Raw genomic sequence first — 69,253 nt, 5'->3', positions numbered from 1 at the left:
GACCTGATTTCTACACCTGGCCTATCAACGAGAACAATTTACTTCTTTCCTCAAGTTTTCATGCTGCTGCTGCTGCTAAGTCACTTCAGTCGTGTCCGACTCTGTGTGACCCCATAGACGGCAGCCCACCAGGCACCCCCATCCCTGGGATTCTCTAGACAAGAACACTGGAGTGGGTTGCCATTTCCTTCTCCAACGCAGGAAAGTGAAAAGTGAGAGTGACGCAGGAAAGTGAAAAGTGAGAGTGAAGTCGTTCAGTCGAGTCCAACTCTTCGCGACCCCATGGCCTGCAGCCTACCAGGCTCCTCCCTCCATGGGATTTTCCAGGCAAGAGTAACGGAGTTGGGTGCCATTGCCTTCTCCAAGTTTTCATGCTGATTCTCTATTAATGAGTTCCTATTTATGTTGTTCGCATTAAAAAGGGAGCCTTCCAGCCCATCACTGTGTGACAACAGCAATGTCAGAATGAGAGTGCACCAGGACAAGCTGGTACAGAAATGGCACAGAAGAGCCAAAGGCTGTGATTTAGGGGCCATGGGACAATCAGCTCTTCTTCCACGAACAATACAAGAAATGCACGTGTCCTGGGGCACTGTGGACTATGCTCATTCTGGAAGCTACCCAAAATCATCTAACCAGTGCCAACAAAATCTAAGATCTATTAACTTCAGCAGTGCATCCTATAAAGCAAACAAAATACTTAAAGCACCAAGCCTAAGCGTGGATGGGAAGGGAGTCTGGGGGTTGAATGGATACGTGTATATGGATGTCTGAGTTCCTTTGCTGTTCACCTAAAACTACCACAACATTGTTAATTGGCTATACACCAATATAAAAGTTTAAAATATACATAAAAAACCCACCAAACCTAAAAAGGTTAACCTGTATCCAGAATATCTTATTCAATAAAATACGGGAATTCCCTGGCAGTCCAGTAGTCAGGATCCCTTGCTTTCATTGCCAAGGGCGTGGTTTGGATCCCCAGCCAGGAAACTAAGACCCAGCTTGGTCTTACAAACATGACAAGCTAGGAGAACAAAGATATTTGAAATCACCATACAACCAAGATACAGTTGACAGCATATCATTTGCCAACCCCCCCATCAAGATAACATTTCTAAAAATCCTCAAAATGGACTTAATCAAATTTTAAGTATATGACTGAACTCAAGAATGAACTGAACATGGAGAGTTAAATGAGGGTCTTTACTGGAACAAGGCTGGGGAGGGTCAAAAAGGGCACCTTAAGTGCTCTTACGGCCTTTGTCTAAGCTTCTGTATTAACCCCAAGCGGGTTAATACAGAACAATACCTCTTTAGGAGCTGGATTAGAACCAAGTGCTTCAACTGTCTGATTTCTTTCTCCCACAGTGGGTAGTGACTATGAACTCAAATGTTTACTGCATCTATTTCTTTTCCTGTTTTCCCCTCCAGCTCCTGGAAATGGGAGACCTACTGAACAGGAGTTCTAGAACATATCATCAATAAAAATACACAAAGAAATAGTATGAACTCTATCACCCGGGCCCCAACACTACTCAACTCCTATTCCCAGTAGGGTACCCAGAGGCCCTTTCCTGGTCTTTCTCTTTCCCAAATTAAATCCAACTAGGACTTTTCCCCTCAAACTTCACGACTGTGGAACATGGGTATTCCATCATCATCAAAAACAGAATGCAAATTCAAAGTTGATTGGTAATTTTGCAACTAAAAAGTTATCTTCCCATATTTCTCATACCTGAGAACACCATCAGAACAAACGGACAAGATCCCCAAAACACTAACAGAAACTAGGCTGACCACCTCTCATGCTTTGCTACGTTTTTGAGTAAGGTTGTTCATGGTTATGAGTTTAAACTGCACTTGTAAAACAGTCCTTTTTACTGCTAGGAAAATTATCACCAGCTCGAAAGATACACTTTGCATTTACCGACAACTCACAATGTTGCCTGGCATCTGGGTGCTACACTTCCAGACAGATCACAGTGTTAACTTTACTGAAATATTTCCACTTTAACCTAACCAAAAGTGTGAAATAACAGAAGAAATGGCTAGAATAGACTTGTATTGGAATTTATCCGAGGTAGGGAGACTATCCGAGGTTCCTGAAACCAGTTTCAGAGTTCAGGGGGCAGAATATGTGCAGAGACACACATTTTTCGTTAAAAAAAAAAAAATACAACAACAATGTAAAGCACGACCCAAAGCAAGGTTTCCTCATGACACTACATGAAAACTCTAAGGGCTCAGTTTAGAGCCACAAATCAACAAAATCAACTAATGGTACTATACTTCTCACAGAGGTTTTTGATGATGACAACGTGATTACAGAGCCTAATGAAACCCTCGGAGTTCTAGTGGAAGTGAAAATCCCATGGACGGAGGAGCCTGGTAGGCTGCAGTCCATGGGGTCGCCGTGTGTCGCACACAATTGAGCGACTTCCCTTTCACTTTTCACTTTCATGCATTGGAGAAGGAAATGGCAACCCACTCCAGTGTTCTTGCCTGGAGAATCCCAGGAACAGGGGGAGCCTGGTGGGCTGCCGTCTATGTGGTCCGCACAGAGTTGGACACAACTGAAGCGACTTAGCAGCAGCAGCAACAAGAAAAACTGACCTAATTCTTCCAAGTTAAAATGTGTAGGCTAATGGTTTGTCCCCGGAGGGCAAAATTTCCAGTCTCATAATCCTGCCATGAGTCACAATGACAAAAGAGCTCTCCTGGTATTTCTCACAAATCCCATTTGGAACAAAGTAACTTTGTAAATTGTGTATCTACATCCTCAGGTCCATTTTAAAACCTGTTTGGTTTTTGCACCTTGGTGCTTGCTCAGTTGTCCGAATCTCTACGACCCTAGGCCCTTCTGTCCATGTAATTTTCCAGGCAAGAATACTGGAGTGGGTTGCCATTTCCTCCTCCAGGGGATCTTCCCCAACTAGGGATCGAACCCATGTCTCCTTTACCACTGTGCCACCTGGGCAGCCTTTGCATCTGCCTGAAAGAATGAAAGATTACATGAGCAATAGCTTACATGTCTTCAATACTAACTTCCCACGTTATTTTTTTTAATTAATCAAAAAAAGAAAAAAAATTGGCCGCACCCTGCGGCATATACGATTTTAGTTCCCTGACCAGGGATGGAACCTGCGCCTCCTGCATTAGAAACACAGTCTTCTTAATCACTGGACCACCAGGGAAGTTCCCAAAACGTTATTTCTATAGTCGCACGCTCCCCCAAAGTCCCCCTCTCCACTAGCCTACACCTGCAGTTATTTATAATTCAACATCAAGTTAACCCGCAGAGGCAATGTAGAAACGTTGGTTTGCTACAACCAGATCGAACTACTTGCATCGTCACTTCCAGTACCACCCGGTCAACGGGAGACAGTGATCGCCAAGGCCGGCCCCAGGTTTCAAGGTTTCCACCTCCCAGTCCCACCACCCCCAACCCCCAGAGAGGAAGCACGACCTCGCCACCGAGCCCACCTCTGCAACTCCTCCTCCCGGATCCTCTCCTCGTCCCACACGAACACGCCGGCGAGCGCCGCCATCAAGGCAGAGGCATGGCCCGGGCGTCCGCGCAGCCGGCGCCAGAGGCGACCGAGGAGGACGCGGCGCGAGCTCTCCGAGTACAGGCGGCCGTAGAGCTGCGCGATCTGCTGCGCGCGCCGCACGCGCAGGCCCGTCACGAAGCGACACTGATTGGCCAGCAGGGCGAGCAGGCCCCCGCCCCGCGCGCCCGCGCGTCCGGCCGCCGCCGCCGCGCCCACCAGCCAGGCGGCCAGGCCGGTCGGCGGCCTACGGGGGAACATGACGCCCGCTCGCCCCGCCGGGGCCCCGTGCACACGCCGCGCGCCCGGAGGAGAGCGACACCTCGCTCACGGCGCCAAAGGAGCAAGGCCGGGAGGGTACGGGCGCCCTCTCGCCGAGTCCTCCTAGTTGGCCGGCCCCGAAATCGTCTCACGGTCTAACAGGTCCTTCATCTCCCTCTGCAGCAACCGCTGAGGAGAAGTCTCCTTTGAGAAAGAGAGTCGGTCCAGGCGCCGGCCGCGGCGGTGGGCCCGCGACCACTGCAGCAGGCTCTCCGCGGTTCCGGCCGCAACGCCGGAGGGCCGACAGCGGAACGGCCCTTTCGGCCCCCTGCCTCCTCGGCCTCCCCAGGCCGGCGCCAGGGGCCGGGGTACAGAGCGCGCGGAAAGCGGCGAAGCTGGCGAAGAGATCCCAAGCGTTCCGTGTCCACCACATGCGGGGCCAACTTGCACCCTACCCCCAGTCCCCGCCTCCCGGCCCTGATTGGGCGCGGTCCGGACTCCGGGTTCTGATTGGTGGCGCCAGGTGCTCGTCACTGCCCCCTCGCGCGGCGAGCCTGGACCCCTCGCTAGCAAGGTAGGTGGCGCGGTGGCGAGAACTAGTCAAGGGCGGCTCGTAGCTTGACCGGCGGACCCCGCCGCCGCCGCCATCTTCCGGCCGCCCGATCCAGCCCCGCTAGGGTCCGTGGCCAGGTGCCTGTTAGAACCCGGCTCAGTGCCCTGTCGATTGTTTTGAGAGGCTTGAGATCGTCGCCTCTAATTTGAGTCTAGGGTGAGGGTGGGACCTTGGCTTTGCGTCCACGAGGCGCTGGGGATATCCAGATTAGGGACTGGGGGCGGGACAGTGTAGGCGCCTTCGGTGGATGGAGACCCTGCCGGGCCTTCCTCGGCCTCCCCGCTGGCTTTCCCGGAAGCGCTGTACGAGCCAAGACCACTGAGCGCCGCTCCTCTCTCTGCGACACCTCGACCGAGAGCGGGCCAGTGGGGCATCCTTAGAGCTTAGGACGCTGTCAAGAGAGCTGCATGGGCAGGTGACCCACCTCAGTGTGGAAATGCGGTAGCCCTTTCGTAAAAGAGCAGCAGAGTGGAGTTACTTGGGGCAGATGGCCCTGGTCGCGTAGTAGCTGTCCTTCTGTCTTTGACCCGAAGGTGACAGCGTGAGAAGGTAAACAAGTTTCCTAAAACCTACTTGGCACTACCAGAACAGCCTGGCTAAATGATCTTAAAGAGTATTAAATGGCTATTCTGTGCACAACCTCGGTAAAACGAAAGGGCTGGATGTCCAGCAGGAAAACCTTACACGAAATTCTTTTATTTTTTAAACTTATATTAAGTTTATATGTTACAGTACGGTTAAAGGAAGTCTTCGTGTGACAGACTGCTCATTCCAAGGCAGTGAGTGCATTTAGAAATTTCGCACTTCATGTACCTACATGAGCAGTTTTATGTGGTCTTAATAAAAGATATTTCTCCAAAGAGAAAAAAAAAATTGCTTTACTGGGAGCTGAAATTTAGATCTATCCAGACTGTCTGATTTTACTCTGGGGATTGTTATTGATGTTTATTTTCCGTTGAAATAAGGAGAAATGGGTATATAACAGAAAATGATATTCGATGCTTTGTGGAGCCAAGCTTTTCTCAATGGTGGTAGGATGGCTGGAAGCGGATGTGAGGGTGCATGGTCAGACCCCTCAGGATGGTGATTCACCTTCGCTCTGTGCTTGCCCTGCCAGACCTGTACCTGCCTCACGTACACCCTACTCACGATTGACCTTCCTACACCCTTACAGGTACTTGCCCCAGGCCCCAGCTAGTGATAGCTTATCAAAGGGGTGGTGAAGGGCATGTCCCTCTGCTCTTTTCCCTGGTAACTCGTGAGCCCACCTGAAATCAGTTCCCCTACCACTGGCCATCTCCCCCTCCCTTCGACAGCCAAGACTGCCACCGTGTCCTGCCTGCCCTGCACTTCACAGAGTGGGGTGTCGCTTCAGAACCTTGCTTCAGACATGTAAGCTCCCCCATCAAACCACTGGTGTCTCTGTTGCTAACTCCACACTCTTCCATTTGGACGCTGGGCAAGCATAGAAGCCTTGTAGGCCTGCGAGGTGCAATCCAACAAATGGGAAAGGTTGAATTTTCCTACTCTCCCGCTTCCTTTGATTTAAAGGAGCCTAGGACTTCTGCTTTTTTCCTTTTGGGGTTTGTTTGGTTTCCTGTTTTTGTTTTCTGTTTACCAAAATGAGTTCTCAGGAACACCAGCTGAGCCACTCCAATCCAGCCATTTTTTTCCCCTGTCTTTGTTGCCTCTTTCTCCTCAGTACATAAACACTGTCAAGTTCACTTTGGAGAAGGAGACCTGAACTCTTCCTTTTTCCAGACACCACCCCTTCTTCCTTTGACAGCTGTGGTTTGTTTTTGAAAGTGATGCCAAGCTGGACCCTGTGGGGCTCCAGGGTGAGTAGGCTTTTTTGGCCTCCAGTCTCCAGGACCTTCCCTGAGTTTCAAAGGGCAAAAGACTTGCTAATCAAGGGAGGAGCAGTCACGAAACCACCTGGGGCAAAATTAAAGGGGCCAGAGAGGTTCTCTGAGATTAGCAGACTGCACCACCTAACACCTTGTGTTGTGTTCAGTTGCTAAGTCGTGTCTGACTCTATAACCCCACGTAGACTGCTCCATGCCAGGCTTCCCTGTCCTGCACTATCTCCCGGAGTTTGCTCAGATTCATGCCTATTTGAGTCAGGGATGCTATCTAACCATCTCATCCTCTGTCACCCTCTTCTACTTTTGCCTTCAGTCTTTCCTATCACAGACCCTAATTTTGTCAGCAACCTTGCCCTTTTTGAAACTTCCCAAAAGAATGGGAGACTGTTACTGCCTTGATCCCTATCACACACCCTACCTGACTGTATAACCTCTCCCTGTTCACCAGGGAGGGGAGCGCAGTTCTTGAAGTACTAGCCTACTGTGTTCCCCCTTTGCCTGGCAAAGTAATAAAGCCACTTTTTCTTTCTCCTCCCCATAACTCTTTCTCCGTATTTCTGTTTGGTCTTGGTGCACAGAGAGCCAAGATTTTGGCATCAAAAGGACAACATGAACATGCTTGCTGTCTCTGTTGCTGTACCTACCTATCCATTCAGCTTTAGAAGTTTCAAAATCCTTTTCTTCTATACCATTTTCTCTACCACTTTGTTGTTCAGACCCTAAGAGTACTCTCTAGCCTAACCTCTCTTCCAGTCCATCAACAAACTTTGTTTTGCTTGTGTATTCCCAGAACAATGTTGAAAAAAATGTATCCCCTTTCTATATTTTTGACTTGATCCAAAATTCTTAATCATGAGCATGTCTTATATAAGTTAGGTTCTGCCTATTAGACTCACCAAAACATAAAGCTGAGTAGGCATAATAATCCATAGTAAGTGGTGCATCCAGAATTGGGGTGAGAGGCCAGGAGCACAGTAAGGCACACAGACAGATGACCTAGACATCCATGTCACCGCATTTATGCACTGAAAACAGGAAGGGACAGGGTAAGCCTTCCAAAGAGTGACATAGCCGTTGAGGACACACATACGCTGGTTAGAACCAACCAGATCCAACACAGCAGACAAGTCGACTTCCACCTGAGCCTCGGGATACGCTCACTGTAATACATCAGCTAAATGACACACCGGTGAGTGCCAGTGACAGTTCCAAGGCCCAGCACAAAAGACCCAACAGTGGGTGGTGACCCAGTTCTGGGGCCCCTCTCCAGAAATAGTTGGAATGATCCTCCCACCTCATTAGCCTATGAAATTACCCAGCCCATGAAAACTAACCACCCCATGTTTCAGGGCCTCTCACCTGAGATGGCCCACCCTCTTGTCTATGGAGTATCTCCCTGAATAAACCTGCTTTCACTTTACTATGACTTGATCTTGAATTCTTGCCTGCATGAAGCCAAAAACCTACCCTTGGCAGACATCCCAGGGACTCGCCTGATATCTGGGACGAGCATCCTCCCCACCCATTCTCTTTGCTGATACACATTGATGCCTCTCCCTCAGCCCTGCCTCTGGCTGCATAGAAGGTGGAGTCTCTTTATGACCATCTAACCAAGAAGGAAAAAAAGCAAAGCTTGAACTTCTCTGGTAGTACAGGGGTTAAGACTCTATGCTTATTCTCTATGCAGGGAATGCAGGTTTGATCCCTGGTCCAGGAAGTTCCACATGCCACTTGATGTGGCAAAAAAAGCTTGATTTGCTTATAGGTCAAAGTGGTGTGTGGGTGCAAGCTGAAAAAGAACCGTAGCTGCACTACAGCCCCACCCTCGGGTAATCTTGAAAGATGGTGCCAAGGGAAATTGTCCCAGTGAATAATTTCTCTCACACTTGTTGTAAACAGAAATGTAGGCAAGGTTGGACTATATATGGACTTAAGGCGCTAGCAATAACCTCAGCTATGCAGGTGACACCACCCTTATGTCAGAAAGTGAAGAGGAACTAAAAAGCCTCTTGATGAAAGTGAAAGAGGAGAGTGAAAAAGCTGACTTAAACTGAACTTTCAAAAAATGAAGACCATGGCAAATAGATGGGGAAACAATGGAAACAGTGACAGACTTTATTTTCCTGGGCTCCAAAATCACTGCAGATGGTGACTGCAGCCATGAAATTAAAAGATGCTTCCTCCTTGGAAGAAAAGTTATGATCAACCTAGACAGCATATTAAAAAACAGAGACATTGCTTTGTCAATGGAGATCCGTCTAGTCAAAGCTATGGTTTTTCCAGTAGTCGTGTATGGATGTGAAAGCTGGACCGTAAAGAAAGTTGAGAACAGAAGAATTGATGCTTTTGAACTGTGGTGTTGGAGAAGACCCTTGTGAGTCCCTTGGACTGCAAGGAGATCAAACCAGTCAACCCTAAGGGAAATCAGTACTGAATGATCATTGGAAGGACTGATGTTGAAGCTGAAGGTCTAGTACTTTGGCCATCTAATGCGAAGAACTGACTCGCTGGAAAAGATCCTGATGCTGGAAAAGATTGAAGGCAGGAGGAGAACAGGACAACAGAGGATGAGGTGGTTGGATGGCATCACCAACTCAATGGACATGAGTTTGAGTAGACTCCGGGAGTTAGTGAAGGACAGGGAAGCCTGGTGTGCTGTGTAGTCCATGGGGTCGCAAAGAGTCGGACAGGACTGAATGACTGAACTGAACTGATGGTACTAGCATGGCTTGGCTGGTTGCACAGGAGCCGGGAAGGAGAAAGAAGATCAAGGACAAGGATACAGGCATGTGATGGATTATGTGTTTGGGCAAGAATTGAGCAGATGCCCACCAGAGAGCACCAACTGTGCAAGAGGCAGTAAACAACCAAATAGAAAGAATGACTCCCCAGTCGATACCAGCCAGATGCTGTGACCACCTTGTACTGGCAATGAATGGAGTAGCCACAGTGGCAGGGATGGGAGCAACATGTGGACCCAAGAACATGAGCTCCCATTCACAAAGGCTGATAAAATTCCTGCCATTGCTGAATGTTCAGTCTACCCCCAATGAAATCAATGCCGAGCCCCTAGAATCAGTATTCCTCATAGACCACAGTCAGCTGCTTGATGCCAAGTTGACTACAATAGATAACTTCCATCCTGAGAACGGGCAGCGATTCATTTTGATTGGAGTTGCTGTGTTCCGTGTGGTTGGCCTTTTTTGCCTGCCAGTTCTCAGCCAGCACTGCTATCTTGAGTGTTTACTGAGTGTCTGACACATTGTCACAGGGTGTATCATGGAATCAACACCAAAGGACCCACTGCACAGCAAAGAAGATATGTGACAGTGACGCATGACCATGGAATCCACTGACCCTACCACATTCTGTACCACCCAAAAGACAGCAGCCTGAACAGAGAGAAGGCATAGTCTGTGAGAGCACAGCTGGGCACCAGCACAGAATGCTGCAAACTAAGGATGGAGCAGCATCTTCCAGGACACAGTCTGCACTCTATCAGTCAGTCAGTATGGGCTGTGTCCCAGTAGGAAGGATAGAGAGGTTCAGGAACCAAGGGGTGGAAGTAGGAGTGGCTCCACTTACCATTAATCCCATTAGGGTATTTATGTCACCAGAACTGTGAACTTTGAGGATTTTGAGGTCCTGTTTTTCAAAGAGGAAATATTTCCACCAGGAGCTACAGCAAAAGTCCCATGGAACTCATTCACAGTTGGCACCAGGCGCTTTGAGCCGAAGGACCAGCAGGCAAGAAGCACTAGTCACCATCCTGACAGCAATGCTAAATAGGCAAGTGCGGCAGCCGTGACCCAGAAAGGGCATGGTGACCAGGAGCTCAGCAGAGGCGCTTCCTGTCAGTGAGAAGAATAGAAACTGGGTGGTAGAGGAGGGAGATGGTGAGTGTTACTCGGGGCCTCAGGACCAGCTGCAGGGGTGGGGGCTGTGGTTCGTCCCATTAACCATCTGTTGTCCCCAGAAATAGCAGAGCTGCCCCCAGAACTTACACAAAGTGGGTCTGAGAGGCGTGAGGAGTAGCAGACACTAGGATGTGCAACCCGGGTTGCCCTTCATGAAGGAAGGTCTTCTGCTGCTTGCTGCTGAGAACAGGGCTGGCTTCTAACCCCCTGTTATCAGCCCTCTCCAGGAATTCCCCTCAAGTGGAAGGAGAACTTCACCCAAAGTCACACCTCCACCCTGGGGATAGCATGCATCCAATGACTGACTGAAGCTGGAATATAAAGGCCTGGGCTCCTCACCCCAGCTCAGGGCAACTCAAAAAGCCATCCCAGGGACTTCTCTGGTGGTCCAGTGGTTAAGAATCCGCACTTCTATTGCAGGAGTCACAGGTTTGATCCCTGGGTCAAGGAACTAAGATCCTAAAAGCTGTAGGGTATGGCCCACAAAAGAAAAAAAAGGTGATCCCAGCCTCAGAACCCTGTGGTCAGCTAAGGCCTTTGTTAGAGCCCACCTTCTCCACCTGACAAAAGTGCTTCCTCCCCTTCCTCCGTAGATGTGAAACTCCCAATCCACACGCTAGTCTCTGTCTCGAAGCCTGCTGCCCAGGGAACCCTGCCTGAAACAGGCTCTGTCATGGAGCTCAACAGGGTACACCTGTCCAGAGAGCGGGCTTCCTAGGTGTCTAAGTGGTAAAAGAATCTGCCTGCCAATGCAGGAGATGCGGGCTCAATCCCTAGGTTGGGAAGATACCCTGGAGAAGGTGATGGCAACCCACTCCAGTATTCTCGCTGGGAAATCCCACGGGCAGAGGAGCCTGGTGGGCTACAGTCCGTGGGGTCACAAAGAGTCAGATGACAGCACACACACGCACGCACACGTCCTGAGGGCTGGGATGGGGTTAGGTCGTGGGCCCTCTCTCTGCCTGGTTGGGGCACTGAAACGCCCATCCAGCCGTCCTTCCGGAGTGTCCCTCAGCACACACCCTTTCCCCTGTTCTGCGCTTCCTTAGGGCCTGCAGATTTCAAGTCCTAAACTGGGCTTTATTTCTCCTAATTTCAGGATGTGGCAGAGAGACAGAAAGCACCTATTTATTGGCTTAGTGATGGGTGTGTGTAGAATTTAGTTTTTAGGCATTACACCTGAGGATAGGCATTCCTGAAGGTTAAATTCACTCTAAGTGAATTAGGGTTGTTGTTCAGTCAGTAAGTCGTGTCTGACTCTTTGCAACCCCGTGGACTGTAGCATGCCAGGCTTCCCTGTCCTTCACCATCTCCTAGAGCTTGCTCAAACTCATGTCCATTGAGTCAGTGATGCCGTCCAACCATCTCGTCCACTGTCATCCCATTCTCCTGCCCTCAATCTTTCCCAGCATCAGGGTCTTTTCTAATGAGTCGGCTCTTCACATCACGTAGTCAAAGGATTGGAGCTTCAGCTTCAGCGTCAATCCTTTCAACGAATATTCAGAGTTTATTTCCTTTAGGATTGACTGATTTGATCTCCTTGCTGTCCAAGGGACTCTCAAGAGTCTTCTCCAGCACCACATTTGGAAAGCATCACTTCTTCGGCACTCAGCCTTCTTTATGGTCCATTTGAAAAGATCCTGTTGCTGGGAAAGATTGAGGGCAGGAGGAGAAGGGGACGACAGAGGATGAGATGGTTGGATGGCATCACTGACTCAATGGACATGGGTTTGGGCGGACTCTGGGAGTTGGTGATGGACAGGGAGGCCTGGTGTCCTATGGTTCATGGTGTCACAACGAGTCGGACACGACTGAGCGACTGAACTGATACTGATACTGGAAAAACAATAGCTTTGACTAGAAGGACCTTTGTCCCAAAGTGATGTCTCTACTTTTTACTACGCTGTCCAGGTTTGTCATAGCTTTTCTTCCAAGGAGGAAGCGTCTTTTAATTTCACGGCTGCAGTCACCATCTGCAGTGATTTTGGAGCCCAAGAAAATAAAATCTGTCACTTTTCCCCCATCTGTTTGCTGTGCAGTGATGGGACCAGATGCCATAATCTTCATTTTTTGAATGTTGAGTTTTAAGCCAGCTTTCTCACTCTCCTCTTTCACCTTCATCAAGAGGCTCTTAGTTCCTCTTCACTTTCTGCCATTAGAGTGTTGTTGTCTGCACATCTGAGGTTGTTGAAATAGAGTTAGCTTTTTTTTCCAGCTGTGCCAGGTCTCAATTGCAGCATGCAGGATCATCAATCTTCATGGCAGCATGCGGGATCTCTTAATTGTATCATATAGGATCTAGTTCCCCAACTAGGCATGGAGCCTGGGCCCCCTGCATTGGGAACTTGGAGTCTTAGCCACTTGACCACCAGGGGAGTTCCGAGGGTTAGCTTTGATGCCTATGCTTTAGTCCCTTTCCTCCAAGAACTTGGAAAGTAATTTGCTTGAATCTGATGCAAGCCCTGGGCTCCAACTGTCAGGCCAAAAGATAACAGTAATTACCTTCTTTCCCTTCAAAATGATACGTAACCCAAAGCTCTATTCATCTATTATTCAGAATGGAAAGTGTTTACAGTATTCACCCACTTATTCATCAGTATGTGAAATCAGAGCAGGCAGTTTCCCCCTAATTCATAACCGAAAAGCAGTGCATGAAAGCATCTGTTTGTGTTATCAAGATGGGGCTGCACATGGAACTGTAAGACCAAAGACACCTCAGATCAGCTCTTCCCAGAAGCACATCAAAACCCCTGATGAGCATCACATTCAGGCAACCTCCAGGAAGCCTCCCTTTGGAGCAAGCCCTCCTTGCGTCGCGGAGGCAAGAATTACTCCCTTTTTCCCAGCTGGACAGTGGAGAGCCTGGAGCCCAGGGAGTGAAGTGACACATGACTCCTACTGCTTCCTTCCTTCCCAGCCACCAGTGCTTTTCTGGCTCAGCTCAGGTTACCCTCATCTTCAGCCTGGCCTAGTTCACAGTGGGAAGAAACCCAACTCCACGGGCCGCTGCCCCTGGGAATGGACTGCTCATTGCAGTGTAGGGCTGGGGTAGGACCTTCGGTACAGAGGTGCACAACCATGTGCAAGCAAGTCAGGACCCAAGTAACCCAGCTGGAAGGCAAACAGGAGAGCAGTCATTTAGTACCATGAGACAGAGAGGTGACTAGAAACTGCATCTTAACTTCCCTGGTGGTCCACTGGCTAAGATTTCCCCCTCCCAGTGCAGGGGGCCCAACGTTTGATCCCTGGTCAGGGAACTAGAGCCCACAATTAAAGATCCTGCATGCTGCAACTAGGACCTGGGGCAACCAAATAAATAAATATGAAAAAAAGAAAGAAACTGTATCTAAGAGTGTTGGCCTGAAGCCTCTTCAATGCCTCCTGCTTGGAACCCAGTAGACCATCCTAAATGCCCTCTTCCATAAGGCCATTTCCACCTGAGGAAACCTTCCCTGTTGCCTTCCATGTGCAAGGAGCTCCACTAGGGGTCACACTCCTGTCCTGTCTCTACCCCTCTGTTTACTTTCAAGGAGAGTAAAAGATGACCACTCTGCGGACTTCCCTAGCAGTCCAGGGGCTAAGACGCCAGCTTCCAGTGCAGGGGGGCGAGTTTGATCCCTGGTCAGGGAACTAAGATCCCACATGCTGCACAGCACAGCCAAAAAATAATGACAAACAAGTTTTCAAGGTCCATACATAAAGCCGCCCATTCTGGTGGAGGTGTGGGGTAAAGAGGGGCACTGCTCATGCATCAGGCAGCTCCACCCCTCCTTCCGCTTGGAAGTGAGCTGCCTGCATGGTCCAGAGCCCCGATGCTCTTGCTCATGTAGGCTCCACCCCTCTAGAGCTCAGGGGTCAGGGGAAGCTTTCTCTGGGTCTTCTGCTGCCATGACTGAGTTGGTTAGTTGGCCTCATTACAGGATCTGTATTAACAGCCCACTTAGCGAACAAACCTGAAACCATATCCTTTCTACCAGTAATGAAGGAGATATTTTGGCCTCTGTTAGCCACTCCTTTATTTCTTAGACCTGCAGAGACACCTTAGTACAGCTTTCCTGACCCCATCATCTTGCCTTTCTCTGATTTCCAACTGCACTTTTTTGTTGTATCTCTAGAATGACCTTCCATCACCTGTTTCCTTTCCCTTCCCAGCAGAGAAGTTCTCAGAGGAGACACTGGAGATCAGCTGGGGAAACAAAGACGAATAAAGTGAAAAACTTGAGGCAGACGTGGAAGCAAACAATGACGAGACCACGTCATGAGGGTGCTCAAGAGGATTTTGGACAAGGCTCCATCAGGGGTGCTAAGGAACGGAGCCTGACCCTGCAGGGGAGGGGAAAGTTCAGCATGTAGATTCACCAGCTCAGCATCCTCCCCATTCCTGGGAACCACTGGGCCTCAGCTGCTCAGCCTCCATCCCACCTTCTCTTAGTGAAATACTTTGGTTTCGTTTTCATGGAAACACCCCTCCCTACCCCGCCTTCCTTTCATCCATATGATCCTACTCCCAGCATCAGGGCTTAACGAGTGACCCTCAACCAAGCCAGTCAGGGCATCCAATGCTCCTGGCCAGGAGTGTGAACCCTGGGTCCTGAAGAGTGAACCCTGAGACATTTGTAAATGGCAGAGAAGAAAAGCTTGCTGCGTTTTCAGCTGAACTTGGTGCTCGAAGGAAAGCCTGAAGCTAGCTGGTCTCTGTATCACCACTAGGGAAAAGCCTGGCTAGGAAATGGAGCCAGCTTCCAGGAGTGGAGCAGAGAGAGAGAGAAGTGGTCCAGAGAGCACCTGTGGAGCCACAAATTCACTGCATTACTTGACTTTCCTGGTTCTCAGCCAGTAAATCCTTTCTTGCATGACCAATTTGAATTTTGAGTCATTTTTCAACTTAGGTAATGTCAGAAAAGAGGTTTCAACATGAAGAAGGAAAAACAAGTGTTGGCGAGAATGTGGAGACATTAGAAACCTCGTATGTTGCTGATAGGAACATGAAATGGTGTGGCTACTTTAGAAAACATCCCAGCAGTTCCTCAAAGTCTTAAGCATAAGAGTCACCATGACCCAGCAGTTCCTCTCTTAGGCATATATGCAAGAGGACTGAAAACATGTTCACAGCAAGGCTTGTACAGAAATGTTCATGGAAGCATTATTGACAATAGCCAAAAAGCAGAAACGTGTCACTTGCCTTGACTGATGGATAAACAAAGTGTGGTATGTAACTATGGTGGAATATTCGCCACACAAATCAATGAAGGTTTGACATATGTTACAACATGGATGAGCCTTGAAAACATTATGCAAAGTGATACAGTGAGTGAGTGAAGTTGCTCAGTCGTGTCCAACTCTTTGCAACCCCATGGACTGTAGCCTGCCAGGTCCCTCCATCCATGGGATTTTCCAGGCAAGCATACTAGAGTGAGTTTCCATTCCTTCTCCAGGAGATCTTCCCGACCAGATACTAAAGGACACATGGTCCATTTACACTAAATGTCCAAAACAGGCAAATCCATTGAGACAGAAAATAGATTAGTGGTTGTAAAGGGCTGGGGCAGGGACAGGAATAGGATGTGACTGCTGATGGCCACAGGTTTCTTTGGGGGATGATAAAAATGTTCTGGAATTAGTGGTGATGATTGCATAACCTTGTGAATAAATTAAAAAGTATTGACTTATACTTCACAAGGGTGCAATTCATGGTACGTGAATTATGTTGCCATTTAGTCACTTCAGTTGTGTCTGACTCTTTGCAACTCCACAGACTGTAGCCCGCCAGGCTCCTCTGTCCATGGGATTCTCCAGGCAAGAATACTGGTGTGGGTTGCCATCCCCTTCTCCAGGAGATCTTTCCGACCCAGGACCCAGTGATCAAACCCATGTCTCTTGCATCTCCTGCATTGGCAGGTGGATTCTTTACCACTGAGCCACCTGGGAAGTCAGGTGTGCAAATTTTATCTAAATAAAAATTAAACATGACAAGAATGTTGCCATTTGGTACATCTAGCTGAAAGGTATATGGGAATTCCTTGTCCCATCCTTGCAACTTTTCAGCAAGTACACATTTTTTTTTTCAAAACAAAGTTTTTTTTTTAATGCTTAAAGTACATTCAAAGTCATTCTGTCTTGATTCCCCCAGAGTGGATATGGAAGGTGGCACCTCTTTCTAAGGATGCTGGAGATTAGGATGACAAGAACATTAAAGTTCAGTTCTGCTCCTCATTTACAGATGAGGAAACTGAGTCCCTGAGGGCAGTGCTGACTCTGTGTGACCCCATGGACTGTAGCCCACCAGGCTCTGTCCATGGACCTCTCCAGGCAAGAATACTGGCGTGGGTTGCCATTCCCTCCTCCAGGGGAGCTTCCCGACCTAGGGATCAAACCCCAGGTCTTCTGCACTGCAAACAGATTCTTAAACTGTCTGAGCCAGCAGGGAAACCCTTTTAAGGTCCCACATCTTTTTTTTTTTTTTAATTGGCTACAAGATGTGGCATGTGGGTGTTAGTTTCCTGACCAGGGATGGAACCTGCGCACCTGCGGTAGAAGGCAAAGACTTAACCACTGGACTGCTGAGGAAGTCCCAAAGGGCACATGTCTCCTTGGTAACTATCTCTTCACACGTTTCAGGTTGTTATTGCATCCTTTTCTTTAGAGCTGTTTATTTTTCTCCCAGTCTTTCATCCATGTAGAATGCTTACCTTGACTGTCTTCAATTTCTCATCACCTTCCTGAAGTACGTAGGTCCCAGGTTAGGGGATGGAGACCCACCATACAGACATGTGTATTAGCTATGGAACATGTGTAAAAGAAGGCATCATTCCTTCAGAATGGCATTTCAGGAGTTCTGAGTTACTCATGCAAAAGTGCACGCACCTGGTGGCGCGCGGTGTCAGCCCCCTGCCTGCGCCCTGGAGCCTGCTCCCTCCCCACCCCATTGGACTGACTTCAGGATGGGACTGGGGTGAGGTAGGCAGTTCCCCCAAACAGCCAGGATCCACACAGGCTGTGTGTGTCTTCAGGGGTGCCAGGCACCACTCAAGCAGAGCACTGAGCTCACAGTAGACAGGAACAAAGTTGGGAAAGTCAGAAGCCAGGTGGACCCAGGGATGGAGCTGGAAGAAAAGGGCTGAGCATCAGAGAGAAGGAAAAACAACAATTCCTGAGAACAGGGCCAGGGTGATCCAGGCCGTTTGCCTGTTTGAGTGTGGGCCAGCCTGATTTCAAGGCTCAGCCCTGAGATGGGACACACAGAACTTCTGCAAGAAAGCAGAGCTGACCAGTGGCCACGTGTCACTGCGTCCCAGTCAGGAGGGCTGGGGGCCAGCGAGCGGGGGGATTCCAGGCATTTCATCTCCATTGTGTAGGCCGGTGCCAGCAAGGGTCTCTTCACTGGTGTTGGCCTCATACATCCCAACCAACACGTGTGCCATTGCTGAACCCAAGATCCCAAATGTCACCATCCTCATCCGGACCATAGGATAGAGCTCCAAACCCTCAGCCACAGTGGAGGGGAAGGGCCATGATCTCGGTTGGGCAAAAGAGATCCATCCCGGTCTTTAAACAAGAGGTTAGTGTGCGGCTGGGGCTGCGTCTTCACTGCCTGAGCCCACTCACAGAGCAGAGGCCTGGAGAGAAATCACGCCTTCACGTCATTGTCTGAGTCCCCTCGTTACCAGCCCTGGTGGCTCAGACGGTAAAGAATCCGCCTGCAGTGCAGGGGACCCAGGTTCAATCCCTGGGTCGGGAAGATCCCCTGGAGAAGGAAGTGGCAACCCACTCCAGTATTCTTGTCTGGAGGATCCCTGGAAGACTACAGTCTATGGGGTTGCAGAGAGTCGGACACAACTGAGTGACTGACACACACAGTCACCAGCCACCTAGTCACCCAGCCAAGTCACCTTTCAGTTATGGAACCAACACATTCCATTTAATTACGATGGTTCTGTGTTAAGAGTTCCGTATCTCGCAACCATGTTCTGACAATAAGGTTGACATTCCAGACCCACACGGGCTGGGTTCATGGGTGTCTCAGAACACCAGCTCGCTGTTCCCTAAAAGCCCTGTCCCTCTCCACCGACCTCCTCGTTCTCAGGAACGCCTGCCCATTCTTCAAGGACCGTGCGCAGTGTCTCTGTCTCTATGAAGCTCTCCTGTTTCAAGGCTGAGGCTACAGTCTCAAGGGGCATCCTGTGCCCCTTGTCAGGTTTCTGCCTTCCGGAGGGCCTTGGTGGGGACAGAAGCTTGTGACCCATTTAGGGGCTGAGACACCTGTGGGCAAGACGTCGGCTGACAAGATTTTCTAGTTAAGCAAACTGCTCTCCCACAAGACGCAACAGCCTCGTCCTCTTGTCCCCAGGGCTCTTTCCCTGGCGCCCTTCCCCTCACACACACCGCCTTCTAGCTGTGAAGGGTCAGCAGGGACTGGGGCTCCTGCCTTCCGGGGTCCCAGGCTCCACATGCCCTCAGAGTCTTCCACTTGCCAGGCTGACCCTCCTTCAATCACCAGTCATTCGGATAAACCCTCTTTTCTTTTCACAAAATCCTTCCAGGGCTTTCCACTGCTGCTAGTCCCTGCAGTGGGCCCCCCCGCCTTCCTGACCTCTTCTCTCACCACACACACCCTGGCCGCAAGCTCTCTCTCCTCCTGCTTTCCATCAGCAGGAACTCCCCCCACCCCACTGCCGACACCCTCTCAGGCGAAGCCCTGCCTTGTCCAGGACGCCTGACGTAGGAACCCCTCTGGGCATGGCACGTTCCCAGCTGTCTGTCAGTCACTTCTCTCTTTCCACGAATGAGTCCATCTCCTAGACTAAGAATGTAAAATCTTTGGTGAACGGCCTCTGAAGCTCATCACATTTCACTCATGGAGATTAAAACAGTGCTTTTTATGCAAAGCACCTTTCATTAAGTGTCTGAAATGAAATGAAAAGAACACATTCCCAGCTCCTAAGAAAGACATGTGTACTCTTCCCAGTAATAATAATAACAATAATGCCAAGTTGGCTGCTCCTTCCAGGGAGCCCTGAGCTCTGTCACCATGATGCACGCTGGGGCCCAGGTGCCAGCTGACACTGAATGGATAAGGGAACAAGGGGAACCGTCAGGGATCATTCCCCATGGCTTCTAAAGAAGTGCATCTTCTTCTGCAAGTCCTGGCCCTGAAGTCTGTGCATCCCCACACACGGGCTGGACTTCTGAAGCCACGCTCTTCTGTAGCTCACGGGATATAGAGGGAAGAGCTCAGGGTCTGAAGTCAAGACCTGGGGGGAGGCATCCTTGGTTCCCAGCCTTGGAACCTCGGGGTGGAAGTTGTTAGGATTAGAGGACTGTTTAGGTGCAGATGCCTCGGAAGGAGCAAGCAGGTTCAAGTTCCTTCTAACCTTTTAATAATTATGGCACACTTCCTCAATTTCTGTTGTGTGTGTGTGTGTGGCCATGCCACAGAGGATCTTAGTTTCCTGACTAGGGATTGAACTTGTGCGACCTGCAGTGGAAGTGTGGAGTCCCAATCACTGGACCGTCAGGTAATCCCTTCTTCAATTTCTCCTGCTTCTCCAACAGGCAGGGAACAAACCAAATTGGAGAAACTGGGACAGAAAAATGACAGAGAGCCATTGGCAATTACATTCTTATTTGTGGTTTCTGGTTTTTTTGTTTTGTTTTGCTTTTTAATTTTTTTTTTCTAGGAAAAAAAAAAGAACACAACCAGGGGAGTTTATATGACAACTATCAGTGTCAGGAGGGCAGGGGAAAAGAGAAAGAAAGGCTAGAGGCTTGGGGAGCTAATAAAAACTGGATTCTGAACCACATGGAACGGCTCACAGGGTCCTGGGTGTGGGTCCTCGTGAGATGACCGGTCACTTTGGCATGCGTGTTCGGTGCCCGGGCTCCTGGTCTGCCAGCTCAGACCCCCAGGGTCAAGAGAGCTATCCATGCCCTGGAAATCTTCCAAGACAAACTCACACGTTACAGCAAGACGAGACTGATTTGAGCTCCATGACTGTGCTCAGGTATCACACATTCTTGCCTGAGAGAAGAGTCCGGAAGAGTGAGAGTCACCATGAGACGCTTTGGCATCACACTGAGCCCCAGGCGGCCGCTCACTCAGGTGCAGGCACGGCATTCACCACCCCCACGGACATCTGTCCAGACACCCTTGGGCAGTCTGGCCACGGAAGGACAGGGGACATGACAGTTCCTTCGAGTCACAGGTTGACGATGGTGTCCGTTCTCCAGTCTTACTCTGTCCATGGCCTGCGAAGGACACGGAGATCTGTCTGCTTCTCTGCTCAACCCTGGACAGATTCCCAAGAAGCATGGCCATTTGGATCTGCACCGAAGCTCTCAGATTTCTCCCACTTGATGCCCCAGGTCTCAGGGCAGAAAACTCAGCTGATCCAGGGCCACATGTGGCAAACAGGACAGCCAGTGATGGCCGGGCAAGAAAGAGCTGGTAGCGCGCTGTGAGACCAGAGTACATTCAAGAAGGGGAGAAGGGTGTGCAGCAAGCCGCCGCCCCGAGTCACAGTCCAGGGGGCCCGTCGAGCCTGGAGGACACAGGCGGTCTGCCCATGTTGACCAGGCAGCTCCGACGCCTCACGTGGCAGGGGTCCCCTGGGCGTGGTTCCTATGTGGAGGGCGGCGGGCTTCCTGCCCTGCTGCCCCTGCTTCTACACGGAGGCCAGGTTATGTCTCAGTGCTGCAGTCCTGAGGAGCACCACGCTGGCCAGCCAGCCAGGCCACAGTCCTCAGCCCGCCGCCGGGCAATGATGCAGCTCTGGGTCCCATAGGGAGGCCCCAGGAGCCATGGTCACTGGGGGGGGGGGGGGGGGGGGGATGGAGGAGGGCTGCATTCTGCCGGGAGAGATTCGGGGAGCAACGGCCAGGGGCTGGAAGGGACGGGGCCCCAAACGCTGCAGGGCCAAAAGGGATGGGATCAATGGACAACGTTCTTGTCACTAGTTTAAAAAGAGAGTACTGGTGGTGTTGCTTGGCTGTTTTTCCCTTTTAAAAACCACTCACATTTTAAGAGGTGATGGGGATGGGGAGATGCGGCCCTCTTCACAATGGTCCTTTCTGGGCCTCAGGAGACCCACTTTCCCCACTGGGCCTCGGGCTACCATCCAGGGATGGGGCAGGGCGGGTACTTGCTCTACTTCCTGGAGGCCACCCCTTCTTCCCTTAAAAACAGGACCCACGTGACAGGCAGTCCAAAGACTAAAGTGCAGAGAAATCCACAGGGCAGGCGGCCCTGTGCTGGGTTTTCCCAGAAGGGGCGGGAGAGGGGCTCGGTCCAGAGTTACCGCTGGGGGGACACATGGGGACAGCTGTGAGGCAAGCCTGCGGGGCATGGTCCCCTTTCCCTTGGGTTCCAGGGATGCTTCTTCCATCAGGGACTGTCCACTGTCAACAGCACCCCAGGGGAAATCTCAGCCTCAGAGAGCAGGCCCACAAAGGGGGAAACGTGTATGACCGTCCCTGGTTGGTAATGACTAGTGACCGTGGAGGGAGAGGCAGGTTCAAGAGGGAAAAGAGTGTGTTATCTAAAATCAGTGAACCCCAGGTTTCGAGAGCAGGGATCCAGGAACAGCCCTAAAGGTAGAGTGTCTCCTGGGGAAGGTTGGTGGCGGAGGTCAGGATCCTACCAGTGAGACCTGCTAGGGAAAGGAGCACCTCTGGGTGGGGCGGCGCTGCAGAGTGGGGAGGGCGGCCCAGGACCGAAGCCCACGGGGCACTAGGGTGTGTAGGCCGGGGGCGGCTGGAACTGGTTGATGACTTCGTACTCTGCTGGGTAGGGCTCGTTCTCCTCCATCTCCGAGAGCAGCTCCAGCGCTTGCTCCTCCTCCTCCGTGGGGTAGTGGCGCAGGAGGTTGGCCGCTGTGGCCAGGATGGAGGCCCCGCCAGCGCCAGCCACCAGGTAGAAGCTAACAGCAAAGGTGACGTACACCTGGGACCCGTGGTACTTCTTATGTTGCTGCTGCTGGGCCAGGATGAGTTCGGAAGCCCAGTAAGAGAAGCCGATGACTGTGGCACACTGCAGGACTGGGGGGGACAGAGGGAAAAGGGGTTAGTAGGCACCCCGCAGCCTGGATACTTGAAGAACCAGCTGCAGCCTTTCCACCCAAACCCCATTCTCAGAGAACCTGCCTGGCCCCACACCCTGTGACGGGGAGTTTTTGTGGCCAGGGCTGGGGACAGAGGCCTCACCCTGCCCAGGCCGGTCAGATTCTCTCTGTCTTAAGAATTTGGAATTGGGCTACTAGGCCTGCTGGAGGTCACTGGATGCCTGAGAGGAATAGGTATCTGGAGTCAGTACTAACCCAAGTCAAATAAACACAGCAGCTCCGTCACGAGGGAAGAGAAGCCTGGTCTACAGGAATGGGGAGGAGAGGGAGTCTGAAACCATGCACTCGAGGGAGACACAGTGTTTCCTCTCTGGCTCCTTCTGGGCCCCATGAGCCCAACTGAGCTTCAGATCCCACTCTTGGAGAGCGACGCCAGTTCTTAGAAATTCTAACAACATTTGCTCCCTCCAGCTTGGCCGAGTGTGTCTGCCCCACCGCCCCAGTGCTCTGTGAAAGGCCAGAGCTGGAACAAGCAGTGGGAACTGTGTCTGCGCGTGGAAAGCCCTTGGCCCCCACCTGCAACTCCAGACAGGATGCCCCAGCCCCATGGCAGCTGCTCCCGCACTGGGAGCGGCCCGGGCTTACCTGTGAGGATGTGGGCGAAGGCATAGCGACGGGTGATCTTCAGGGCGGGATGCTTGGGCCCGAAGACATCCAGAAGGAACGCAGAGAGGCTGCACAGGATGCCCAGGAAGCAGAAGGCGGCAATGACCCGCAGGAGCAGGACTGTCTGGGGATTCATGCAGAAGTCTGCAGGGGAAGAACCAAATCCTCAGGGCTCTTAGGAACACCCTGGGGCAGGATGTCCCCACCTCGGAGTTCTCCCCACACCGCAGTCCACGGGAGCTAGGAGAGGACTAAAGGGTCTTGGCTCCTGCTCCCAGGGGGTCTGCAGAGAAGGGGGAGGAGCCTCTATTAGCAGACAGGACCTCTGGGTCACTGCTCCCATGAGCCTCGAGTCCTTCCTCCCTTCCCATCAGGACTAGTCCAAGTGCAGCACTCCACTTCAGTGTACAGTGGACCCTTGAACAATATGAGGGTCCACTTACAGGTGGATTGTTTTTCAAGAGTACTATATGATCAGAGTTGGTTAAATCTGAGATGTGGAATCACGGATCCAGAGACCAACTATAAATTACACAAATCAAACATGATTTTCAACTGCTGGGAGAGTCAGCATCCCATTGTTGTTCAAAGAGTTAAGTGTATTTGCCACGCTCTTCTAATCATCTTTAAAGACCCTGAGAATTAATGTGACACATTAACCCATTCTGCTAAAGCGTGCTTCCAGCTGGCAGGAAAAGCCCCTTGACTTCTAAGCTGAGACAGCCAAAGGGACAAGGGCCAGAGTTCCATTTGAGTCCATTCTCTACCAGTCACTCATTTGTCCCCTTTTTCATTCAAAAAGACACTGAAGGGACTTCCCTGTCAGTCTAGCAGTTAAGGCTCTGTGCTTTCACTGCAAGGGGCATGGGTTTGATCCCTAGTTAGGGAACTAAGATCCCACATGCCATACAGTGCAGCCAAAATAAGTAAATAAATAAAAAAGAAGCTGAAGCAGTTTAGAGAACCATATAATTACAAGAGAGAACTAAATTCATGAGGAGAGCTGGTAGACTGGACCTCCTTATTTATTTTTGCTCCTCCCCAAATCCTACTAAAACAAAACAAAATAAAACAAAAAAATTTTTAAGACCTAGACCTGCACAAAGAGAGGAAGGGCCAAACAGTATTCTGAAAACTGGGACGTAAAGGGCCTCAGAGCTAGAACGGACTTGACACAAGAGATAAGCTGAAGTATAAGCCAGAAATGGGAAAAGCTAAGAAGCAATCAGATTTATACCACAAAAGCATGGAAGGTTCAGAAGCTGACAGCACCAAATACCTTCTGAAACGAGGGCAAAGCCTTTGGGGGCTGCCCGCTCTAGCAAAAACGAGGGAAGGGACCAAGAAAGAGGAAGATGCTAAAACAGGAGGCCCAACATTCAAAGAGCAAGGAGTCCCCAGGGTCCTGGTGAGACCCCCAGGTTGACAACTGCACACCGGACACAGCGAGCAACCTGCAGGTCCTTCTGGGGCTTTAATATCGTTCTTGCTTTCTTTTTAAAAAAATTTTTATTCCATCCAGACTGCACTGTCAGTTCCCTTTGATATCTACGCAACCTGCCATAGTTCTAGAAACACAAACAGGATAAAGGCTGATTCAAAAAGAAACCATTTTAAGCTTTGATAAAAAGTAGAAAATGGGCCTTAACTTCCCCTATTCAGCCACCAGCAAGTTCTTCTTTTATTTAGATCACCAAAATGGATTTGGAAAATTGTAAAAAGGGCTGACGAGATTTACACTGTCCACTCCTTCCCTGAGTTTGGATCTCAGGCCGAGAGGCCGCGGGATGGTGGTTATCCCTCCCAGGTGCACAGAGAAACAGCAGGGTGCTGGCTGAGCACATGTGCCCAAGCTGCAGAGGTTCCGAGCTCTTGGTTTGGAGCAGGGCCTGGGGTCTGAATTGCCACAAGCAGCGCAGGCGGCTTGAGCCTTACACTCCAGGAGACACTGGACCCAGAGGAAGGTGAACTGACGAGGAAGAGTCCAAAAGCTGGGGAGGGCACCTGAATTCAATCAAGCTGACTCAAATCACCAGACGTTGACTAGCCTCATGGGGTCACCTGGACTGAGGCCTGGCCTCCCACACAGAAAAACCAGACCAGATACACAGAGGCCCTGGGCCTTTGTGACAGCACACACTTCTGCCTTGGGTGCAAAATTCGCCAGGCAGATGTTGGCTGAGCCCACATGACTCATATGCCTTGATCTGGCTTCAGGTCACCTGCCAAGCTGCCCTCAGAGCTATCTGTCACTCTCCTGTCAGCTGACCATCTGTTTGGAGCCCCCTCATCCAATCACCCTGGGTGATCGCCTGCTGCCAGGAGGCCTGCCTGTGCCTAAACTCTGCCAGCAACGAGGTCCAGCCTTCATTTAATCTGGCCCTGCGGGCCTGAAGGAGTCTAGAAGCCCACAGGGCCTCTCTAAAACAAAAGTTCCTAGAGATGGGCTGTTTCCTGGCTGCACTGTGAATGCTACTAAAAACTGTCTGTGACAGTTCTTCTGGGGGTCCACGTGGCACACGGCAGGGACCTGCCAAGACGCAAGTTTTCTTCTAGTGCCTCCAAGAATAATTTGTGAGCGGCAGGGTAGAAAGGTTTGCATCACAGTCTGCTCTGCAGCAGGCTGGGTTCAGATTCCTCCCACATTACTCAACATGGCCAGGCCCTCTGAGCGATGCTTTAATTGTGCTACTCAGTTTTAATTTAACAACTAGTTTTAAATAAAAAATGGAACACCCAGGGCTTCAGAGATCCCTTCTTAGGTGGCATGGTGACTACAGGATGTTCATTGTATTAGCATCCTTTACAACGTACATCCACTGGACACACATCCAGGGGTCTTATGTTTCAGAATATCCTTATTTCAGCCACAAGGAAGACTTCCACAGATGTTCAGCTGCCCCTCCCAAGAGATAAACATCTTTTTTTAAATTTAAATTTTATTTTGGCCACACCACATGGCATGCGGGATCTTAGTTCCCCAACCAGGGATTGAATCTGAGCCTCCTCCAGTGGAAGTGCAGCATCTTAACCCCTGGACCCCCAGGGAAGCTCTGAGACAACCTTGTTGGCAGTTTCTTGTGTTTCCCTCCAGGTATGCCTGCCTGTGCACACAGGTGGGGCAAATGTTATCTCAGTTAAGCCTCACTCCACTCCAGGGGATTCATCATATGGTTCAGATGAGGAATCAGAGGCTCCAGGAGGTTAAGTGACTTCTTGCAGGTCACACACAGCACAGAGCTGGGCTCCGAACCAGTGTCAGGCTCCCTGGCACCGTGATGCTCACCATCACTGAGCACCAGAGTCAGCTGTTTCATATTTCCCCGATGGAGCTAATTGATCAGATCCTGAAGAGCTGGATCTGAGGGAGAAGTCAAGAGGGACTGCGGATGCTGGCAGAGACGTCAGCACCAGTGTCCGCTGAGCTCATTACGGAAACAGCTGGAAGCATGGATTCTCTTCTAGGCCAAAAGGTTTGGATTGTTGAACGATGAATGAAGGTCCTCCTGGGAATCATTGAGCCGAACCTGCTGGGTGTGATCTAAGCTTCAGCAACCGTCAGAGCCTGGCTCTTATCTTTTTTAATTAAAAAAATACATATACAGTGTGATTTTATTTGTTTATTTTTGGTTGCTCTGGGTCTTCCTTGCCGGGTGCGGGCTTTTCTCTGCTTGCAGTGAGCAGGGGCGACTCTAGTTGTGGTACATGGGCTTTTTTCATTGCAGTGGCTTCTAGGGTTGCAGAGCACGGGCCTAAGGCCTTGGGCTTCAGCAGTTGCAGCTCCTGGGCTATGGAGCACAGGCTCAGTAGTTGTGGCGCATGGCAGATGGGATCTTCCCGGATCAGGGATCGAACTCGTGTCTCCTGCACTGGCAGGTGGATTCTTTACCACTGGGCCATCAGGGAAGGCCAGAGTCTTGACTCTTAAAAGCAGAAGGCAGGGGACTTCCTTGGCGGCCCAGTGGCTAAGACTTCAAGCTCCCAACACAGGGGGCCTGGGTTCAATTCCTGGTCATGGAACTAGATCCCACATGCCGTGATTTAAAGATTCGCCTGCTGCAACTAAGACCTGGTGCTGCCAAATAAAGAAATATTAGGAAAAAAAAAAAAAAACCAGAAGGCATGTGAACTGGCCCCCAGTCTCAGTTCCACCACAGGTTATGCATCACCTCGGGCAAGCTGTCCTTGACATCAGCCCACTCACCTGTCAGTGGAAGCAACGACACCTGCCCCATCTGCACAAGGGCCCTTGGGGGCAGCCAGACTCCAAAGTGCCAGGAAGGAGTAGCCTCACTCCCTCTGTGCTGGGTGGCCCCAACAGTGTCTTCCTTGGCATGCCTTTCCTCCCAACACCAAGAACTGCCCTGTCCACGCACATCAGCCAGTGGGGGCTAGAGGATCAGCACCCCGGGGGTGAGGACGTGGTCCAGAGAAGGGGCTTTGCACCCACAGTTCAAACAGGCTTTGTTTCCACCTGACTGCCTTATGCCTTTCTCCACTCCAAAGCTCTGAGCAAACCTTCTGGGTCAGGGCAGGGGGAGCCAAATGGGAACTTCCCTTGGAGTGATGCTGACAGATATCCCAGAACCCTGCCCCACGTGCCCGGTGGGCCCTCATCAGAGGGTCTGAGAGCACACAGCAGACAGGCAGCGCTACCCCGGCCCTGCTTAGAACCCTGCTCAGGCTCTCCTGGGGTCGGGATCTCAATGTCCCTTTCTCTCCTCCCCTGCCAGACATCGGTGTGGCAGGGAGGGCAATGAATATCTGCTCTGTTGAGAGGGCTGCCTAAGAGAAGCCCATCCTCAAATGCTATGTGTGTGTTATTTTATTTGTGAAGAGAAATGGCACGCGGAGCAGAACCCTGAACTTAAATTCCACCAGCGCCGCATCCGCCACGCTCTGGGCAGACCGCACGCACCCTGTGCTCTGGCCTGCTTACTCTGGTAACCATTGCTTGCCTATCCCCTCCGGTCGCCGGGAAGACGGCAGCTGCTGTGTAACAGGATCCCACAGACCTGACTGTGCCCAAGGTCATTGGTGAGTCACTGGGCTGGATTTGTTTGGAAGGCCCCCGCTCTTCCTGTCTACCTGCCCATGGCTCTCATCCCCTCCTGGCCCAGAGAGGCAGCAGGCAGGAAGCTTCTAGTGGCTTCTCGCCAGTTCCCTTCTGTTCCTTCTCCTATTGCCCCCTCACTGGAGTCCTTGAGTCAGTTCTTCCAGCATTCATTCACCCACTTTATACAGCTGCACCCCTCTCTTGACTTTTTAGCTTCCAGACAAGGCTTCTGACACAAGACTCCAAGAGGGCCCTCCAGTGCCCGGCTGGGTGGTCCCACAGATCCCAAGGGTCCTGGCCCAGCTGCCTCCAAGGACATGCCCCTACAGGATCCAGAAATGCCAGGTGCATTGGTCACTACCCCTCAGACATGCCAGCCCTTCCCAGAAGGCCCTTGACCTTCCCATGACTTGCTGTCAATTGTGATTTCCCCCGACTTCACATCCTAAACTCCCTCATTCTCCAGAGATGCTTCCTGAGCCTGTGTTCCCCGCTGCCCCCTTGCTGGGCACACTTGAGGGGCAGAGAGGGCTTGAGGCTCAGAAGGAACGGTTATCTGGGCTCCCCTGCTGGGGGCCACCAGAGGTCTGGACACATCTCTGGCCCCCGGCCCAGGCTGAAGAGCTGTGTGAGAAGCGGGCAGCCCAGGGGAGTAAAGGAATTCCCGACAGGATCTTCTGAGCCATGGCATTTGTAAAAGCCTTCAGGGCTCTGGGAATGAGAGAGGATGATGGGCTTTAACTCAGCCCAGCAACGAGAGGGCAAGAGGAATAAAAAGCAGTTTTGCCTTGGCTTGTGAGAAAAGCTCAACCAGAATGGGGAAGTAAGAGGTCCAGGACAGCTCTGATGGAGGAAAAAGTCTAGTGCGCCCTAAGGCTCAGTGGTAAGGGTGTAAGAGAGCAGCCTGGGCCTAAGGCCTGCGAGTGTTTGTGTGTGTATGATGGGGGTGATGACAGTTACCTACCAAATAAAGACGTTGTTTAGGGGACACTACAGCCAGGCATGAAGGGTGCTTAGTGCAATGCCCGCTACTCAGGCAGGGGGCCAAGACACGGGAAGGCATCATGCCGAAGCCTGGTGACCCGCTCCACTCCCCATCACCTGCAGAGAGCTGGCAGGGTCTGCTCTCCCTCTGGAAGCACCTACATGTACCAGGCCTGTACCCCACAGCTCTGCCCTCTCCTGAGATGGGGAATAGCCAGGCCTCCACACCAGGATATCTGCTAGACCCAGAGGCTCGGCACAACCCTACACAGCAGCAAATGACTGAAGGCCCAGCGGGCACCCAAAAGCCAACTGGTACAGAGAAGAGGGGGCTTCCCTGGTGGACCAGAAGGTAAAGAATCCACCTGCAGTGCAGGAGACCCGGGTTCGATCCCTGGGTTGGGACGACCTCCTGGAGAAGGAAATGGCAACCCACTCCAGTATTCTTGCCCAGAGAGTCCCATGGACAGAGAAGCCTGGTGGGTTACAGTCCATGGGGTCACGGAGAGTCGGACATGAGTGAGCAACTAAGCACGCACAAAGAAGAGAAGCAATCAGGGACCTTCAGATTCTTTACCACCTTCTGTGATAGCTCATGAGGTAGCACTGTCAACGCCTTTATTAAAGGACACCAAGCGTTCCCAGCTTGCAATGGCCAAGGAGACCAAGGAAAACCAAGCTGAAACCATTCATGGGTTAAGATCCCTAAACACATGAACAGGTAGGCATCATGTAAAGGTGAAGGCGACCTGCCTTATAAAAGACAAAATCCAGCTTGGATAATTTCTCAGAAAAGGTAGATACGTGTGTGAACAAAGGAGAACAGAACCAAGAAATTATTTTTGACGTGCCTTTGACAAGGATGTATGCCAGGGTGAGATAAACCATTGTGAGGTCGTTCCTTATGATAGCTGAAGTAAAGCAAACATAAACGAGACAGCATCACTTCATACTGGTGTCAAAAGTGTGGTGCACTCAACTCTGCTGTTCCCAGCTGTGTGCCCCTGCAGGGATCATTTCACTTCTCTGAGACAGTTTCCTGGACCTTTGGAATGAAGACATGGAATCAGATGGGCCCCTCCCTCCATAGCAGGAATTTTACAAGCCTTCCTAGGAACAATCTGAAATAGAGAGGCATCATGAATTCCCTTTCAGAATGGGGGCTTTCCAGAAAGCTAGTGGTAAAGAATCCACCTGCCAATGGAGAAGATGCAGGAGATTCGGGTTCTATCCCTGGGTTGGGAAGATTCTCCAGAGAAGGAAATGGCAACCCACTCCAGTATTCTTGCCTGGAGAATCCCCATGAACAGAGAAGCCTGGCAGGCTACAGTCCATGGGGTTTTAAAGAGTAGGACACAACGGAGCATGCACATACACTCCCAGTTTTGATATGACACCAAGCACTTGAAATATTGACCACCAAGGGGCTCAACTGCCAAGGTTTGGACGAAGCAGTGGAAAGTGGCAGCTGTGCCTCAAAGAAGGCAAGTTCTGGGGAACGTGCTAACAAAAAAGTCACCCTGACTCAACTCAAGCTTGATGGGCTTTTGGCTACAAAGAAAGCTACACAGCACGTGGTCTCCATCCTGTGGTAAGTGTTAGCGTTAGTGGCTATGCTGTATCTGACTCTCTGTGACCTCAGGAACTGTAGCCTGTGAGGCTCCTCTGTCCATGGGATTTCCCAGGCAGGAATACTGGAGTGGGCTGCCATTTCCTTCTCCAGAGGATCTTCCCGACCCAGGAATCAAACCTGGGTCTCCTGCACTGCAGGTGGATTCTTTACCATCTGAGCCACCAGCGAGGCCCATAGGTATTAGTGCGCCAACACAGTGAAAGCAATCATCACGGTGATAGTTGGAAACAAACCAGAAGCCCCCATCCTGTTCTCTACAAAATCATCTGAAAGCTTTGAAAACTCAAAGAGAAATGCAAACCAGCAAGAGAACACTCAGAGAAGGACAACATGAGACCACAAGGACAGGGCTTTTCAGCCTCGACCTGCACAAGTAGTATATGATCCCAGGCACTCAGAGAGAACTTGACCTTTTCACCAAACCCCAGGCAGTTTGAATCCTTAGACAATGCTGAAGATACCTAACAGGAAGGGGAATCTGAGACATGGGGCAACACACATCTGGAATGAATTACAGCCAGGAGTGGCACACGGAGAAACCTTCAGGAATGGTTCAAAAGGCCTTGGGGGTAATGAACTCTGCTGTTAATAAGGGCTGTTTGCAATCCACCGACCATTTTCCCTGTAAAATCTAGGCAGTGCAATACTGCCCCCACACCACATAGCCTGTACCTTCATTGCCAGAGACGAAGGCTGGGAAGGATGGGCTACAGGGCCCCTCTGCATCCAGTAAAGATGATGGTCTGGTTCCTCTTTCTTCTGCTTCCCTGGCCAGGAAGCACCATACTGAACAAAGCAACCTTACCTCATTCCGTCACACTTGTGAGGGTTCCACGAGCCAAATTCCTATTGTTTTACTGAGGGTGGCAATGGAACTAACTTTTGGTTATTGAAAATACCATAGACTCCCTTTTCCTCTAACAATCCAAAGACTGCAGAACTCACAAACATCTTTTAAAATCTAGCCGTATTTTAAAGTTCCTTTTTCTCAAGCTGACCCACCCCCTCCCGGCCCCCAAAAAAGTCTTCCTGTATCTCCGGCTCCTTAGAAGGAGACAGGTAATTGTGATGCCTAGTACCCTTATCTTTTCTCTGATATACAGCGCCCTTCTCCCAGCAGAAGCCAAAAATAGCAGTCCAGATTACCATGGCGTTGAGGAGTGGGTGCTTGGCTGAATAACATCAGAATTAATGAGGGGCCGGACCCCAAACAGAGCCACCTGGTGGGTAAGAACATCAGGCAGCAATGGGCTGTTTCCTTCAACCAGGTGCCTACCCCAGGCTATCTCAGCTCCAGTCCGCACCCTGCAGAGGAGTTCCGGGCGCCCAGAAAGAAGAGGGCTGGCGCGCAGCGCCCTCACCTTTCAGCAGGTCCGGGTGCACGTAGCCTAGGACGTCGGAGACCCCCAGCTCTTGGCGGGAACAGGTGCCACCGTGGATGTGCAGCCAGGCAGGCTCGGCGAGCGCGGTGCAGAGCGCGGTGATGGACAGGGCCCCCGGCAGGGCCGAGGCCAGACTACGCTCCGGCTGCTTGGGCAGAGCGCTGCCTCCCGGGCTTCTCCGCCGGCGCCCGCCGGGCAGCCCTGCGCCTCCGGGGGCGTACATGTCCGGGGCCGCCCGCCGTCGCTCTGCGGTCGCTGCTGGTCGCCGCCGACCTCCGCGGGGCGCACAGAGCCTGCCTGTCCGGGGGGAGGAGAGCAACGTACGGGGTTCGTAGCAGGTGAGGCTGGAGGAAGGCGGTCAGAGCCGACCCAAGGGGGTGGGGGTGGGACCGAGGGCCGAGCAGAGACAGGAGAGCTGCAGAGCTTCGGGGGGCGGGGACGGGGACCCCGGAGTGGAGCTGCGGAGGTGAGGGACGATGACCCGGAGAGGGCTGGGGGCCCGCTGGACCTTGGCAGAATACAGTAGGGAGAGGGGCTGGGGCGGAGGTATCCGTTGCCGGTGGAAGAAAGAGCCGGATTCGGGGTCCTGGACAGAGGGTGTCCAGGGGCGGAGGGCCAAGGTGGGCCGCAGGGATCAGGGACCCAGGATCTGGGAACGGCGCTCTGCGGTGCGATCTATGCCCAGATAGGACCCACCCCTCAGCGACTCCTGATCCTCACCAGTCAACAGGCTTCAGTGTCGGGATGGCGTCGCTCCGTCCCGGTCACGAGCTCCTCAGTTACCCCGACCCGAGCGATTTCAGGGCCCAAACCCGCAACGCCCGGACAGACCCCGGCCCGATCCACTTCCGGCTTCCTCCACCTCTGACCCCGCCTCCTCCGGCTCCCCGCCCCGTTCTCGGCGCGCGACACAGGCCGGGCGCGCCGCCGGCTCCCTGCGCAAGGCCTGACGGGACTGGTAGTTCCAGGCCGTGCCGCCATGCTTTTCGTTGGAGGTGGGACCGGGGTTGGGGGAGTGGGGTGGGGAAAGGACGACTACAACTCCCAGAAGGCAGCGCGGCCGAAGCTGCGGGCGCTTCATTTCCAGAGTGGACCCTGGATTCGGGCGCAAGGGGGTTTCCTCTGTGGGAACCGCAGTTGGCGCGGCTGGCTCTGCTCATTTTTGTCTCCTCCTGCGCCGGGCAGCCATGAAGGACTCGCTGGTGCTGCTTAGCCGTATCCTGGCGCACCCGGACTCCCGCTGCTGGTTCCTGGCCTGGAACCCCGCGGGAACCTTGCTGGCCTCGTGCGGTGGCGACCGCAGCGTCCGCATCTGGGGCAGGGAGGGTAAGCCCCGGTCCGGCTGCACGATCCCTGCAGCCAAGCGGTCTCCTTGCGCTTGCTGTGGGTGCCAGTCTCGGGGAGTACTCAGCCTGCGGGGCAGGCAGACCCTGGACGAGGGTCGCGGGCCGAGGGAGAAGATGGAGGGGTTACCTTCGAGTTGAACCTTAGGCACTTTGAGAACGGGTTTTCCGGTGAAGGAATCAGCAGCCAGCAGAAGCTAAAATGTCAATAGAGAGACTGAAACTGTTAGGGAAATTGTGATAGTTGCTGAGGCAGGAAAATGAGGAGAGAAGGAAGAAAGTAGGCTTCAAAGTAATTCTCAGCAGTTGAAGAAATTTAGATTTTATCCCAAGGGCATTTATCAGGTGGCAACTGCCAATGCAAGAGAGGCCAGTTGGATCTCTGGGTCAGGAAGATCCCCTGGAGGCCGGAATGGCTACCCACTCCAGTAGTCTTGCCTGGAAAATTCCATGGACAGAGGAGCCTGGCAGACTATATGGTCCATGGGGTCGCAAAGAGTCAGAGGTGACTGAAGTGACTTAGGGCGGGCACACACACACACACGTAGGTGATTCCTCAGATTTGTTTCAGAAGGATGCCTCCAGCTTTCTGTAACTTTAACTGGAGTCAATTTAACTGGAGTCAATTTAAGCCTGTTGTTAATTGAGCTTCGACTCCCAGCTTGGCTCTGACACTGGACCCGATTACCCAATGGCATGTCTAGTGCTTCCGCACCTTCTTGTGCACCCAATTCCAGAGCCTAGCCTGTCCTCTGCTTTTAGGTGACAGCTGGAACTGCAAATCTGTTCTTTGTGAAGGCCACCAGCGCACCGTGAGGAAGGTGGCCTGGTCTCCGTGTGGAAATTACCTGGCCTCGGCCAGCTTTGATGCCACCACTTGCATTTGGAAGAAGAACGAGGATGACTTTGAGGCGAGTACATGGGACCAGGATTGTTGCCTGTTTGATCCCCAGGGCTGGTTTAGGAAATTTTTTTTTCTCTAGTATTTTATTTTTGGCTGTGCTGAGTCTCTGCTGCTTTGCGTGGGCTTTCTCCAGTTGTGGAAGTGGGGGCTACTCTTTGTTGCGGTGCATGGACTTCTTGTGGTGGCTCTTCTTGTTTTGGAGTAGGGGCTGTAGAGCTCTTGGGCTTCACTAGTTGTGGTAGACGGACTTAGTTGCTCCAGGGCATGTGGAGTCTTCCGGGGGACCAGTGTTGGAACCTGTGTGCATTGCGTTGGCCGGCTGATTCTTAGCCGCTGGCCCACCAGGGAGGCTCCTGGTCTAGGAACCTGAGCCGGCCCGGGTTAGGGGGACTGACCTTGCGAGGACCACGGGGGTCTCAGCTGGCACTGAGTCTTGTCCCCCTTCACTGTGCAGTGTGTCACCACTCTGGAGGGCCATGAAAACGAGGTCAAGTCAGTGGCCTGGGCTCCGTCTGGCAACCTCCTTGCCACCTGCAGCCGAGACAAGAGTGTGTGGGTCTGGGAAGGTGAGTCCAGATCCCTCCAGGTACACTTGAGAGCCTGCCACCGACTCTCCCGCCGCCCCCACCCTTGTGTCCCTGAGAGTCGGCCTGTGTGCCCCCTTCTCCTCTCGCCCACAGTTGATGAAGAGGACGAGTATGAATGTGTCAGCGTCCTCAACTCCCACACACAGGACGTCAAGCATGTGGTTTGGCACCCGAGCCAGGAGGTAAGAGCCAGGTATCTTGGTGGGAAGGAATTGTGATGTGGAGGCTTGTACCCAGCTGCCTTCTGCTCTTCAGCCTCAACCTGGCTTTCCCAGGAGTCTCTGTCTGTGACCAGAAGACATCAGTGAGTGCCTTTATAAAAGCACATCCCTGGGACTGTCCTGTCCTGGGAGGGAGAAGTCTTGGAGCTGCAGACACTCCCGGGCCCTACACACACGTACTGTGTTGTCCTTGGCCTCCCTACAGCTGCTGGCCTCCGCCAGCTACGACGACACGGTGAAGCTCTACCGAGAGGAAGAGGATGACTGGGTGTGCTGCGCCACCCTCGAAGGCCACGAGTCCACCGTGTGGAGCTTGGCCTTTGACCCCAGTGGCCAGCGCCTGGCGTCTTGCAGTGATGACCGCACCGTGCGCGTCTGGCGCCAGTATCTCCCAGGCAATGAGCAAGGTGAGGGCCCACCTGGGAGCTGAAGACCCGTCTCTGCTGAGTGGCTGAGACAGATGGATGAGTCACAGAAAACTGGGCCCTTCATAGATGTGCCATGGGAGGGCTCCAGGGAGGGTGCTGGAAGAGTCCTGGGAGGCTCTGGGGAAGGGGGGCCATTTCATCCAGAAGGAAAGGAGTGTGTAGCATTTTAACATAAGAAGAGACTGCTGTGATTTCCGGTGGTTAAGACTCCATGCTTCCAATGCAGGGGGCACTGGTTTGATACCTGGTCAGGGAACTAAGCTCCCACATGTTACCAGACATAGTCACAAAAGAAAAAAAGGAAATTCTAGATGCAAAGAGGACCACATGAGCAAAGGCATTGAAAGTGAAGACGGCCTAGATTTACACCAGGAACAGGGATCTGCATGGGGTAGATGGAGCATAGGGCATAAGGAGTTTGGAGAGAAATAAGGTAGGTTGGGCTTGGTAGCTGATGTTGTTTAGTCACTAAGTCGTGTCCAACTCTTTGCAACCCTATGAACTGTAGCATGCGAGACTTCCCTGTCTGTCACCATCTCCCAGGGCTTGCTGAAACTCACGTCCATTGAGTTGGTGATGCCATCCAACCATCTCATCTTCTGTTGCTCACTTCTCCTTCTGCCCTCAGTCTTTCCCAGCATCAGGGTCTTTTCCAGCGAGTCAGTTCTTCACATCAGGTGGCCAAAGTATTGGAGCTTCACCTTCAGCATCAGTCTTTCCAGTGAACATTCAGGGTTGATTTCCGTTAGGATGGACTGATTAGACCTCCTTGCTGTCCAGAGGACTCTCAAGAGTCTTATCCAAAAAAGCAGGATAACTTGTCAGACATAGTCTGTAGCAAAAGGGATTTTGAGGAGCAGGACATCTTCTCAGAATCCTGCTGGGAAAATGCCAGTCTGGCTGCGGTGTTTAAGGCAGATCAGGGCAGATGGGGACAGAGGAGTGAGCATGAGGCCTCAGGTGGTGCGGATGGGGGAGGGCAAGCTAGGGTCTCCTGCGGTGGGGCAGGTTCTCCCCTGAAGTGCCCAGGGCATGGATACCCCCAAGGCTCAAGAGAAATCTTCACACAGGGGTGGCATGCAGCGGCTCCGAGGCCAGCTGGAAGTGTGTCTGCACCTTGTCAGGCTTCCACTCCAGGACCATTTATGACATCGCTTGGTAAGAGCTCCACTCCTCCCCTCCACCCCGCCCAACCATTCCAGAGATCCTCGAGAAGTCAGGGCGCTCTTTCACCTTTGGGAATACGTGGGGATATAGAGCAGCCACCCTCGTGTCCTCAGATCAGGCTAGACTGTCTCCATGCTGGTTTAGCACTGACTGGCCCCGGGTTCACAGGAGCAGGGGACAGACTTAGACCCAGGCTGAGGGTAGCTCCATACCATCCACAGCATCAAACCACCCAGAGATATGTATTCTTGAAACTGTGACATCATGGCTGGGGTTTTATGGTTTGGTAACACAGCTTCTACCCTTAGGGAGTCTAGGAAAGCCATACCATTCACATAGAGTTGGTCAGAGAGCAGTTCTGGCCCTGAGAATCTGTCCTCAGGAAATAACCCTAAATAGCTGAAAAACTTGATGGGCATCTAAGTTTTATTTATATTATCATACATTTGGAAATAGCAAAAATGAACTCAAGTAAAAGTATGGTAAAATTAAGTGACCTGTTGTATCAGCTTAAAAAAAAACAGTCAGGAACACTTCATGTCAGGGCAACTGCTTGTGCCAAGTGAGAAAAGTACAATTGAGAGTTATATGTAGTTTTTAGGTTAACTATATTGAAAGAAACCTAGATGGCAGCACTTGAAGCTTGGGGTGATGTTTGCAGCTACCTGTTTTTTAGAGAGGTTCCAGGAGAAGAGACTTGTAGCTGAGTCCTCAAGTTTGGAACTAGAACCAGCCCCTTGCACCTGACTTGCCAGGTTGGGAGGGAGGAGCCGCTTGCACGCTCACCGACACACCTGTTCCCCCCCACCCCCCAGGTGTCAGCTGACAGGGGCCCTGGCTACTGCCTGTGGGGATGATGCCATCCGAGTATTTGAGGAGGATCCCGGCTCAGACCCGCAGCAGCCCACCTTCTCCCTGACAGCCCACGTGGCTCAGGCCCACTCCCAGGATGTCAACTGCGTGGCCTGGAACCCCAAGGAGCGGGGGCTTCTGGCCTCCTGCAGTGACGATGGAGAGTTGGCCTTCTGGAAGTATCAGCCGTCTGAAGGCATCTGAGCCACTTTGGCTTTGGACAGAATCTTGCTTCCCCAGAAAATGTCCTCAGACTTCCCCAGTCCCCGAGAGGACCAGGAGGAGCATTCTTGACCTTCCTTTATTTGGCCCTCCTGCAGTCAGACTTGGGGAGAGGTGCAGGGCCACAGGACCACTCACCCTTCCCCCTCCTTTGACACGGAGCCCCTGGTAAAGAGCTTCAGAACATCTGTGCATTGTACTTAAGCCAGATTTTGCTTTAGGGCAGTGTTCAATTTGAGAGCAGAGGTTAAGTATACTATTTATAATCATCGTATTTTTATGTAGGAGGGATATAACTCAGCCCTTTCTGAGACTATAAGCTTTATACAAATAATCCGAGTCTCAAGTCCTATTTTATGTTATAGGGGCATTCACAAATTTAAAAGAATTTCTTGGTGAGTCCTTCTTTGAAGTAGGTCCTATCTTCCCATTTTCTGGGTAAATCCTTGCATTTAAGACAGGCAGTCAGTACTGAAATTAATTCCTTAATGTAGGTTTGTTAGAATAAGAGACCCCTTTGCTTTTTCTTAGAAATGCTTACAGCCTCCTGTGCTAGGTGCTGTGATGACAGCGGGGAGTGCTGAGAAATACGTGGGGAGAATGTGAACCCTAGCAGGGAGTTACTGTTGGCTACAGGTCATACATTCTTAGTGGGGGTGGAAACTGGGTATTGGGTGAGGGGCAAAAAAATCCTAAAGGGACAACATGTGCCCTCTAAAGGGCCACAGTACATAAATATACTGTGGTCTCTCTTAGATTTCCACAGTGGAGGTGAGTGGTGAAAAGAAGCCCCTTGCAAAGAGGTGGAGAAACACTGGCAAAGGCAGGCAGCGCTGGGTCTCAGATTGTCCTCGGACAGGCACAGCCAAGGGGGATTTGACTTGAAGACCATCCTCAAGGCCATGGCCTTCAGTTCAGTTCTGTACCGCAGAAATCATGACCTTAGATTTTGAAGACAGCTGGGGCAGTACCTAGAGCCGTGGTTCTCAAGATGTGCCTGCCAGCCATTGGAAATCCCTAGAGTGCTTCAGGGCCGGTAGAGGTCAGCACCTCCGAAACAAGGGAGTGGCACCAGATACTGCAGTCGGGTCTCCATGCTTTGCCCTCAGTGGAAATACTGCCTGCCAACTCCACTGAGAAATATCCTCAATAGAACCAATACAAATAAATTAGAGCTCCACCCTTGGGCATACCGCATTCTGTGGAAAGCAGGCACGCAGCAGTCCTGCTGCACCCGGAGGCGAGGCTGTCCAGAGGGAGAGCAGTTGTGCACGCATGCTCCATCAGCGGTGCCCGTGGCATAACCATTTCTACTTGGAAGAACGAGCAAACCATAGTGTTTAGACTTGGCTATTTGGGAGACATTTTCTGGGAAACGAATGGAATGAGCCTGTCACTTCAAAGGAAACTGATCGTGTTGCCAATGATAAAACAAGCTTTCCAGCAAAAATTCAAATTTGTGAAAACTCGTATTGACATCACGAGCTTGACATCATCCCAATGCTTAGGCTTTTCTGAGGGGATTGGTGGTGATAGGAACACATGTGATTTATGATGAAGTGTGTTAACATTTGAAAGATTTGCATAATTTAGTGAATGACCGTTTTCCAAATAACTAAGGCATGTTATAAAGACACTCATGGGCAAGACTCATTAAAAGTATAAGTGAGACAAGTGGGTTTTATTTTTTTTGACAAGTGGGTTTTAATGCAAGAGTGTTGCTCTTGATAAGTATGCTCATTGATAAGGTTTCATATCCACATTGCCTTTAAGAAACTACCACCTGTGTAGTGACATAGTATAGCCTCTATTACCTGAGAAGCCTATTTAGAAACTTCTAACTTCCTATCTGTGTGAAGTCAGCTTTACATCAACTCACACAACAGGTTTTGGAAACAGCTGTGAGAATCCAACTCTTATTAAGCTGGACATGAAAAAGATTTACAAAAATGTAAAATGCTGTTCTCCCTGAATTTGTTTTGGAAGTTGTCCTTCATAAAATGTTAACATAATTAAGTTACTGTTATTTTAAAATGCATTTACTCTAATAAACATTAGTGGCTATAACCCAAATAATAAAAGCTGTTTGTGGAGTTCTTAATTTTTTTGTAGTGTAGAGGGGTCCTAAGACTAGAAAATTGCCAGCCTAGGGAAATTACCCATCAGAATCATCTTCCAGTTTTATGCACATTTATTCCTAAAAAGGGGCTTCTCAGGTGACTCAGTGGTAAAGAATACACCTGCCAATGCAGGAAATGTGGGTTTGATCCCTGGGTTGGGGGAGGAAATGGCTACCCACTCCAGTGTTCTCGCCTGGAGAATTTCATGGGCAGAGGAGCCTGAAGAGCTACAGTCCATGAGATCGCAAGGAGTCAGACACGACTTAACACACACACAATATTCCCAAAAAACAACAGAAGGCGAGAATCTGAGAAGATAATTTATAGATGTGAATCTTACAACTGCTTAAAGTACCCAGCTGGCACAGCCTCCTTACGGGAGGGGACACTGCAGATCTCGAGAAAGCGCTAGCCTGCTGGTTTCCACTAAAGTTCAGTGCTCGCTCTGCAGCAATGCCAACACAGAGGGCCCCCAGGCACAGTCCCCACCGAGGACAGGGCACCAACACTGCCCTCTGCTGGCTGAACAGGTGCAGCCCGACTGAGAGCAGCCTCAGCCGCTGGAGCTAGCGCTCACTGTACGCAAGCTCACGGCTGAAAAACGACCCTTCGACTGGGCAAAGGAAACTTTTAATTTGGAATCACTGCAAAGACACATGGTTTCTCCAAGTCATTTTATTAGAACATGTGAGTCAAAAGGAACTACAAAGAACATGCCTCAAAATGCTGTACATGGTTTGTGCTCGACACCTACAGACACTAGAGCCAGAGTGTGGATGGCAAGGGAGCCGGGCAAAGCAGGAGCTGGGGCAGGAGCAGGTTTCCACCACTGACGTCCCATACGCTGTACACGTCCCTAACTCAGGCTCAGCTCTCCTGTCTGTGCAAGAGTGAAGGCCTCTGGGCTCAGTCTGAGTCACTGTCTGTCTCGGCTTCTTTCACATCCACGCTGAATTTGTACTCCTGGTCACATCCCATGTAAGCGTCACTCATGAAGTACAGGGTATAGTTGTGGGCACCGGTGGCTGGGGCCACAAAGTCGAGTTTCACCTGGAGAGAGCAAGCAGAACTCAGGGCCTGCTCAGACACCTGCCCGCTCTCGCAACCCGCTGGGGCCAGCAACACACTCACCTTGGCCTTCTGCTGCAGGGTCAGCCTCTTGATGGAGATGAGACTGTTGGACTTGGCGTCTCCGATCACCACCCACCAGCCCTCTTCACGTTTCTGTAGTGACCAAAACCCAACAGTCAGTGTGTAAAACCTGATGGCTGTGACACCAGGCGAAAAGTTACAGAAACAGGAAACCAGAAAGAAAGCTTTCAAAATTTTTGTACCAAAAGATAACTGGATACAGGATTTTAAACTAAGGTTTCTCATGTGAACTCTATTGGTTCTGGCTCTCTTCTTGTCCCAGAGTACCTTCTCCTGTTTTGCGCCTGACACTAGATCCAAGACTCCACTATCAGACATCTAGTCTTTGCGGCTGGCAGCTTTGAGTTCCTCAGAGACCCTTTTAGGTAAAAGGCAGACATGCTAGAGGACAAAACATGTTAACATGGAGGTGAGCCTGCCAGCAGAGCAGATCCAAAGTAGGCCTTGTGCCAGGACTTCTCTCAGCAACCAGTCACCTAAATTGCCTTAAAGCAAAAAAAAAAAAAAAAACCAGACTTCCACAAAAAGCACTCACAGCCCCCAAATTAATCATCACTGCTCTAGACTTCTCTCCCCTGATGACTATATGCCCTTGCAGCACAGACCCTAGCCAATAGGCAGGGCCTCGAGGGGACCCCAGGAAGCCAGTCCCAGCACGTACCTGCGGGAAGAGAGGCGCGATCACAGGGCCCGTGACTTCCTCCTCCCGCTCCAGCTGCACCAGCACCACGACTGGCCCGCCGCTGTGGGGAGACACCGGGGCGCCGTCACAGCTGTGCCCACTGGGGGCCAACCTGGGGCGGCCCACCCGGCCCACCCGGCCCGCGCAGCTCACCTGCGGATGGCATCCTTGTCCACCACCTCGTAGGACAGTTCAATGTTGGGGTAGCGGTTACAGAAGCGGGCCACGTCCGCGATCTGGCTGTCTGACAGCTGGAGCAAGGCGTTGCGTTCTTCGTCCTCCATTTCCATGATGTCAAAAACACTCTCCACCCCCTGGGCGACAACAGAGAGGTCAGAAGGAGAAGGCAGATGACCAGCAGAGGAAACTGGGTCTGGCGATGCATCCTCAGCCAGGTGACTCCGTCAGTCCTCTAAACTCCCCTCCCCAGTGACCCCAGCCCAGACTCCAGCCAATGGAGAGTCCACTGTGGCCGATTTTATTCCTCTGCTATCAGATCATCCAAAGAACACAGCTCACAACAGTCAGGCTCCCTGGTGCCTTCTAACACCTTCACAGAAGCCAAAACGAAATGTCTCCCCTTCCACAACCAACCCCAGTGCAAGACGCCTGGCCTCCAGACTTGGCCACCCAACACTCTGATGAAGGCCCAGCTCACCTTGTCTGTGCAACGCTTGATGTGCTCGGAGGTGAAGTGCGGCAGCTGTTTCAGGTAGGAGTCCTTGGACCACATGGCCTGGGTGACCATTTGGGCCAGCTCCATGGCCGCCAGGGCCGGGCTGAGCCAGCCGTTGCTGGAGAGGACGTCCACACAGGCCTGGATGAGCCGGATAGCCTGCAGAGGGACAGACGAGCACGCGTGGGCGGGGTGGCCACTGCTGCCTCGCAGGCCACGCTTAGGACTGCACACCCCGGATGTCCATACCTTGCTGAGGATCTCCTCGGTGTCCGACTGCAGCTCAGCACTCAGCTGCATGCGGGACAGGTGGGCCTGCAGAAGCAGGTTGGTCTTGACGTGCGGGTCGTTGAACTTAGGGTTATTCAGCTTGTGGGGGACCTTCTGGGCCAGCTGGAAAGTGGAACAGAGAGCGGTTGATGAACGGGTGACCCTGCCTGAGACCCGTGCTCAGGCCCAAAGCACCACTAGTCCCAGGCCCACAGCCATTCCACACTCGGGGTAGACGGTGGCTGTGGGTGGTGGGGGTTGAGATGTGTGTGCAGTGTGTGAGGGAGCTCAGGGGTGGGGGAGTGGGTATTTTCCTGACCTGACAGCGGGATCCTGTGCTCTGGGCACGGGGGCCGAGTTTCACCTGGCTCGGAAGACACACTCACCTGCCGCAGGAGGTTGTCTTCGTGGTGCCGGATGGGGATGTTCTCATACTCGGCCGCGTTGGAGATGATCTCGATGAGCCCTCGCACCTTGGTCTTGGCATTCAGGGACATGCTGAAGAGCTCTGGGAGGGGAAGGGAAGGACATGTGGGAGGAAGCAAAGCAGGCAGAGAAGTAGAGTTAACCGCTGGGTAGCCTGGCTCCGCCCTGCAATGCGTCCCTCTGACGAGGCCCTGGCAGCCTCGTCGTCTGTCATCCCCGTGGCTGCAGACCGCCGGCCCTCACCGATGGTGGTGTAGTTGATGTAATAGTAGGCGGCGATCATGCCCAGGTTCAGGGGTGCCACGTCCATCTCGTCCTCGACGCTGATGCACTTGGACTGCTCCAGGTCACTGAGGGTCTGCTCCACGAGCTCCGACAAGTGGTCAGACAGGTGACGATGGGAGATGCCTGTGAAGGTGAGAGGTAAGCAGGGGCGACCCAGGGAGACGGCGAACGCGGGCTGTGCAAACCACTGGAGGATGACGCGTGCGCCACCGCCACTGACCCTGCAGGTTGTAGTAATTGGGGTTCTGGGTCATGCGGCGGTACAGGAAGGTCCAGGTGAGGTAGTCCACAGCGTCCTGCTTGTTCTCGATGGTCTTGGTGACGATCTCGGCATTGAAGTGGTCATGCATACAGTGGTCCAGGTGAGACTCCACTGGCAAAGGCTCATACAAGAACTTCTTGAAGAAATCCTATGGGAAAGAACATCAATGACGTTACAGTACACAGTCAATGACGGTACAGCCACAAAGGAAGGCCAAGGGCAAATGTGGCCCCTGTGCAACAGGCACGGCTCATACAAAATGGAAGCAGCCGGCTGCACGGACAAGGAGAGCTGGGTGTGTGTGCCCGCCCCCCGCACCACGGGATTCCCACCGTGCGGGAAGGACACCGAGCCCCGCCATGAGCAGGGCATGGGGAAGACAGCCCCAGCCAGAGGGCAGGATCTCAACACACACTCAACAGCAGCAGCAAAACTCAAAGGCTGCAGAATCCTACACGGGGAAAGGCTTGTTACAAAAGCAATGTGGCAAAGAGAAGAAGACAATATAAAAAAGCAAGCAAAGACACCTATGGGAAGAGAGATTAAAGAGTCTGTCCTGAGGCCCAGGCTCGGAAGACCGCGCCAGAGGCCGGGGCTGACCTTCTTGGAGCCCTGGCACATGATGACGCAGCGCCCCTCATCATCCTGCAGAGGGCGGTTGGCATGGCCCACCATCTGCAGAACGTCGTAGATGGGGTAATCCACGTACCTGGAGACAGAGGAAGAAGAGGACTCAAGACGCTGCCTCCTTGAAGGTCGAAGAATAAAAACGCAGATACAGGGAGACATGGAAAATCACAGCAAACCTCTGTGAGTGTGCTCAGGCCCTAGTGTCACAGGCAATCTATACATCAGTTTAGTTTTCAAGTGTAAGAGTCATGACTTGTTGCTCAGGGTCTGTGAACTAAAGGTATTAATCCATCCAATGTGTGTGTGCATGTTCCCTCATGTCCATCTCCTTGTGACTCCATGGACTACAGCCCGCCAGGCCCCTCTGTCCATGAAATTTTCCAGACAAGAATACTGGAGTGGGCTAACATTTCCTCTTCCAGGGGATAGTCCCAACCCAGGATCCAACCTGTGTCTCCTGCACTGGCAGGTGGATTCTTCACCACTGCGCCACCTGGGAAGTCAACCCATCTAATGCCAATAGCCAAATAACTCCATATTAAAGCATTTGATATGTAAGGCAGGCTCCCAAACCTCACAGCCATATAGTTCATGAGTGATCAAGTCCACCCCACTCAAATCCAAACATAGAAGCAGGTTCAAGCATCAAAAATAAGTCTGCACAAATAAAACCCTCGCTGGGGTGGAATTTCGGCTAGCTATTTATTTCCCTAACACCTTTTCTTCACAATAGTGACCTGGGTCTGCAGAGGTTATGCTCATCTTAGGGGAGAGGGGCCCGATCACACACAGCACACTGCACTCACGCGTGGATCTTGCCATTGTAGTACTGGGTGTCCATGATGATCACCAGGTGGGCGGCCACATTCATGCCCCAGCAGAGACTCCGAGAAGCGACCACCACCTGGATGGCCCCTGAGGGCAGAGGGGAGAGGAGACTGAGCACAGGCCCCCGGGTGGGGCAGGGCCTGCTGCCTCCGGGGCAAGCCGAGGCTTCCCTGCTCCACAGCGCAGAGCTGAGTGTTTCATGACTGAGGCTGCCGGTGCTACAGGGGGGTCTGCCTGTCACTGCTGCTCTGCTGGGGCTACGTGCAGGAAATGAGGTCACGCTGGAACAGACCCCCAAGCCAGACAAAGTCAGGCTCACACTCCTGCCCGACAGGCAGGCTGTGCCGACTGGAACACGCTAACACAAACTCACCCACAGGCTGGCCAGTCCATGGCAGCAAAACCGGGCTCTGAGGGCGCCCCAAACCAGGCAGACTCAGGAGTCAGAGTGACAATGAGTGATTCTGGCAGGAGCACTGCCGCCGCAGCTCCCCAAGCACTGTCAAAACACTGCTCTGCACGAAACACCCAACGCCAACGAGAGAAAAGCCCACAGCCACTCAAGGGAGACGCACAGCACAGACTCCATCTCTAAAGCCCAACCACCCTGCCGAGTCCCTGTCTGTGGAAAACTCAATCCAGAGGCCAAAAGTCCAGGTCTAAAAACCCAGGTTCTGACAGAGCACGACTTTATGTGCCTGCCTGCTTTCTCCTCTACCAAGTAGGTTGTTCCACCTTCATCTCAAGGACACTGAGATAAAAGATCAAATAAAAGATGAGAAGTATTATGAAAACGACGGGCATGCCTGCTGCCCAGAAACGTCACCCACACGCAAAAGTGTACTCCACACCCCGAGGACACCTGGAGCTGGTCTCACTGCACTGCAAGGCCTGTTCTCTACCTGAGCTGAAGAGCTGCTCCACCAGGCGCCGCTCCAGGGGGCTGAGCCCCTCGTGCAAGTAGCCCACCCCGTTCAGCAGCGTCTCCTTGAGCGTGCTATCACTCAGCTTCTCCAGGTATGGGATCAGGTCTTTCTCAGTGCAGTGCAGGAACCTGGGAGGCAGGAGCACTGACTCAGCCCGGAGCGGGCCACCCCCCCAGAGCCCCTCCCGGGGGTGCTCGCTCAGCCCCACCGCACACACAGCACCCGGCAGTGGGCCGCCCACCTCTGGCGCTGGATGTCAGCCGCACACGTGGTGAGGATGTCGATGGCGGTGAGGCGCGTCTGCTTGCGGGAGGGCACGAAGACGATGACAGGCTTCTTGGGCGAGTGCTTGGTGATGGCGTGGTACACGGGCTTGGCCATGGACAGCAGGCGAGTCTGCGTGTGGCTGATGTTGAAGCCCTGAGGCCGGGGAGGGAGAGGAGGTTAGGAGCCCGGGGAAGCTGGGCGGTGGGGCCGCGCGGGAGCCAGAAGCGTGGGCCCCACCTGGATGTGCAGCTCCAAGGGGACAGGGCGCACGTTTGGGTGGAAATTGAAGGTGGAGGTGGCACTGCAGCCCAGCCAGTGGGCCACGTCCTTTGCGTTGGAGAGCGAAGAGCTGAGAGCCACGATGCGGATGGGCCGCTCGATCTGGGAGGAGATGTAGCGCATCCGAGAACAGATGACCTCCAGGACGGGCTGCGGAGAGGGGCGACTGATCACTGCAGGTCTGGGTGCTCTGGCCTCGGCCCTGAGCACCTCGTGGGCAGCCCAATGTCCTCGAGAGGATCTCCTAATGCTCCCTTCTGATCAGGGGCTCTCCCGTCTCTGGGTGCACCTCTCCCCAGCCAATCTCCTCTAAGCTATGCTAGCCTCAAAAAAGCCTACTAACAAATCTCAGGTCCTCCTCTGGAGACAAGGCGACAGGCAGAAGCTGCCCCTCATCTGGGACCCACACGTCAGGCCCAGGGCCACGGCTACACTGCGGGCCCAGCACTGCCTCTGTGCGGCGAGGCCAGCCAGCCGTACCCCATTCTCGCCCCCGATGAGGTGGACCTCGTCCACCACGAAGAGGTTGATGTTCTGCACATTCTTGCGCTGCTTCCACCGCCGGGAGAGGATGTCCCACTTCTCGGGCGTGCTGATGATGATGTTGCCTTTGCCCAAGAGCTTCAGGTCCGTGCTGGTCTCCCCCGTCAGGAGCACCACCTTCTTGCTGAGCCTATCCTGGAACTTCTCATACCAGTCCATGTATACCTGGCAGAAAGACGTCAGAGTGTCAGCATTAGTTCATTCATCTAGAGAGAAACCTGAGAGGCCGAACACAGAGACCTGTTGCCCTTTAGATCTCAACCTACTACACCAAGTGACCAGAGAGCTTTTCTTTAGAGTGCAAACCGAGGAAAATGCCCCCCAGCAGGTAAAGCCTTGCCCCAGTTGGCTCTGCACATTTTAGGGCTCAGAAAAACCTCAATCCAGACTCGCGATGAGAACGGCTTCTGGGAGAGTGCACACAGGACGCACCTGTTCGGCCAGGGCCTCCATGGGGGTGATGTAGACACAGCGGCCCTCTGAGTTCTGCAGCAGCATCCGCAGGATGGCGAACTCCGCACAGATGGTCTTCCCGCTGCCCGTGGGGGCCCCCACAAACACATTGTCGTCGCTGTTGTACACAGTGTTGAACACTGAGAACCGACAGAGAGGCAGTGTGACCCCAGGGAGGCTCAACGGAGGCCGTGTGGGGAAACCCCGCCCATCAGTCCAGAGAGGCAACCAGCAGGGGCGAGGAACCGCGGGCCTGCGCCTTCCGTCCCCCTCACCTGCCCCTCCCAACTTGAGGAGCCAAGAGACCCAGGTAAGGAGCCCAGGTCCCCTGGAGGTCTGCCGGAGGATGCAGAGGCAAAACAGGCTGGGGCTCCCTCCTCGCCTCTCCGCCGGTCTTCTCAGTGACCAGGAACCAAACCGAACCGGACGGGCTCCCCTCCTCTACCCCTCCAAGCTCTGTCTCCAGGGAACCTTTAAATGTCCCCAAAGGAACTGCCCACCTGGAAATGCAAACACCTACCCTGGGTCTGGATGGGGTTGAAGAAAGGAAACTTATCCTGGTAGAGGCTCTCAAAAGCACTGTTTCTCAGGGCAGACACAGGCAAGGGCTGAAGGTCTAGCAGCTCAGTTGGGGGCGGGTACTTCTCTGGCAGGATCAGGTGCCGGAAAGAGACGGGCAGCTGGGTCTCACAAGCTGCCAGGAGAGAAACGGGGAGGGCTGTGAGCGCGCTGGGAACCCCAAGGCAGGTCGCGTGTCAGTCTCCCCAGCTAAGGCCAGCCCAGCACAAGGGGCCAGATCTCATCTAAGAGCCCCAGGGGGAACCTGGCCCCGGGGGCCCCGTGGAGGAGGTGCACTCACAAAGCCAGCGGTCGGACACCACGCGGATGAAGTACTGAGGGGGCAGTGGCTCAAAGACGGGCACGAAGAACGTGATGAGGTGCTCGTCCTGGGCATACTTGGCCTTGAGCAGGAAGTACTCGTGGTGCAGGATCACCTCGCTGTCCACGTCCTCCACGAGAATCCAGAAGGCCTCCGACGAGCCGTGGACCTACCCACCCGAGCACGGGGGATGGGGACGTGAGCCTCTGGGTGGGCAAGGGGGCTCAGCCCTCCTGCCCCACCTGCCGCCAGGCCCGAGACCTGCCCCCCGGCTTGAGGGATGGGGACGTGAGCCGAGGGGTGGGCAAGGGGGCTCAGCCCTCCCGCCCCACTCGCCGCCAGGCCCCTGAGACCTGCCCCCCGGCGCGCCCAGCCGGACCTTCTCGTCCCACTGGAAGTCGGGCGTGATGGTCAGCTCCACCTTCAGGGTGGAGCGCGTGATTGGCTGCAGGTGCACCGACAGCTCCAGCTTGGGGAAGAGGTGGACGTACTTGTGGATGGTCTTCCCCATCTTGGGCATGCGGATGAGCTCGCCTGTGAGGACACAAGGGTGCGCGCGGCTGCAGCCCAGCCTGATGGCCAGTCTGGCGGACCCGGCCCTGAGAGAAACTGGCGGGTTCCACTCCAGGCATGGGCTCTCCCCCCAACTCAGGGGTCCAGGGGATTCAAAGCTCTGAGACCAAGTGCACGGAGTCCAGCAGTAATGGGACAAGACATGTGTGCGCAGGGCTTGGGGCCAGGAATGGGGAAGCAGGCGGGCGCTTCCGCTCCCTGTCAGCAGGGAGACACCTGAGCTGTACAGATGAGGAGGGAAAGACGGCTTCCCACACACCTATCTCATTGTGGTTCAGGTCGTACAGACGCTCAAAGGGGAAGTTTTTCTTCTCGATCTTCTTCACAACCTCCTCAGGGAGCTTCCGGAACTGGCGCAGAGGACACATGGACTGCCACCTGTCCAGGAGGGAAACGGGACCTTCCTGGTCTCAGCTTCTCCCCAGATGCACACATCAGAGTGTGCTCTAAGGCTTTCCCACCAGGTCCTCAGCCTGAGCACCCCCAACCCAGGACCAGATTCTAGCTCGCTGAGACTTACATGCGTTTGTCGATCATCTTGCAGAGGTTCAGGGTCTTGTCTGTAAGCTGCGCCCAGCCTCGGTTCAGGACAATTTCAAAGATGGCCCGCATCAAGCGGCCAGCCGACTGGGGAAAGAGGAAACATTTCCACTGTTAAGTACCCACTGTCCCCAGACCTAATGAAGCCGCTCTACACATAGTTTAATCACCTCGAGCTGTGATATAATCATTCATATCAACTCAAAAACCAAGTCCCCCAGAGATGCTTGGGGACACGACAAAGATGGGGCTCAAGCTCACTACCCAGTGAATGAACATACTGTTCACTGCGTGATTTTACAGCTTTTGGCCCATTTAGCATTTAGGATCCTAGCAAGAGTAAAGGTGCTAGTGACTTGCCCTGAAGAAAAGACAGAGTAGCTAATAAAGCCTTTGGCCATTTCTAGGTTTATTTAGGTGCCCAGCAACTATAGTGGGAAGTGCTTCTCTGCAGAAAAGGAGCCTCCCAGGTCTTTCTAATGATCTCACCTTCCCAAGAGCTCAAGATGGGCAAAACAGAGAATCCACACCATTCACACAGCAGCCAGCAAGCCAGCTGAGGCCCAGCTCAGCATCCTTCCCCCTCGCTAGGATCAGCCTACTTTCTCCCAGACGCACACAGCACAGGGGACCGTGACAGACCAGGGCAGCACAGCCCACCCTCACCTGGGTCACATAGACCATGTCAGCCATCAGCGCAAAGCCCTCCAGCTTCAGCTGCGAGATGAAAGCCTGCAGGAGCACGTTGATCTGCAAAAAGGCAAGAGGGAAGGGCGATCACTGCACCATTCACGGTGAGTAACAGTTCTGCTCCGGGCCTTCGTGCCAGGTAAGATCTAAAGATCTTCATCTACAGACACTAAATAATTGATATTCCATGCAAAAAGAAGATGTGAGAAAGATGCAGGGACTGGGAGAAGGGGACAGGTTGCCCAGCCCAAGCCCAAGCCCGAGACTCACCTTTTAGAGACAAGGAAAACCACCCGACTCCGTCCCGGGCAGAGAGGAGCTGGGCTCACCTTTGCACTGGGCTCCTCAATGCTCTCCTTAACGGGGATGGGCACCCTCTCCAGCAGCTTCTGCAGCTCCAGCTTCTCCTCCTGCCACAAGCAGGAAGCAGGTCAAGGAAAAGCCCAGAGATCAAGGAGAGAACCATCCAGCAACATGGTCCTGAGTACCAGCTTCCGGTTTCCACATACTGGGTGGACTCACCTCTCTCACGGTGATGTTCTTGAACTCTGAGGACAACGAAAAGACTCTGAAGAGCTCAATCTCGCTGAGGGTCGGCTTCAGCAGCTGGTTGTAGGTCTGCACCGTATCATTGGTGATGTAGTAGTGGCTGGCTATACGACCCAGTTCTGTCACCTGTGAAGAAGGAAGACTCAATTCAAGGCCGATCGTTAACAAGCAGTAACCTCTCACTGTGGACAAGAGATGCCTACAGAATGGACTCACAGTAATACAAGTGCCTGGCTCACATGCGGGAAGAAAGACGGCACAGGGATCTCCCTGGTGGTCCAGTGGCTAAGACCCTGAGCTCCCAATGCAGCGGGCCCGGGCTCAATCCCTGGTCAGGGAACTAGATCCTGCACACCCCAGCTAAAAGATCCCCCATGGCACAACTCAAAAGATGCTACATGCTGCAACAAAGAGCCAAGATCCTGCATGCCACAACTAAGACCTGGCACAGCCAAACACGTTTATTTATTTTTAAAGAAAGATGGCCCAATTCGCTGACCTACAGTGACCTGATGCCAGTCCAGAAAAAAGAGCACCATCAGCCACCACAGCTCGAGACGCAGAAAGGAGGCACCATCAGGTTGTACACCACTTTAGAAGCTCCTAAGTTCAAAGGGCTCAGTCCAATACTGTCTGTTTTTCCGCTCTTCCAAGCAATGGGTTAAGTAGACAGGCAGGCCTCCAATCAAGAAAGCCGTCTGAAAGACTGTCTCCAGGGGCTACAACTTTTGTGGGGATCTGTGCCTCCCTCCCTTGGCCCACTCACCTGGAAGTTGCCCGTCTTCTTGTCGTACTTGACCAGGTTGTTCTTATCCAGCATCAAAGCAGCAGTATGAACCAGATCCAATCGGCGCTGGTCTAGCAGTGGGTCTCCCTTGAGGTCATCGTGAGAGATGCCATAGAGGGTCGGGGACCGGAGCATTCGGATGTACAGGTAGGCGTAGCCCAGCCAGTTTACTGCATCCTATCAGAGACAGAACGTGGGTCTCTGCATGCAGAACTGATGTCCACATGAAAAGCTCCCATGAAGGACTTCAGAGTTAATTCCCAACTATGAAAATATATCTTACAGTCTCATGAATATTCATAATATTTCATTATTTAAGAACACAGTCCTTACTGAGATTTTGGCAACAAGGGGCAACAGTCAGTCACAGACCCAAGAAGCTTGAAAGCACACTTATACGGAAGGTGTGGAGCCCGGGGCTGGAGGACCCCGGTGCCGATGGCCCACACCACCTCACTCCTGGTGACCCAGCCCCTCTGGAAAAGGCAAGAGGCGCAGAGAGCACAGGCCGCCCCACCTTTGCATTCTGAACGTTCCCCAGCACGATCTCCGCGTTGAGCATGTCGGGCAGCTTGGACACCATCTGGCTCTCAATGGGAAGCTGCTGGTTGAGGAGTGACAGGTAGTACTGCAGCTCTCCGTGAGAGGTGATGAGGATGCCTTCGCCCTTGGTGTCGTACTGAGGTCTTCCTGCTCGTCCCAGCATCTGGTCAGAGACAGCAATCCAGAGGGCCATGGCCACAGAGCTTCCGACTTTTGACTCCAGACTTCTACATCACAGAACCTCACCCTCCACCTGCCATCTTTGGGTTATGCTGGCATCTTATACACAGCATGCTTTTCCCCACCAAGAATAAACTCAGAAGCTCCATACTTGCAGGATGTCCAGCGCTCCTAGTTCAGTCCAGCGCCCCTTCTCCGGACTATACACCTGGGTGCCTTTGATGATGACGGTGTGGGCAGGGAGATTCACACCCCAAGCCAGGGTTGCTGTGGAGACTAAAACCTACAGAGGAAAGGCAAGGCAGTAAGAAAAACAGACCCTGCCACCAAGGGAACATATCCATAACATATCCTCAACTTCTCTAGGCACCCGGACTCAGGGCTTCTAGCAGGACTGAGGTGGGTCCCGTACTTGTCAATGAAACATCAGAAAAAAGAGAAAAGGAGTTTTTGGGTTCCTCATCTCTTCAAGAGTCATTTCAAGCCTCTAGAGACACTTAAAAGGCAGTAATGCAGACCTATGTGAATCAAGGTTGTGCTTAGTCAACTCAGTCGTGTCCAGCTCTTTGTGACCCCATGGACTGCAGCCCGCCAGGCTCTGTCCATGGGATTCCCCAGGCAAGAATACTGGAGTGGGTCACCATGCCCTCCACCAGGAGATCTTCCCAACCCAGGGACTGAACCCAGGTCTCCCACATTGTGGGCGGATTCTTTACTGTCTGAGCCACCAGGGAAGCCCGAATCAAGGTTGCTAGACACTTAAAAATACAGACTCTCCTGAGAGAAGATTTGAACAAGGTCCTGACCTTACAGGGCCTTGTGTGACAGTATCTGGAGTCACCCACATCCTGGCCTTACCTTGCGTCTCAGACGCTTTCCTAAACTTACTCAGCTTCCCTCATGCATGACGAGAAGAGCTGGGACAGGTGGTAAGAAGTTACACTGACTGTACCTACCATGGCCCTCTGACTGGGGCTACCTGGGCCAGAAACAGCAAAGCACCAGCAGAAGCCCACGGTGCCATCCCCAGCGTTTCCAGTCTCCCCCGTCCAAGCTCTGCCTCCCTCACCTGAATGTGTTTATCAGCGAAAAGGTCCTCTACAAGCGTGCGGTCAACTCTGGTCATGCCCGCGTGATGAATAGCAAAGCCATAGGGCAGCAGGTCCTTCAGCTCCAGGTTCTGGGGAGCAGGCAAAGAACAGGTGAGGCAGTGAGCCTGCCGGAGGGGACTCTCCCGGAGAGGAAGCAAGTCTCCTCAGCCAAGACGCTGCCCCTCGCCCAGGCCACAGAGACACAGCCGCCCGGCAGCCCCGGAGGACGGCCCGGCCGACTCGGGCTGAGCCGGCGAGCAGGGAGGAGCGAGGGCCCCGGGCCCATCCCCCCTCACCTTGCACTGCTCAGCTTCTGTCCGGAGGACCTCTGTGGAGGCCGAGCCCTCTCTCAGAAACAGACCCAGCGTGTCCTTCTCCAGGCACATGTCCCGGATGGCCCTGGCTGTCTTCCCAGTCTCCTTCCGGGAGTGCACAAACACCAGTACCTGAAGAGAAGCCACAGTCGGCCATAGTCAAGAGACACTGCTCCGACAGCCACCCCCCGCCCCCGGCCCTGGGGAATCTGCAGCAGGAAGCAGAGGCTGCACCATTAGCAGGCCAGAAACTGAGGTCTTGAAGAAGGGAGATGGTAGGAAGGCATACCGGCTTGGAAGCCTAACGGAGCCCTCTAGAACCCTAAGCAAACAAACCTACCAAGGATGGTGACAAGGGTTCTGTTACCAGGAAACCCAACTAACTCCTAACACTTAGTCTTTAATAAAAAGTTTAAATATAGTATAGATGAAAATTCAGGAGCCTCAATTAAAAATTTGTGTTCAGGCTATCTGATGAGATTCTAAACAGTTAAGACATATAACAGGCACTGGCCTATATAAGTAGACTTAGGCAATAAGTCTCAGTAGAAAACCAGCACCATTTTTGCAGGAAATAAAGTCGTCCAAGTCTTTCTTGCCACAGAAGATTTGTCTCTTCCTCTAAATCCTTATACTTCTTTTTATGAGACGAAATACAGTGTTCAATTAAAAAATTACACCACACTATCCAGCAAAATGCTCTTTCACTAAGTTTCCATTTTTATATTTATTTTTAGAATATTTTTAGTGTAAGCCACTCAAATCTTTCATGGAAGAACCCCTGATAACCTAGATAGACAGACTGCTTATCTGTGCATGGGGATGCCTTTTCTGGGCATTTTATAATTACAGATTCAATTTCTTTAATGGTCATAAGACTATTTATGTTTTATCTATTTCTTCAAGGCTGTTCTACTAGTTGGTAAATTCTAAGAGACTAGCTCACTTCTTTAAGGTCGCCAAACGTACGTCTAAGGCTATTCACAGTATTCCTTTAACAGCCTTTCAAATTCAAAGGTAACAGATTCTGCAGTAATATCCTGTTTCGTTTCTGGTACTGGTGATTTGCTTTGCTTCTTTCTTTGTCTCTATCAGTGCTACCCAATTATCAGTAAGTCAAAAATTCAAAGAGGTCAGGAGTGACAAGAAACCATGACAGACCTGATTTTTTCCAGCATGTTCCATGATTTTCTCATAAACAATTTCATTCATGATTTGGAAACGCTTGATGGCTTTCTTCTCCGTGATGCCCACATACGTCTGTTCTAGAGGCACTGGGCGGAAGCTAGAAGTCCAACAGTCAAATCAATGAGGCTTTGGCACAAAACACTGCATAAAAAGTCCTTTTCACTGCCAGGGAGCAATATGCCTCTTTTAGGATTTCTCCCACATGAAAACCAAGGATCATTCTAAAACTCGAATCTAACAGAGCTGGCTGGCAAGGAAGGGAGACATCAGGCAGGTCACCCTGCTTAAACCCCTCCCCGCCTCTTCTCTTACCTGTTGTCAAAGTAGAAGAGGCCCTTGGCAGGGTCTACACGTAGAAAGGTAGCCACATCTTCGTAGTTGGGGAGGGTGGCGCTAAGGCCAATGAGGCGGACGTCCTCCTGGGTCATTTCAATGTTCCGGATGGCCCTGGCCACCAACGCTTCCAGGACAGGACCTCTGTCATCGTGGAGAAGATGGATCTCATCCTAAGGAATGGGAGGGCAGCAAATTACCTTTGGGACCAGAGAAATGAGGCCCCCTTTCCTGAGAGTAATCCCGTTTTGTAAACACATAACTACTACTGCAAATGAAGAAGACAAGAAAAGGGATCCCAGGCCAGGGAACCAACCTCAAAGGATGAGACAGTAGTCACCATGAAACATCCCAGCAAACACGCTCTGAGCATGAGCTGCTTTGCTCCAGTTCAGTGGAAGAATGCTTTATGGTTAGGAAAATCTGACACTTTGGGTAAAGGAATTCCTAGCTCACCTCCAAGATAAATTTCTTTATTAAAAATGAAGCTTCTGATGAGACCAAATTTGTATCAAATAAAGTTTCACCTCTAGGCAGTTATCTTTACCAAGAGCAAACAATATGACATATCAAATAAAGAACTCACATAGCCTAAGGCAGTGCATCGCAAATCTCAGCAGGCATTCAAAGCATATGGAAACCTTACCAAAACGCAGACTGTATTTCAGTAGGTGGGAGCGGGGCCAGGGATTCTGTATTTCTAACAAGACTTTGAGTGGCAGGCTGTAAGCAGGGGGTGACCAACTTTTTCTTTGAAGGCCAGAGAGTCAACATGCAAGGTCTTCTTCCTGCTTTCCCAGAAGACCTCAAGAAACTACCCTCAGGCTGTCGTTCCTCCCTGGAGGCTTCTGAGTTTTCAGAACACTGTATCCTGATTCCTACTCATTCCCTCTGAGAACGGATTACTTATAAAGCCCTTATAGTTCTGGGAATACGTAAGCAGCTTTTTAAACTGTCTGCTTACATTTATTTCAAAGTATTTCAGACATAAAAACCCACAAACGATACGGCAGACACCATGCCCCTCCTGGGAAGTGTTTCCCCTTAGTGCAAATCCTCACTCGGCAGTAAAAGCAATGCTGCAACAGCTGCCATCACCGAGGCCAGGGACTGGAGGACAGGCACCGCAGGAACACTGCGCGCGAGGGCCCGGCAAGTCCCTGCCGGCTGGCTGGTCTCCACGTGCCCACAAGGACGCCCCGCTCACCAGGATGATGAGCCGCACGAGCTGGGTGTAGGTGCGTTCCCCGCCCTTGCGGGTAATGATGTCCCACTTCTCGGGGGTGCAGACGATGATCTGGGTGGCACTGATCTCCTCCTTACACAGCTGGTGGTCGCCAGTCAGCTCCGCAACAGTGATGCCGTATGTGGCCAGGCGCTGGGAGGGAAAGGCACGCTGGGCAAGAACGCTGGGGCTGGGGGTGGGGGTGGGGGGGGTGCTGGACTCCACACTCTGTGAAGTCTGAGTGCGGGGGTTAGAGGCAGGCATCAGCCCTTTAGAGAACATCAAGTGTACGAGATCAGTGATATGAACGCTTATTTCTAAAACAAATCTGGAACTTCCCTAGTGCTCCAGTGGTTTAGACTCTGTGCTCCCGCTGCAGGGGGGCTGGGTTCGATCCTGGTCTGGGAACTAAGATCCCATATGCCACATAGCATGGCCAAAAAATAAAAATTAGTAAAATAATAAAAAGATTCACTGGGAGCTCTACACATAAGAGGGGGAAATGGAAGCTTATAGAAAACAGACCTGGAGTAACATCAGGTCTGTTACCAAGCACTCATGTGAGTGTTTCATAAATATTCCAATAATGCAAATGATACCAACTGCAAAAAATGGCTAAGAGGAAGATTAAAAAAATAGTAAACCCTTGTTAAAGCCCAAAACAGACCCAGGACTTCTTGCTTCATAAACACTCTATATGGGTCAAGCTCCACCTTTGAAGGAAGAAAGAAATACCACATGAGGAGTTCTGGAGATGCAACAAGAATGTAAGGCGAGAAACAGAGAAGCACCAGAGCTGTCCGCAGGACTTTGAGAGCTGCACCCAACATCTTCTGGAGGGAAGTTCTACCCTCTTACTTTTCCAAAACTGCCCACCATCTCCTGCACCAGAGACCGCATGGGGGCGATGTAGATGATCTTGAAGTCATCCACGTTGATGGTGCCGTCCATGTTAATGTGCTTCCCTATCTCCCGGAGCATACACATCAGGGCCACGTTGGTCTTCCCAGCACCCTAGAGACAGGGACAAGAAGGCCTGTGTACCTAGTATACTCGGGCCCCAACTTCCAAGGGCTTATCGCCAAAACAAAGTGTGTCCGGGGAATTTTATCTTCCCATTTAACACCTCTTCCACCAAAGGATATAGAATTAAGGAGTAAGGATGGGGAGGAACAATCTTGCCACCTAAAATATACACCACACTCCACAAGAAAAAGGGAGGCAGGGCAGTGCTTACTGTAGGAGCGCAGAGCAGCAGATTTTCATCCGTCTCCAGGGCGGCACGGTAGAGCTTACTCTGGATCCGATTCAGCGTTTTGAAGCCCTCAAAGCCAGCCTGGGCATACTTGGGCAGCTTCTCCACTGGAAGAAGTTGCTAGAAAAAAGAAAGGTCGTGCACATCGTATTAGCAACATCCCTGAGCAGACCGTGGCTTTGCAAGATTACATTTCCTGGAAAACTCCATGTGTAACTCTCCTCTGAAGGCCAGACCAGAGAGATCAACACTGTGCCCTGGGCTCAAAACCAAAATGGGAAAACCCTGCAGCAGCTTCCACTTCTGGAATAAACCCACAAGACAAATAAAATCTACAAGACAAGGCCACATGGAAACGGTTGCAATACAAACTGGAAGGGAGGCAAAGTGAGCAGAAAACTGAGAACAGCAATCCCCTCACTTCTTCAGAGCCGAAAGGCTTGGGCTTCAGGGCAGGCACGTGCACCTCTTCATAGCCCTTGCGCTGGCGCCGGAAGGACCCGTCAGGAAGCTGGCAGCGCTTGTTGGCCATAAAGTGGCTCCCCTGGGTAAATACAAGGTCCTCCAAGTCCAGAACCTGCCGCGGAGCCAGTGCCTGGGAGCATGTGAAGGACAAGAACACACAGGAAGTAAGCGAGCTGTGCAAACGAGCCTCCACCCTCCATGGCCTTGGACATGACCCTGGTCCTACCTCTCCGCCCTGGTCCAGATCCATGGTTTCCAGGTCCGTGTCCATCCGGGACTGACGCACTCGCTCTCTGCGGGACCGTTCCTCCTGGGTGGGGAAGACAGAAACAATGCCAACGGTTCACCACCACCCCAGCTTCTTATTCATTTCAGTCCCTTAGCTGAACTTGACTCACAGGTCAAGTCACTACCAAGTCCTAAAACAGACAGATGGCCCTTTATGTTCAGACACCTGCCATGGGGACCACCAGAATGACTATATCAAATCACTTACAGAGACTATACACGGTCTAGAGGTCTCAAAAGTCAACATTCAACACCCAGCACCAAGGGCTGCCCCTGAGGGGTAGAGTGTGGGTTCTGTATTCAGCAAACACCTGCTGTGCTGCTGTGCTGTCAGCAGGCATGACTTATTGTGTGGACAGACAGCAGAAGGCCCAGGTGCTGGTGATGACAGCAACAGGTCAGCGGTCTCTCAACCACACCAGCCTGAAGGCCTTGACTCCATTCTGTACCGATGACCACACTCAGAGCATCTGGAGAAATGCTTCACTTCTTCAACTTCCTCCTTTAATAGGAACTTGGCTTTATGCTGTAATCTTCTAACTGGTGTCTCTTTTCCAAAGCCAACACTCTAGCTCAGCAATCGGAGAGGCAGACAACCCGGCCCTCACCCGGATCAAATCCTCCTTCTCCGTTTCGTGCAGCTGGTAGAGGAACTTGGACAGCTCTGGGTCAGCCTCCATCTTTCCCATGATCCTCTCCTTCTCGGCTTCACTCTGTGCGCTGGCCAGCAAGGTACAGTACAGAACTGCCAGCAACGAAAGGGAAAAGGGGATGTGAGGTACAAAAACAGCCTTCAGCATTGGGGTAGAGACAGAAATAACCACGTGAGGCTGTGAGAGCAACACCACCTCCATCTCTCTCTCACCCACCCACAGACACACACAGAAGGGTCCACAATCTACTCACTCATCATCCTGTGTTGCCGCAACACCTTGATAAAATCAAAAGTATTGAAACCAAGGAGCAGAACCAGCTGGTTCTCACACTCCCGGTCGTCGCTGGCTGTCTGCAAAGAGAAGGTAACACCACGGTTAAGGCCACAGCCACCTGTTTCCTACACTGCCCCATCTCCTAAGCTACACAGGACACAAAAACAGTATCCTGGCCGTACCTTCAAAATCTCCAACACCTCATCTGCCTTCTTCTGTGACACAATGGCATCATCGTAGAAGCGACTGAGCTGCCGCTGAAGCCAAAAGGCATCAATGTCCCGAGGGTGCAGATCCTTCTTCTTAGAACTCATCAGTTCCCCTGAGGCCACAAGCTATGAAAGAACCAGGCACTGGGCTCACCCTGTTGCCCTCTGCCCCAAGCGCTTTCTCATGGTCATGCAACAAAGCTCTGCAGCCTACTCACAGCCTACCCTCTTCTGAGGGCTTTCTGATGGGAAGCACGGGGCGAGGGGAACTCTGCTGTATCGAATTCAGAAGCACACCAACCCAAGATTTCATCAACACATGCCTTTAAAAAGCAGGGTGCATCGACATATGTACAATACACGGGTAACACAGACAGCTAGTGGGACATTGCTGTCGAGGACAGGAGCTCAGCTCTGCTCTGTGATGACCTGGGCGGGGGATGGGCTGCGGGGTGGGAGCAAGGCTCAAGAGGGAAGGGACATATGAACACATGCACCTGATTCACGCTGCTGTAGAGCAGAAACGAATACAACATTGTAAAGCGATTATCTTCCAATTAAAACAAATAAACCAATTACATGGCAGGGGAGGAAAGTGACTGAAATCTTGTGAAAATCAAAACACTACACATTTATTACAGCTCACCCTATAAAAGCGTAGCTCAATAATCACTACATAAGAGGACCAAAGTACGGGGAAAAGTGCTACACCCAGAATCAACCTGCACTGCGGCAACAGGCAGGAGTAATCTATACTCACGTTAGCTGAGAGGGTGCAGCGCACCACGGCCTCATCCCCTTCCATGTCATCGTCAGATGCCTCTTCACGAACCTCCCCGTACACATCTTCATCACCTTCCTGTGTGAAGAGCCCCAACCCCAGCGCATGATCTGAAGCTGATCCTGGCATCCCCACAGAACCTCTCCCTGGCGTCTCACTTAAAAGCGCGCTCCAGGGTCAGAGCAAAGGCATCTGTGGTGAAACCAACAGCTTACCGGAAGCAGGGTCAGCCTCACTTCAGAGCACACTTAATGGGGGATAATACAGAAGCACGCACGGGAAAGCACACAGTGACCAGGAGTGCGGAGACCACACCTCACTTGCTCACTACTGTCTTTACTCACACTGCACTGTGTACTGAGCACAGGGTCGTGGTAAAATCAAGTCCCAGATAATAAGCATTTATTCAAAGAATAAATGCTGTCAGCAAAGCATTCTTTCAATTTGTTGCTACTTGCAATCATAAAATCCTACTAACTCTATTGCAGGAGGGGGCTTAGCAGTCTCTGTTTCAATCATCTCATCTGATAGATGGAGACACTGAAGCAATATGACCTGAGATACACGACCAAAACTCAGCCCTCTTGGCTCCCAGGCCAGTGCTCTCTCCTCTGACTCTCCTGTGCAATCCCTTCTTCCTGTCCTAGTTTATGATACTGCAAAGTCAGCATCAATGATCAGGAGCCAGACACACCCACCAAGAACTCGAATGCAACTCTGCACATTTTTTTCAAGTGTTCCACTGGTTCCTAATTTTACTTATATTCAAGAAATCCTAATTAGATGGTAAACCTCATTTGCTGCTGCAACTGTTACTGAAACCACCACACACAAAATACAGGCACATTTTTGGGCAAAGGCGCATCCTTGTGAAACTGGCAGTAGTGCTGAGAAGAAGAGAACTAACACAATAAGGTGGAAAAGCACTAATTCCACAATGAAATATACACTATACTTATCTTTCTTCTTTTTGCTGATCCACTGGGTTTACCCTCAGTTATCATACAATTAATACAAGTTCAAATTGCTTTACAATATCAAAAGATAACCACAACAATTTCTCAATAAAATACCATTTATGACAAAGTTTGACATCCATACAACACCACAAAACTTACCTGACTTAAGTTAGGTAGCTTCTTTACACTAGAAGTGGTCCCCTCACCATAATAATTTAAAAAACACTGTCTGAGTTTGTTTATCACTTACCTCCTCATCAGACTCAAACTGTACATTCACACCATATGTCTCATCAATGTTGTCGTCTGAAACAGTGAGGGATTAGAAAAAGAGGACAAGGAACAGTCAGTAAAATGAGGCACTTGGGAGCTAATTTCCTCCCTAACTGCCTGACATGCCTCTCCTCAGGTCAGACCTAAGATCTAAAGACTGACAGGCAAATGATCAACAACAGAAGGCCTCCGGCGCTGCCACCACGAGGCTTGCTCCAACCTGCCAGCTTCAGACACAGCTCCGCTCTGCCTCCTCAACCACTTGCACCCCACCCCCATCCAGGTGCTGTCCAGGTTTTCTCCCACGTTCCATACAATAAAAGGGTCTCAGAGTAAGAAATGGTGGCTGGAATCTAGGGATTGTGCTACCCACCAATCATAACTCCTCCAAAAACACCAAATAGGATATGGGACCCTTTCAAGGCATCTTTCAGCTGCTTTCATGACTGAGCCTAGAAAATCATGTTGAAGGGTCAACAAGCAGCCAGGTGACACAGCCTGGACACCAAGAGCTCCTTACCCATATTCTGGATCTCCTTGTCTCCACCATAGTCTGTGATCTTTTTGCCCAAGTTTACTAGCACATGGTATCTGGTATCATCTGTCTGACCCAGCAGCAGATCAATCTCCTTTCTCCTTTCCTTGTCCCGAAGCTTTTCATTCTTTAGAACAGCGAGAACTTCATCTGCTGCCCCACAAAGGATATCACGTGGCTGGAGGCAAAAAACAAAATTTAGAAAGAAGAGACCAGGACAAAGAACATCAGTGATGAGCTTTACACGACAACAGGACGCGGAGCCGTGTGTCTCTTAATGCCTGCACACCAGGCTCCGAGCACTTTCACTAACGTGAACTTAAGATGCCGCCAAGGGAGATCTCTGTTTCAAAACAAGATTACATTCAAAGAAAGAAGGGGGACTTCCCTGGTGGTCGAGTGGTTGGGACTCCACACTTCCACTGCAGGGAGAAAGGGTTCAACCCCTAGCTGAGGAATTAAGATCCCACAAGCCATACAATGTAGCCAAAAATAAATAAATAAAAATTAAAAAAAAAAAAAGACACAGCTTGCACAGCTGTCTGCCACGTTCCTCTAGATGACAGAGACACTCGGCAGTCCTGGCCTGGCCCGCCAAGCTTTTGGTAATTCTTTCTCCTCACCTCCTCTAGCAACCACCTCAACCAGGGTCTCTCAGAGACTCACAGAGGGCCTTAATCTAATCATGGACAATCTTAAAGAGCGCAAATTCCGGATACAGACGACCTGGGCTCATACCCTAGCTCTGCCAAACACTACTTCCATGACTTGGGGAAAGTTACTTAAGTATTCTTTGCCTCACATCTCTCCTGCAAAATAAAAAATGAATATTAATAGCACCTAGTCACAGAACTAACAAGACTGAAAGAGAGCACACATAAAGTGCTACCTCATGTAAAGTAAACATCAGCCACTTCTGCATATTGGTACGGCCCACACAGGAAAATCCACAAACAAGGTTCCTCTGGGGGCCTTCTGGCTGTGACTTCCTCCCTCTCCAAAGAAACGTGGCTTCACCCTCTGGCTGCCTCACCTGGTCCCCAAGAGCAGCCTGAATGAAACTGAGCAGCACTTCGTAAGTCTCCCGGGTCTCCTTGGTCTTGGGCTTATAGATGATGCCCACCATCTCGTCGATGCCCTCTGACAGCAGAGTATAACCCTTCATCTTGTTGATGTCATGCCGGTCCTCATCACGCTTTCTTCGCCTAACAATCACATAGTATGACATTGAACAGGTAGAACATTCCCAGTTAATGGTGAGACTGAAGCAAGCCCACCCTCCTCTTCTCAGCTTCATGATTCACAGGTGGTATTTAAAACCACAAACATGTGCCCCAGCAAATGATTCGCATTTGGCCTTGATCACGTGCAGGAGTACTTCTTTATGGGAACCCAGTAAGAGCAAGGGAATCCCCTGTCATCCTCTCACTAGATGCACTACCTGCTACATGAGACATCCTCCCCGTTCATTTAAAGAGACAACCCTTTCTACTTTGTATGACAATATTATAAGATTGGATTGGACTAGTTTTCATCGCTCAGATACATCTTCCTTTCCCAGCCAGGGAACTGAAGCTCCAAAGGAATCTACTGCCATTGATTCCTGGAAAAGAAGTCATACTCTGCAAAGTGGAAGACCAATGATACGTAACTCATCTCAAATGTAACTGCTTTAATCAAAACTGGACCTACGAATTTTTGCGACTTCATCATGGGACAAATGATGATCAGGTTCGAAGGGTAACTGTGAGATAAAGTTCAATGATTCTTTAAAGTTTGGAAAAATATCACCCTTTCCCAAAGTAAAAAACCAAACAAACCCTAACCCTAACTCAAAAAAAGCAAAACAAAACACCAGCCTTTCATGCTCAAATGGTAGTTTATAACAACAAAAGAAAAGGCAGGCAAGAGCAAACAATAGTAGTAGCAGAAAGTTAATAATAGAAGAAAAGCGTTACTGTGACAAGAGTTTACCAAGAGTCTTGAAAATACCATGAAGAAAATTAAGATCTCTCCACGGATGAGAAACACATGATGGAAAACGGCCTAAAACTTGTTTTCCACTTCAGGTACACTTGTTAAGGCCAAAGAATCTTTCAATTCTTATGTTTTTACCTTCAGTGAGTTGTCTTAATGCCACTGATGGCTCAGCTGGCATCAAGCAATTGAACAAACCACTGCTCAACCACCAAGGGAAAATGGATTCTGCATCTAAAGAAAAATCATTTTTTCCCTTTGTTACTCACTTAGCTCTTCTTTCCTCTTGCATCTGTGGTTTGGTTCGTTGAGCCTTATCTCCCATCCGGGTGCCCTCCAGCTTCCCAACCAGGGATAGCACTTCTCCTGTGGGTTCATCCCGGCGGGTCCGGTCAATGAGAGAGCGGTCAGCTTGGAGGACAAGATTCGAGTTCTGCAAAGACCACAATATTATTGAAGCTCTGAGGTAAGCAGGATTCAATTCCTATATCACAGGGATACCAGCTGACAACAAAGGAAGAATCGGAACGACTAAGCATAGATAATCACTAGTCGGAATAAAAAGATGTTTTCCTTGAGAAGCGCGTCGTATAATCGCGCATGGGCAAAGGGCAAAACAAATAAATATATCAATCACTGCTCATAACTACCACCTGGGAAAAGTGTCGGGCACGTTGGGGAGGACACATGGAAGGGGGCGGGAAGAGCGCTGACGGGACCGGGACAAACACTCCTAGCAGAGCTCTTAGCCCATCCCGGTAAGAGCTGAGCCCCAATCACCAGTGGGGTTATTCATATCGCCGTGTACCCCCACCTTCGCCGGGTTCTGATTTCTCCTCTGCTTTCGCGGTTCTCTCGTAGACCTTTAGACTGAAAACTTTCTTCCTCAGCCCCCCTCTCCCTATCGGACTCCCCCGCCCAGAGCCCTCCGCCGAGCCCATACGCACCGCTTTGTACTCGTACTGCAGGCTACGGGCGGTTACATCCGCCATGGCCGCGGTTGCTCAAGAGTCTCAGAGCTCCGCTCCCCGGACCACACGCTACAAACGGTCGCCTATCTCCGCTACCACCGTGCCGGAACAACGCAGGAGAGACGCACAGCAGCCGAAAGAGAGCGATAGGCTCCCTTCCGCTTCCAGGTCGGGCGCCGGAAGTGCAGGCGGGAAATAGACCGGGCGTGTGCGCGTTTTGGGACCGGCGAATCTTGGTACCCTCGAATGATGGTTCCGGAACCACGGCCCGTACTCTCCTGGGCTCTGGCCTTCGGCTCCCAAAGACTTCCCACACCAGAGCGAAACTTATGTCTGCTTAGCACCCTATCCTGTCCCAGGTGCTTTTCTAACCCCTTCTTCCTCTGGTAACAGTCCTATGAGGTATGCAGGCAGGGAGGGGCTAATGAGCTGGATTCCTAGCTGAGGAAACTCTTGCACCTTGCAAGAGACTGAACCGTGCGTGTGCGTGTGCGTGTGTGTGTATTATCTTCCTTTCGGGTTTTCCTCTGTATTAAACAATTGATACAAAGCTCTGTTCCTCTCCTGCCCCCACCTAGAACCCATGCTTCTGCGACCCTCGTTCTGGGCACCCGGAAGACTCCCCTTTGCCCCCAAATGCTTGTCACATTCTGCAGCAGGGCCCTTTCCAAGGCCCCAGGAACATCAGTGAAGGAAGTAGCTGCCCTCCTGCCAGGGCCAACTCGTTGAAGACGGTGACTTAATTTCTTCTCCAACAATGAAGCACCCCGCCCCCCCCCACGCCGTGCCACGGAGAGGGGCAAGAGGCACCCCTGCCCTCCTACCACGCCCTCCTACCACTAGTCAACAAGTTCTACTCTGTAAAGAAGACCCTGATGCTAGGAAAGATTGAGGGCAGGAGGAGAAGGGTTAGCTACAGAGGATGAGATGGTTGGACGGCATCACCAACTCAATGGACATGAGTTTGCACAAACTCGTGGACATAGTGAAGGATAAGGAAGCCTGACACACTGCTGTCCATGGGATTGCAAAGAGTCAGACACGAACAAGACTAAACGAGAACAATTCTGTGGAATGGTGATGAAGAGCTGAATGGTTACTTAGAGCCTGTTTGCTTTTTTTAAAAATTTTTTTATTAACTTTACATTCGCAGAAGAATTGATGCTTTTGAACTATGGTGTTGGAGAAGACTCTTGAGAGTCCCTTGGACTGCAAAGAGATCCAGCCAGTCCATCCTAAAGGAGATCAATCCTGGGTGTTCACTGGAAAGACTGATGTTAAAGCTGAAACTCCAATATTTTGGCCACCTGATTCGAAGAGCAGACTCATTTGAAAAGACCCTGATGCTGGGGAAAATTGAGGGTGGAAGGAGAAGGGGACGACAGAGGATGAAATGGTTGGATGATATCACTGACTCAATGGACATGAGTTTGGGTAAACTCCAGGAGCTGCTGATGAACAGGGAGGCCTGGCATGCTGCGGTTCATGGGGTTGCAAAGAGTCGGACATGACTGAGCGACTGAACTGAACTTTACATTTTTCCATGCAAATGGGTGAAACTTTACTGTTGACAGAAACTTAGGTTGTGTGCCAAGGCAATCTCCAATTAGAAGCTGGTATCACAGAACTTACCTGACACATGGAAATTACATACGGGTCACAGAAAACAGATCAGTAAAGGCATTATCAGGAAAATGCAAGGAAAAAGAGAACAACAGTGGGAATCGCAGTAATAATCTCATGGAAATGACAGGAGCCAGGGCAAAATTCATCGTGATGGTCATGGTGATTAGAGAGCGCCCCCATAAGGATATGCAGACAATTCCTGAACTGCAGCTCCCAAAGTTTTCTCCTGATTTCTCTCATCTCTTCCATGAACACTTCCATATCATCTCCATCTCCATCCATCCCATTGTTGACCTGCCTATTGGATATGGCCCATCAGGCTCCCCAGGTGGCACTAGTGGTAAAGAACCCTCCTGCCAATTCAGGAGACATAGGGACATGGGTTTGATCCCTGGGTCAGGAAGATCCCTGGAGGAGAGCATGGCAACCCACTCCAGTATTCTTGCCTGGAGAATCCCATGGACAGAGGAGCCTGGCGGGCTATGATCCATAGGGTCGCAAAGAGTCAGACACGACTTAGTATGCTCGAACACTGGGAATTAGGGGCAAGTCTGCAAGCCTGTCCCCATCTATGATTTCTTTCTGGCTGGTGGCCTTCACCCCCTCCCAAAGGGTGGCCTTCTCCGTTCTGCACTGGCTGCTCCATGTCTTTGTTTCCCTGGTGGATATTTGCCATGATGAGATTTTTCTCCCCCCTTGGTTATTTTTCTGGGCCTATCCTCACTGTCTCCTGCTCCTTCCAATTCTCGCCTCAAGTGTGCTGCTATCACATTTAGTTTCGTAGACCTGCTCAGCTTGCCCCGGCCTGATGCCAACCCACTGTGTGCAGGGCAGCGGGGAGCTTGTACCCAGACAGGAATTGCCGGTTTGCTTTTGAAAAATGAATTAAAGGAGGCTTAAGGAATTCATCCTCAATGGCCACCTGCTGGGCCAAAATTGGGCCTATGGAGATATTTTGACTCACTATTGGTGCCTTATTTAAAAATTGGGATAGTTCACACCATGTGGATTTCTGGGATCTAGGGAAGAGTCAGAATACCAGCCACATGAGACACACATCCCTACGTGGTTGCTTGCCCAGTGCTAACCAGCAGCTGCACCCTTAGAGGGTGCACATGCTTCTCTCACAAAACTTGTTTTCTTTCTCTTGAATCCCTCACTCCTTGGTGTTAGCTGCCTGGCCCCCGTAGGCAAGGAATTTGCAGCCCTGACTGTGTTTTGATCTATCTAACTGGGCCTTCCAAGGGACAGTCAAGTCCTGTGACAGCTCTGCTCCTCAGCAGCTGTGTGACTTGTAGCCACCTTGTCTCTTTAGGTGAGTGTGATTTTGCCATCCTTAAAATTCAGGCAAGGGCCTTCCCTGGTGGTCCAGTGGCTAAGACTCTGCCCTCCTGATGCAGTGGGGCCAGGTTCGATCCCTGGACAGGGAACTAGATCACTAAGAGTTCTAATGCCACAACTAAAAAAAAAGATCCCACTTGCTGCAACTAAGACAACCATTTGGTAACTTGTATATTGGATCATGGAGCGGCTCCTGAACGAACTTTTTGGCCAATTCAATAGTTGTGTGGTTGTCAATGGGGTGGGAATAGAGTGAGGGAGATAAGTGGAGTGTAGGAGAGGATGGATGGTGGGTAACTGCTAATGGGAACACATTTTCTTGTTGTTGTGATGAAAATATTCCAAAATGCAACTGCGGTGATTAATGCACTTTTTTTTTTTTTTTTTTGGCCACACCATGTGCCATGTGGAATCTTAGTTCCCTGACCAGGGATTGAAAGTTTTTTTGAAAAAATTTAAAATAAAATTTAAATTTATTTGAAAAAAAATTTAAACATAAGGATTTTTTGAAAAAGTTTAAAAACAGTGTTACTCCTAGGAAGCTGAAGGACCTGGAAGCACTCTGAAAGGCACAGACCGTTGAGGGGACATTAGTTAGCAAGTTGGGCTCAGCTCTAGCCTCATTTCAGTTTGTGTGAGCCCCATTGTTTGGCCTTTCTCCAAAGATGACCTTCAGGATTCACTACTCCTTAAGCCTGAAACTGGACATAGGGTTACTCAGGCTTTTAGGCCCTGTATTTCTGCACCTTAAGACCTGCCACCTCATTTAGTTACCTCTGAAATATGTATATGTGCACTAAACTCCATGAGCATTTATGGGTACACAGAGAAAAATGAGACACAATTAGAAACCTTGAGAAGTTACAGTCTTACAGGAAGAATAAAACATGAGGAACCGCAAATAAAACGCAGAATGCAGTCAGTGCCACAAGGGGGCACTGGACAATCAGAGCTCACTTCTGATTTAGGAGTCAAGGTGAGGCTTTGTAGTTGTGATGTAAAAATGCCCACCTTTCAGTAGAGGCAGGGAGTGGGAAAAATTTCAGAGAGACACAGAGAAAGCAACAGCACAAAGGCAGAAAGACGGAGGCAAGTCCCAGGAAGTGTTAAGAGCTCGATTCAGCTGCGTGGTTGCCTGTTCAGTTGTGTGCGATTCTTTGTGACCCTGTGGACTATAGCTCACCAGGCTTTGTCCTTGGGATTTCCCAGGCAAGAATCCTGGAGTGGGTTGCCATTTCCTCCTC

At 51.4% G+C, this 69,253-nt stretch overlaps 4 protein-coding genes and 1 pseudogene across 5 annotated transcripts in view; 1 reads left to right on the top strand and 4 right to left on the bottom strand.

The window, feature by feature from the left end:
* The window catches only part of STARD7 (StAR related lipid transfer domain containing 7), a 20,822-nt gene extending 16,495 nt beyond the window's left edge, over positions 1-4,327 (bottom strand). The window contains exon 1 of one of the 2 annotated variants that reach the window (XR_010662381.1): positions 3,487-4,327. Coding sequence is in view for 1 of the 2 variants with exons in the window: in XM_065929808.1 (XP_065785880.1) it covers positions 3,487-3,812 (326 nt within the window). In the remaining variant the exon portion in view is untranslated. The remainder of the gene's footprint in view (positions 1-3,486) is intronic. The other variant, XM_065929808.1, reaches the window with a different exon arrangement.
* Positions 4,328-19,819: 15,492 nt separating this feature from the next.
* On the bottom strand, positions 19,820-32,859 carry TMEM127 (transmembrane protein 127). The gene is made up of 4 exons (XM_065929807.1): positions 32,705-32,859; positions 31,964-32,281; positions 22,909-23,073; positions 19,820-22,240 (listed from the first exon to the last, which is right to left on the bottom strand). Exons 2-4 carry the CDS (start codon positions 32,205-32,207, stop codon positions 21,933-21,935), a joined length of 717 nt encoding a protein of 238 aa, XP_065785879.1. The 5' UTR covers positions 32,208-32,281; positions 32,705-32,859; the 3' UTR covers positions 19,820-21,932.
* A 186-nt stretch (positions 32,860-33,045) lies between these two features.
* CIAO1 (cytosolic iron-sulfur assembly component 1) lies at positions 33,046-39,789 on the top strand. The gene is made up of 7 exons (XM_065929806.1): positions 33,046-33,310; positions 34,090-34,238; positions 34,686-34,797; positions 34,912-35,000; positions 35,245-35,446; positions 36,538-36,625; positions 37,450-39,789. The coding sequence occupies exons 1-7, from the start codon at positions 33,172-33,174 to the stop codon at positions 37,688-37,690; spliced, it is 1,020 nt and encodes a 339-aa protein (XP_065785878.1). The 5' UTR covers positions 33,046-33,171; the 3' UTR covers positions 37,691-39,789.
* A 696-nt stretch (positions 39,790-40,485) lies between these two features.
* SNRNP200 (small nuclear ribonucleoprotein U5 subunit 200) lies at positions 40,486-65,200 on the bottom strand. Its single transcript, XM_065929805.1, has 45 exons — positions 65,019-65,200; positions 64,341-64,504; positions 63,128-63,299; positions 62,080-62,272; positions 61,537-61,592; positions 60,307-60,405; positions 59,520-59,672; positions 59,315-59,414; positions 59,017-59,153; positions 58,347-58,430; positions 58,077-58,250; positions 57,638-57,775; positions 57,259-57,414; positions 56,383-56,553; positions 55,155-55,348; positions 54,816-54,939; positions 53,637-53,786; positions 53,319-53,429; positions 52,401-52,532; positions 52,044-52,232; positions 51,506-51,703; positions 50,713-50,865; positions 50,520-50,600; positions 50,167-50,250; positions 49,481-49,587; positions 49,220-49,338; positions 48,767-48,921; positions 48,367-48,556; positions 48,028-48,201; positions 47,487-47,647; positions 46,992-47,219; positions 46,470-46,661; positions 46,207-46,385; positions 45,942-46,093; positions 45,018-45,126; positions 44,182-44,290; positions 43,540-43,729; positions 43,278-43,442; positions 42,995-43,116; positions 42,588-42,731; positions 42,321-42,497; positions 41,816-41,976; positions 41,642-41,723; positions 40,960-41,052; positions 40,486-40,878 (listed from the first exon to the last, which is right to left on the bottom strand). The coding sequence occupies exons 1-45, from the start codon at positions 65,061-65,063 to the stop codon at positions 40,735-40,737; spliced, it is 6,411 nt and encodes a 2,136-aa protein (XP_065785877.1). The 5' UTR covers positions 65,064-65,200; the 3' UTR covers positions 40,486-40,734.
* LOC136164053 (protein BEX3-like) lies at positions 65,135-67,344 on the bottom strand (annotated as a pseudogene).
* Between the last annotated feature and the right edge of the window lie 1,909 nt (positions 67,345-69,253).

This window comes from Muntiacus reevesi, chromosome 3, assembly GCF_963930625.1.
Source record: "Muntiacus reevesi chromosome 3, mMunRee1.1, whole genome shotgun sequence".
NCBI lineage: Eukaryota > Metazoa > Chordata > Mammalia > Artiodactyla > Cervidae > Muntiacus > Muntiacus reevesi.
This window is presented reverse-complemented; position numbering and strand designations above follow the sequence as displayed.

Bases quoted from the DNA above. Each gene is read 5' to 3' on its own strand.
- TMEM127 (XM_065929807.1), bottom strand. From the start codon at position 32,207: ATGTACGCCCCCGGAGGCGCAGGGCTGCCCGGCGGGCGCCGGCGGAGA. The intron at 23,074-31,963 runs GTGAGGGCGCTG...CTTCCCCTGCAG, and splicing joins GCACCCGGACCTGCTGAAAG to ACTTCTGCATGAATCCCCAG. The intron at 22,241-22,908 runs GTAAGCCCGGGC...TGTCCCCCCCAG, and splicing joins CTTCGCCCACATCCTCACAG to TCCTGCAGTGTGCCACAGTC.
- CIAO1 (XM_065929806.1), top strand. From the start codon at position 33,172: ATGAAGGACTCGCTGGTGCTGCTTAGCCGTATCCTGGCGCACCCGGAC. The intron at 34,239-34,685 runs GCGAGTACATGG...TTCACTGTGCAG, and splicing joins AGAACGAGGATGACTTTGAG to TGTGTCACCACTCTGGAGGG. The intron at 36,626-37,449 runs GTAAGAGCTCCA...CCCACCCCCCAG, and splicing joins ACCATTTATGACATCGCTTG to GTGTCAGCTGACAGGGGCCC.
- SNRNP200 (XM_065929805.1), bottom strand. From the start codon at position 65,063: ATGGCGGATGTAACCGCCCGTAGCCTGCAGTACGAGTACAAAGCG. The intron at 56,554-57,258 runs GTAAGAGGGTAG...TTTCCCTCCCAG, and splicing joins TGGTGGGCAGTTTTGGAAAA to CGCCTGGCCACATACGGCAT. The intron at 40,879-40,959 runs GTGAGTGTGTTG...TGCTCTCTCCAG, and splicing joins CCCTGCAGCAGAAGGCCAAG to GTGAAACTCGACTTTGTGGC.